This window comes from Narcine bancroftii, chromosome 10 (genome assembly GCF_036971445.1).
Source record: "Narcine bancroftii isolate sNarBan1 chromosome 10, sNarBan1.hap1, whole genome shotgun sequence".
In the NCBI taxonomy this organism is placed as follows: domain Eukaryota; kingdom Metazoa; phylum Chordata; class Chondrichthyes; order Torpediniformes; family Narcinidae; genus Narcine; species Narcine bancroftii.
In genome coordinates, this window is record NC_091478.1 from 80,352,393 (window position 1) to 80,424,481 (window position 72,089).

Consider the following 72,089-nt stretch of genomic DNA (forward strand, 5'->3'; position numbering starts at 1 on the left):
AGAAAGACACACCTGGCCCAGTTCAGCTGATACTCCACAACTGCTCAATACTCTACCTACCATGTGTCACTTTTGACATGGGTATTCCAACTGTGATGATTTAAATTTATTTTAACTACTAAACTGGTATAAACTATTTCAAAATGACACATTCAGCAAGGCACCCTTCTTTTTGGTCTGCTGTATTTTAATTGGGAATACAGAAACTTGTCCGCTGCTTCAAATAACTTGCCTGAGATTGTATGACCTTGGAAAATGTTTGTCTTTGCTTTGCAGAAACCCATACATGCTCACAACTTTACATGCCTTTTGTATTTGGACTTGTTTTTATTTTTGTACCTGATATGATTAAAAACACAATGCAATTATAATTAATATGATAGTTCATTTTCCGCTCATGAGCCCTTCTCTCTGCTGCACTCACAATAATGGAGGGCTGTGTGGCAGCCTGACTCTTTCCTGCTCCTCTCTCATCATTGCTGATTACAGAACGTGTACCATCTGTTCCCTGTTGTACGTTGTTAAGCACGGACTGCAGCCAATACAAATAGCTCTGCTTGATGTTTGTTTGCATAAATTGTTCTGAAAGCTTCATGAAGAGTTTAAGCATTTGCTAGCAAGAGGCTGGTGCAATGATTAAATCTATAAAGTTGGCAGCTGCATTGAACATAACAATTTACAATGCATTTGCAAGCACAACTATGAAAGGTGAAGCAGAGACGAAAATGTAATGTAAATGACAAAACCAAATAAAATAAAATAATAAATATAAAACTGTAATATAAACAGCCAATTGTACCTCATCATTTTTTCACAGTAATAATTCTTGTTTGAAATGCCTCTTTTCATCTTCAGGTAAATCAGCTCCAGTTGTGACTGTACCCAAGAGCTTGTGTAGATTTACTAAGAGAGTTAAAGCTCTATATTACGCTGGCAGTTGCAGCATTTATACTGATGACAGTTAAATTGTTGAGCCCTCTGTAACTTATTTAGAGCACAGACACTATGGGTTCTCTGACGACCTACTGCAAATGCAACCCATATGTGCCTAAATATATCCTTTGTACATGTTCCTTCATTTAAAACACTTCTGTTAACTCTCAACTCAAACCTTCTGTTGTCATGTCATACTACACTAATTATTTTTTATAGCTTTGTTTTAATTAAATGTTAGAATTTTTCTGCCATTATATAGTTAAAGGAATGTGCTTGCATCTATCTTCTCAGGTCTGATTTTTTTTGTTGTTCATTGAGAAGATGCTGCGTATAATGCAATGCTTCGTGTGAGTCACTAATTTTATCTCTCTTCCCTATGAGCAAAGTAATTGTACAGCACTTGTTCTAATTGTCTTCATCTTTCAGTTTGTCATGTAATAGGAAATTGCAACTGTGATTCAGTCAGACTTTCCATTTTTCTGAGTTGTCGCTCCAATGGTAATGTAAAATATCTTTTTCAGTGACCGTTGATAATATTACAATGCACTGGCAGAGAGAACTGCCATGTAGGCAAGGCCCAATAATGATTCATCATTCTCCTGAAGCCTCCATTAATAGTGAAGCATTTCATACCCCACCCCACACTACACAAAAGGAAACACATTGCCTCCACATGTAATATGTCTTTTGGAAGTGTGGCTTCAATTTCCACAATGAAGGCTGACTGTATAACTCATAAGCATTGATACCATGAGTGAGAGATAATCTACATAGATTGAAATGAAAACCATATTAAATGAGTTATTCTAATTCAACATAAATGTAGGGTTGCGAGGAGCTTGGTAATGAAGAGATATGTGAGATTCAAAAGCAGGCTTGAAACCTTGGATGGTTTCAGGAATAATATTTCACTTCAAAATAATTTATACATGATTTTGACCTCTGACATGGGGACATAATTCACTGCACCACTTGGAATTGCACCCAGAAGGATCAACAGCTGGAGAAAGAAACCCCGTGCATCATTGCTGGGAGATGAATGGAGTCATCCTGAAAGAGGGAAGTGGACTTGTGATTGCTACAAATAGTCCTACTCCCTTCAGAATGCACCCCTCCATTACCCTTGCATTACCCCCATTACCTAGGCCACTTGTGATTTCCACGATGATTTCACAAACCCAGGCAAGAGACAAAGAGATGATTACAATGCCTGCAGTGGTACTGCTATCTCTTGACCAAGAAAGACAGTTGAAGTGGACCTTTACTTTGAAGCCACTGCTTCTGTGTTCCTTCCCTGACAAGGGAGAACACAACAGGACCTTTCTCACTGAATCACTCCATCTCTGACTTCAGATGATCTGGTTCATAATATTAAAGACACTTCATCTTTATCACATGACATGCTGGTTCTGTTTGAAATTTCTTCAGAAAGATGAGTCAACAGGCAAATGGCTTCCGTTTAACCAAATGGCTTTAGGAGTAAACATTATTGTTCCAGGTTTCTGATGGATAATAATAATCGAACTACTTAATGCTCTGAAGATGCAGTCAAGCTGTCTCTTTGAGCAAACAGGCTTCCCAATAGAACAATGATACAAGCTTGTTTACAACTGGACATAGGAGACACATCAACTCTCAAAATCATTTTCTCTGTGTGTGCAAGTGTCCTTGTGTTTATTTCTCTGTTTCCAACCCACCCAATAACTTTACAAAGAAAATATAACTTAAAAATTAATAATTACATAATTCTGTCACAAGTCCGACAGACAAAAAAAGTGTTAATTGGATATGGTAGGAAGTCAGGAGAGAGGAGTGAGAATTGATTGGGGGGGGGGGGTTGTTTCTGGCTCCGTGAAAAGAAACAAAGAGAAAAGGAGTGAGAGAGAGCACTAGAAGAAAGGAGACAGAGGAAAAGAGGTGGGGGCAGGGAGCTAACAGAAAGTGAAGATGTTCATGCTAATGCCATCTGGTTGGAGGATGCCCAGATGGAACATGAAATGCTGTTCCTTCAATTTGCAGATAGTCTCAATCTGGCAGAAAATTAGATCATGGATCGACATGTTGGCAAGGGAATGGGGCAGGGAATTGAAATGGGCGGCCACTGAGAAATCCACGCCATTGCAGCGGACAGAGTTGAGGTGCTTAATGAACCTATCTCCCAGGCTGCATCCACTCTCTGATATAGAGTAGACCACAACTGGAGCCCCAGATGCAGCAGATGACCCCTACAGATTCACAATTGAAGTATTGCTTCACATGGAAGTACTGTTTTGAGCCCGATGGTTATAAGGGTTTCTGGCTCTGTGTTGGAGCTCAGGGTCAAAGAGTTGTGCCATCAATCTGTCTCCTGTCCCAAAGCAGTGTGGATTGTGGAGGGTCACATAACCTCTCCAGCTAGCCTGAGATCGAACCTCACTTGCCAATCAAGGATTAAATCTGCCCACCTGTGAGGCTGATGTATAATTGGTTCTGGCAACTGGTGTGTGATTGGTCCTCTGGGTGTCAATCAATTGTTAGATCTGCCCACAGGTGAGGTTGATGTGTGATTAGTCCAAGCAGGTCATGTAATTTGGTCCTACATTTGAAAAAACCATCTGTGTAGCCTGTTTAGCCTTGAGACCAGCACTGAAGCCCAGGCTGCCAGCCATGGGAGGGCAGACTGCAATGGGCTCATCCTAGATCCCATGCCATGGTTGGTGCTGGAAACCAGGTTCATTTGACATACTTGTTAGTTCATTGGTGTGATGTGCCTGAGGATGTTGTATGTTTCACTCTTGCATTCCCATTTGGGAGATCATAATGTTTAGCAGTCTTTTGCTTGCACTTAGAGGTTGTTGAATATGTCTTTTGAACAGCTGGCAAGTAAATATGACTTACTAAATACTCATTTTTTTAGATATTTACAGATTAGAAATTTATTAAATACCATATTATCGGATTTTCCATTTGTAGAGCCACCAGATTTACTTGATAATATTTTTCAATTGAATCCTCCTCAGAAAGGATTAATTGGAATTAGATGTGATAGATTATTGAAATTATGTCCAGTACCTCAACATGATTAAAAAGGCTTGGGAATTGGAACTTGCAAGACCCTTATCAGAGGATCTATGGGACAAAATTCTTAAACTGGTGAATATATCTTCAATATGTGCCAGACTTATATTAATCCAATTTAAAGTGCTACATCGTGTTTACCTGTCCAAAGATAAGATGACTTGTAACTCTTCTAATATTAACCCTACTTGTGACAGATGCAAATCTGATTTTGCTACATTGACACATATGTTTTGGTCTTGTCCATCTTTAGAAATCTATTGGAAAGATTTTTGGGTGTTTCAAGTGGAACCCAATCCAATAAGTGCTCTTTTTGGGGTAATTCTATCAGACACAGAGGGTTTTTCTGTACCTGTGCAATGGGTTGTGGCCTTCTCTACATTGTTGGCGAGAAGAGCCATCTTATTCCAATGGAAGGACTCTAGACCTCCAACAGTGTTTCAATGGTTCTCTCATATTATGTCCTGTTTAAGTTTGGAAATCGGTATCATGTATTTGATTCATTGGTAAGATTTGAAGATCCATGGTGACCTTTTATGTCTTATTTTCATTTGATGTAAATGTTTTTAATGTTCTCACTCTTCCAGAGGAGATATAGACTTTGTTTTTTGATTCACAAGCTATAAAATATATGTAACCCTCAGGATAAGCTGCTCAGATGTGTGTGTGTTTAAAAAAAATAAAAAAAAATAGAGTTGGTTAGGTGGGGTGTAGAAGTATGTATATACACACACAAAATATTTTTGGTCTTTTCTGCCTTCATCCAGTGCTGTGGAGGGGGACTAATTTTATTTTGGTCCTTTTCTTCATTGTACTGTATTTATTATATAAAAAAAGAATAAAGAAGATTGAAAAAGAAAGATGTGTAGTTATTTGTGTATTATTCTGGCTATGTGTGTAGTCTTTACTGAATTCCCCAGTGCATAAATAAAGCCCAATGTTTTTTGATATTCTCTTTGAACCCATTGAACTCACCTTTTGGAGCTGCAATGCATCCATAGCATCTACTTGATGTTGGGATGCTGAGGATTCCACTGGGATACAGCAAAATTCCTAATGTCTTGCCAGCTCCCTTCACTGGGGTTGAAATCCTCCTTAATGTATGGAACCAGCGGCATGGGAGTCATGACAATCCATTATTCCATGTTCAACCTAGTGCAAGTGACACTATTTCAGCCAATTGCAAGGATTCTGCTCCAATTCTGCAACTCGTCAGGGTTCTGCTATGATGAAAAGACATTGGCCAATCAAAATCTGAAGATGTGGAATCTTATCCAATTAGAGTTGGCGTCACTGACAAGTTGGGGAACTGAGGGGCAATATTGTTTTGACAGTAGTCAATAGGAGGCTCTATAATTTCCAATGTGATAATAGGTTCCAGGTTATCATGTCGGAGAGCTATTACATTCTGAAATAATGCTGGGTTTGGTTTTAATTAACGCACACTGTAAAAATGTTTCCTCTCTCTCTAACCAAATAACTCATCCTCTGCATTTCACTGGATGGAAGACATTTGAACTTCCTAGTTAACTCTGGGACATGGAGGACATGATTGAACTGACTAAATGAGATCAGTAGTTACCCAGTGAGGATGCTTTGTAGTATTGCCTAGTGCAGTGTACAATATCGGTGGCGCTTTGCTGTGTATGGGAGATGAGGATGTGGTCATAGACCACGGCAGAACGTACAAACCTCTCCCAGCACTGGTCTCTTGTCTTTAAGGTGAGCTTACTGGTGTCTTCCATTATGGACTCTTTCTATCATCACTTATCAGTGTAGATTTAGATTTCAGATTTATTGTCAGAGTGCATGGACAACATCACATATAACCCCGAGATTGTATTTCCTGTGGACGAGGCAGAATTACCACTTATTGGTCGTGTAAAATAACTTTTAGGCACTGTGCATTATGTAAACAAAGAAATGTAAACAAAATGTGCAATATAGAGAGGAAAAAACTAAGAGTCCTTAAATGAGTCCCTGATTGAGTTTGTTGTTGAGGAGTCTAATGGTGGAGGGGTAGCAGCTGTTCTTGAGCCTGGTGGTGCGAGTCTTGTGGCACCAATACCTCATAAACCCTGCAATATACCCTCCTTGCTGTGTATAAAATAAATTTGGCTCCCTCTCTACTTTGTCCATCAGTGCTTAAGAATTGCACAGGGTGAAAAAATTATTGGGCAATCCAAATAAAGTTTGTCGCCTCCCTCTTTGATGTAGGAGACAAGTCATCTTGGGTAAAGTTAGAATTGGATAAGGTTGGTGAGAAGATGGCAGAAAATGTTATGTATAAATAGAATTCTAAATTGCTATCTGGTTCTAAGGAAGCTTCCTTGCTGAAACCTATCATGACAATTTGGAATAAACTCAATGGTCAAATTGGTGTTAGGGGAGTGTTAGCTTGTGAATCAAAAAAAAAAGTCTATATCTCCTCTGGAAGAGTGAGAACATTAAAAACATTTACATCAAATGAAAATAAGACATAAAAGGTCACCATGGATCTTCAAATCTTACCAATGAATCAAATACATGATACCGATTTCCAAACTTAAACAGGACATAATATGAGAGAACCATTGAAACACTGTTGGAGGTCTAGAGTCCTTCCATTGGAATAAGATGGCTCTTCTCGCCAACAATGTAGAGAAGGCCACCACATTATCCAATTGATAATAAAATTCTAGAAACTTGGTCTCAGAGTAGAATCAAATATATCGAAGATTGTTTTGAGCAGGGACCATTTATGACATTTGAACAAAACAGGAATAAATTTGGAGTTTTAAATAGATCCTTTTTCTGCTATCTTCAGCTAAGATCTTACTTAGGGGATAAATTGGGTCCAGCACTAACCTTACCACGATGTTCTGAAATAGAGACTCTGGTTCAAAAGGGGTTCACAAAGAAATTTATCTCAAAAAAAGTATTTCTTACTTCAGGCAGAAGCCCTAAACAAAAGCTAGATAAGTCGAGAGAAAGATGTTAATCAGATTTGGGTATAGAAATTGATTCTTTTGCTGGTCTGACCTGTGCCAGGAAAGCATGAAGAATACAATTAATGTAAGGTATAGGCTGGTACAATATAATTTTGTATCAGCTGTACCTTATTCTGGAAAAATTAAATAAATTGAAATCTGAATTATCCAATATGGTCAAGATATATTTGCAATCAACCTGGTCATGCCCTAGGGTGAGATCCTTCTGGGAAGATTTGGGGAATCTCCTGGAACAAATTACTGGAATTTGATACCCTCAGGTGCCAGAATTGTTTTTATTGGGGAAATTAGCAGATACAATACCTAAAAGACCTTAAATAGATTTAAAATATTAATGTAATTTGTTAAACTTGCTTTACCAGTGGCCAGAAAATGCACAACCATTACTTGGTCTGACCCTCTGTAAGTCAGAAATGCATAGTTGTGTTCCCCTGGAGAAGATTACTTAAAACCTCAGAAATTGTTACAACATATTTTTAAGATATGGAACCCATATTTAAGATACATGGGGGTTAACTTTTGATGATTCCCCCCTCCGGTCTCCAATACCACTATCTTCAGTATCCGCAGCGATGTCTATATCAAGACATTTATCCCTTAAGGGAGGAAGTGAGCTCTGGATGAATCATATAATGTTTCATCTGTATGTAATTAATGTTTTTGAAAAACAGATGATTTTGTCACATTGGATGGGAGAATTGCCCCTTTTTCTTTTTTTTCCTTTTCCTTTGGGGAGGGGGATTTTATTTTGAAGGATCTGCACGGTGTGTACTTTTGTATTTATAGACCATAGTGCAGAATTTGATAATTGTGATAATGTGTTGAATCTTCCTCCTTTGTATCTCAACATGTAGTTCAGTTTTGGTATTTTATTGTATATATCTCTAATATTTCTTTGATTTTGTTTGTTTTGTAACTTTATGTTAATTAAAAATTAAATTAAAAAGAATTATACCTGTCTGCCATTGCTCACTATATTTGCTTGGGGGCTTTTTCCACCTCATGGCCGCATCTGACATGGAACACTGCTGTCATGAGCTGCATAAGAAGGGCACAGATTCACAGAAAGGGGAGACTGTAGAATAGAAGTTGCCTTTCCCGATGGATTGGAAAGCCTGTGGGCAAAGTAAAGCAGGTCTTCATCGGTTATTTTGTTTGTGTCCTCAATAGGGCATTGAAAGTTTGGTTATTGGTGGAGGGGTTTGTGTTGGACAGTTGATTTGATAGAAATTTTTCCAGGGAGTGGGCTTTTGATTGTGATGAGTCTGTTTGAAAGGTTTGTAAAAAGGTTTGTAGCATTATTATCCAGAGATAATAGTGACAGTCAGATCAAGGATGGGCAAATAGGCAGGTTAGCAGAAGGCTGGTGTGGTGATATAACCACCGGAATGTCTGACTGCCTGCACCTGTCTGCATTGATACTTGCCTACTGCAGGGGGAAACCCACTGTACCTACAGGGAGGTAACTTAGGAGGCTGGCTCCACCTACACACTGCCAATCACTGGCCTCATCTAAAGGCTCATGCCACCCCTTGTGTGCGCAATAGAGCACATGGATCCAGAAGGGATTCTGAATCTTGTGTGGAAGTTTTAAGCTAATTAAAGCCTGTCATACAGTCTTCATAGTTTGAGCTTGTTTGTTTGCATTGCAGTGCATCACAGCAGGTTATTGGTAAATAGTAATGAAGCATTTTGTCCAGAGGATGAGGACAAATTAATGGTGGCCATTTTAGAAATATTGTAGTCTTCTTGGGGAAGATGTTTAGACAAGGACAGGTCATTTTATCCATTTGTGGAGGTGGGGTGAGGGTGGCTGGAGAGGTTATTGGCAGTTAGATACCTTTTTGGGAATGTCTGTTGGTCTTGTGTCAAGGAATACAAAGTTCCCCTCTTGGTAGCTGACTGTTCCATTATTGCTGGTTGGTTGTTGAGGTGGTGGAAACAATTACCTGTTTTTTTTTCTTGTGGGCATTATTTTGCTCTGCAGCTCACAGGTACTCCATTCAATACACTGAATAAATGAGCAAAGCAATGGTATATATAATGACCAATTATTGGAAATGGGGCTCAGTGTAGTTCTTTTGCATATCAAAACGGAAACATTTTCCTTTGAATTTCCATGTGTTGTGCAAGCTCAGTTGTAATCACAAATGTGTAAGTGGTTCTCCCAGGACTCTCATCTGTTTCAAACAGTCGGGAGAAAATGAAAGAGTTTAGGATTGGCTTATCAGCTTAACTCTTAGCCTACCAGCTATAGATATAATCAAGCACAAGGAACTGGTTAAATAGCAATTGATGATCCTTTTAACTGGAAAAAGATTCTCTTCAGTCATTGGATTTCAGCAAACCTTTGAAGGTTTGTGAAAACATTTTCAAAATGTTGTACCTTGTAGTCTAATCGCAAGAATACGGGGCATCTTGGAGAACAAAGAGCTGCCAACTTTTGATGCAAATTAAGAGTTTACTTCATCCTGGGGACGAAAGAACAATTTAATAGCATTTCTTTGGATTAAAAAATTGCAAAAGCTGTCAATCATGATCTATTATAATCATGTTAAAAACCCATACAAATATTAAGGTGCAGGAAGATTGTGCGTCCACAAAAGAAAAGATTTTCCCCACAGGTTAAGTATTTTGTATTTTCTATTTATTATTGACCACATAATAAATGAAAGCTGCTTGTTGTGGAACTGTACATGAAAAGATCAAATTTCAGGAACTTGGTATTGTGTTGGCCAGAGAGCTGTGAATGTTCAACTATAAATCTTACATTTCTACTGTACCTTTTATGCTCATTTCATGACAAGACACTTGATGCCAAAGAGGTAATGTAGCAAACACAGAAACAAATTTGCACACAGCCATCTCCCACAAACAGCAACAAACAAAGGGGTAATCTGTTACTCTAATGCCATTAATGCTTCACTTTAGCCAATACAGGAGGAACAACTTATTCAGACAGAGCAATGTGATTTTTGGGGGCCTGACGTGATCTCACCTCGTCAGAGAAACAGCATGCCCTGTAGTGCAATAATTCCTCTGCACCATTCATGGAGTCCAGATTGCTTCTATTTCTGGAGTCGGACTTGACCTTCTGTCTCAGGGGCAATCATGTAACTGAGCCAATTCTTGCATTGCCTTTTACCTCTTGAGAGATCCATGAGCTCAAGAAATGGGATGTCTTTGGAAGATAACTTCAGAGATTTGCTTGATTGTAAGCCAACATTTTCAATTAATTCAAAAGTATTAAGATACCATTCTGTGTAATAACCCTCATTTTAAACATGCAATAGAGAACAGCACTGGAACAGGCCCTTCAGCCCATGTTTCTGTGGCAACATGCTATCCAAATCAAACTAAAACTCTGCTGCTTGAACCTGATAGATATTCCTCCATCCTGTTCATCTTCATGTGTCTATTTAAAGGTCACTTAAACATTTCCTTTGCCAAATGGTTTAATTCATGCTGAAGATCCAGATTGATTTGAAAACCCAAGTAGAAAATGTTGTAATTGTGCCACAGACTGTTATAGGTTGAAAAATGAATTATTTTCAGTGCAAATTGATTTTTGAGAGAATCAGCATGGCTTGCGTATTCCTAACTCTCCCGTGAGAAGGTTTAGATTTGGTTTTAGTAATATAATTAGCCACACAATTTTTAGTCTCTAAAATTTTGAAAGATTTGCATTTCTGCAGTGCATTCCTTGCCCCAGATAACTCCAACTCCCTCAACATTTCTGTTCAAGGTGTGTTTATTTTAAATAAATGTAATAACATGGTCAGATTTTATTGAAAGATTTTATTACCTTCAACCACTGAATTCTCAAGACTCTTACACATGTCTCCATGAAGCAATGATGAGAAATAGCTGTATTAATATTGCACATTACAAACAATTAGATTTTATTTTGAATGACATTGATGACCAGACAATCTTGGACCAAACTCATATTGGGTGACTACCGAACACCCAGTACTCTGTCATTCTAAGTTTCTTGTTGCTAGCCATTTTAAATCCCCCAACCATTCCTACACAGATATATCTGTCCTTGGGTCAAAGGTCTGACATAAACTTAAGGACCAGAACATCATATTTCTCCTGGACACCCTTAAACCTAATAGAATGAACATCAATTCTTAAAAGAAAATCAATTTTACTTAAACTGCACCATATTTATATACTCCTGTACAATTTCCCCTCTCTCTAACTTTTATACCCCTCTCCAATCCCTTCCTTGTGATCACTCGTCTAATCCGATCAAATCAACTTTATTGTCATCTTGGAGTACAAGTACAACCTGATGAAATAGCTTCCTTCAGTCCTCGGTGCAAAACATGTAGGCATGCAACCAGACTTAACACACATAAAGACAAACATTACATTTTCAGGACAAGTATTTCATCTATACAAATAAATAAATATTGTTTCATGAATATGAGAGTCTTGGATGGTTACTGTGAGCAGTTCTTTTGAGTTGTTCAGCATTCTCACTGCCCGTGGGAAAAAGCTGTTCCTCAGCTTGGTGCTGGCTTTGATAATCTTGTATCCCTTCCCCCATGGGAGCAGCTGAGAGATGCTCTGTGCAGGGTGGAAGGGGTCCTCAATTATTTTGTGCACCCTCTTCTGGTAACAATCCTAGTAGATCACGTTGATGGGGTGGAGAGTGACTCCAGTGATCCTCTCTGCCATATTTATGGTCCTGTAGATTGACCTTTGATCCATTTCTTTGCAGCAACCATACCACACTGTGATGCAACCAACCAGGATGTTCTCAATAAATCTCCTATAGAAGGTTGACATTATGGTCAACTTGGACAGTTGCCTTGCCCGCTTCAGTCTTTTCAGGAAGTACTATCACTGTTGTGCCTTCCTGACAATATGTTGACTGTCCATGATAGGTTACTAGTTAAGTGATCTCCAAGGAACTTGGTGCTCTCCCTCTTTCTATTTCAGAGCTGTTGATGTGGAGTGGGGGGTGGTCATTCCTGGTCCTCCTGAAGTCCATGATCATCTCCTTCATCTTTTCCACATTCAGACACAGGTTGTAACTCTTGCACAGATTCATGAGATTTTCTACCTCTTCTCTGTATTGCGACTCATTGTTGCTGATGAGGCCGACTACTATTGTGTTATCTACCTGTCTCTCCATCTCTTATACCTATATCCTATCAAGTAGGAGCTCCCTCCACAGCTTCTTTCCCCCTCTATATATGTAAGTTCACCTTTTTAAACTTAGACTTGCTAACATATCCTTATCTGAAACATTGATCCCCTCTTCTTGGATGCTGTCTGACCTGCTGAGTGCAACCACCAATTCTCAGTTTGGACATAAGAGATGCCTTCACAGCTCTTCTTGCATGAATGTCATTGATTTGAATCCTCTTTACTCATCTGACCAAATACATGAGTGCTGCATGAAACATCACAGCTATTTGTTAAGCAAAATGAGCAACAGATTGTAACAGCACACTTCCTATCAATTAGACTGGGGAATCATCGAAAATGTTGATGTACAGTTCAGCTAATCCTCCAAAGAATGCCAATTGAGCAACTGTAGCATCTTTGTGGGGCAGAAATGTAAATTAATATCTGCATTTAAATTAATTCACAATTGTACACTTGACAAGAAAGGATTGGTCCCTATTCCATGCATTTCCTGCTGGTAAACTTGTGCAAATAATACCAATTTCTGAGTGCAGTCGGTAACATCAGAAGGACCTTGGATTCCATGTTGCATCAGGTAATCATTCAGGTGCAATATAACTTGGAAATCTTTGGTTGTCTCTTGAGATACTGCAGACACAAACAACTAAGTGTGCATTATTATTCAAGTTTTCCAGGAAGGAGGAATCTTCCTCTTGGTTCCACAGCAAAGAAAAGTTTCTGTGGTCACAAAGTGTTGTCCATATTTCCTTTCTACGAAGAAGAATATTGGCTATCTGTGCATTCCCATCAGACCATTCAACCAGACTCCACCACCTATTCTCTTGTATATGTTCATCAATCTCCCTCGATTCTTCTCTCAACCCCCCACCTTACTCTTGGAACGATTTGCAGCAGGCATTTAATCTACCATCATGTCTTTGCATATGAAGGAATGAGAGCACCTGGGAGAAACCAATGCAAAAATAGTCATAAAGCATGAAAGGAGCCTTTGGCCCATCATGTCTTATGCTGACCACCTTACACCATTTCCATTTATTTTGTGTTCCCTCCTCTCCCCCCCTCCATTTCTAATGCACAATTAAATGCCAGAGACAAGTTTTACAATAGCCAATTAACTGATCAGGAAACCTGAGAGGGAGCCTGAGCCCGAGGAGGAAAAGCATGCGGTCAGAAGGAGAACATGCAAACTCCATACAGGTAGCACTAGAGACCAGGATCAAATTCAGATAATTGGTAGGCTCACTGAGCTATCCTCTCCACTCCCCTCCCCACCACCCGAGTTCTTATCTGAGACGACTGGTGAAGATCAGAAAATGCCAGTGTTCAATGTCATTTAGGACTGGGCCCTGAAAGACATATTTTCAAGCAGTTGCTAACATAACCTCCAATCAATATTTTAGTGTTACATCTGCAACAGAAATTTTAATTTTCTTTGTTCTGATTTTGTCCTTTGCTTTCCATGCACAATATTTTGATGCTGGGTTTGGGAACTTTGCACCAATGTTTGATATGAAAATCAATGGGAAGTCTTACAGAATTATTATTAGATATTTTAAAGTGTTCTACTTTTAATAGGAATGCATATCATGTACAATTGGCCTATTTTATTATTGTGTTTTGCACAAGATTGACAGTTTTAATGGAAAATGGTTTGTAATTACATTTTCCAGTCTGGTCTGAATTTATTTATTAATTGAGCTACGTGGATCAAAATTGATATTCCAGTTGGGGGAAATGACTGAGTGGTGAATTATTGGGAAATCTTAAGCCAATCTATTACAAGCCATCGGGCCACAAGCCTTTGGGATCCTTATTAGCCAAAATCTTTATCTTTTTTTCCACTATGTTACGCCAGTAATTGCACTTTAAAAGTGTTTCATTGATTTTAAACCATGTGATGTCCTGAGCTAATGAGCAATGCCATATAAAATAAATAGTTCACAATAAAGACAGAACATGCAAGAAACAGCTGGCCAAACCGTATCCAAAGAAAGAGAAGCGGTTATTGCTCCAGGTCTGAGACTTCTCTTCAGTGTTCGGCGGCGGCACGGTTGGCATAGTGGTTAGCAAGATGCCTTTACAGGGCCAGCGTTTGGGACCGGGGTTTGAATCCCATGCTGTCTGTAAGGAGTTTGTATGTTCTCCCAGTGTCTGCATGGGTTTTCCCCAGGGGCTCGGGTTTCCTCTCACTGTTAGAAATGTACCGGGGTGCGAGGGGGGGGGGGGGTGTAGGTTAATTGGACGTAAATTGGGCAGCACGGACTTGTGGGCTGAAATGGCCCATTACTGTGCTACATGTCTAAATTTAAAGTAAATTTAAATTTAAAGTGCCCCTGGCCTGAAACATTAACAGTTTCTCTATCCTGATCTGTTGCCCAACCTGCATTTTCTGTTTTCTTTTTTATTTCAAATATCCAGCATCTGCAGATTTTTCTTAATTTTCGTAGTCAATCTTACTTTTGATTTTATTTTCATTCATTTACAACATTACTCTCTGACTCCAGAACGACTTCCTGAATCTGCAAAAGTGTTGTATTTTACCAGCCACTGAAACATGTTCAGTGAGTATCCAAGTGACATCTGTAACACTACATTACTTGTTAGACTTGTAATAGCTGAATATCTCAATAGTACATTACGCGATCACCACCTGTAAATAGAGAGCACTTGAGCCTTGCCACAAGTCCCAGTGAACTCGATAACCAAGGAGCAGTCTTTTGGAGAATCTGTGAGCCTGGCACTTCCCAACAGGTTAATCTCACACATTGGGAGAAGCAGGTTCAATATCACTTCCCCCCTTTAATCTGGAACGATGATACAAAAGAGCCAATGTTAAAAGACTGCCGACTAAATCTAGGGTCGCCACTTTTGACTTCAAGTTCTGGATTTCTGGATGTTTGTAACTGCTTTTTGTAAATGTAGTAATATAATGACAACTCAGTCTATTACACCGAGCAACAAGAGAATTGAGGATGTTAAGTAGTTGCCTCCTTGCAAAGACTACTTCGTCCGTTTTTAAAAAAATTTACCAAATTAATTTAATATCATCTGAAACGCCCAGCTGCGTGGTGGCAAGAAAATTAATAATGAAGCATTTGGAAGAGGCTTATCCTTTATCATCTTTCATTAACTCAGAATTGCTCTTGAGTAAACAAGATTTTCATAAGTGCATCACAAGGAGGTGTCTTAGCCGTCTGTGTGTGCTTTGCTGTGTGACTGAGAAAAATCATCTCCAGCTTCAGCATCTAGCTGGCCAATAAAACCACTGTTTTTAAATATTTAAAATAAAACTGTTCCTAGAAGGGTGTGTTTGAGTACAGGTTGTCAGAACATACCATGCTGTTTAAATTTTGCACCCCCCCCCCCCTATCCTACCATCCCAGGGTTGAGCGTAGCGGTTAGCCCAACGCCTTTATAGCACCAGCAATCGGGAGTAGGGTTCGAACCCCACGCTGTCTGTAAGGAGTTTGTACGTTCTCCCTGTGTCTGCTGGGGTTGTCCCCAGGGGCTCCGTTTTCCTCCCACTGTTCAAAACGTACTGGGAAAGTAGGTTAATTGGGGGTAAATTGGGCAGCAAGGGCTTATGGGCCGAAATGGCCTGTATGTCTAAATTTAAAATAAAAATGTAACATCATCCAGCCTGCACCTCTGAAGCTTTTAGAGAATTGTATTTAAAAGAGCTGCAGTTATTTTACTCAGAGAGCATGACTAATTGCATTACCTGTATCACTCACTGTTTTTGCACTATCACTGATGGGAATTAATTTTTTTACTAGATTATATGAAAATTACAAGAGCTTTAATCTTTGTTATTTAGTACTTTGAGTTGGATTATGAACATTACAGTATCAGAATGTTCAATGAATTTTAGTAATGCCTGGTTACAAAATTCCACAGCTAAATGGAGTGCTGCTGTCCTACTCAACCAGAGGGGATAAAACACCAGACTGTTCACACCTGCATTCATTTATTTATCCTATTTTTCTGGTAACTTTGATCAAATGTATTTGACGCTGAACTGAGTAGGGCAAGTTTTCTTCATAATTAGGATGTGATTATTCATTGGTGAAATTGACAATTATAACAACCAAAAAGTGCTTATAAAAGTGAACACAATAAATTTTCTCATTGCAATTTTCAGCAAAAAAACCTAACTAGGTCTACATTTGGCGTGAGGTAAGTGGTGACCAGTTAACCATTAAAAAGGCATTTTCCTAATGCAATTTTTTTTACACATGATTGTTAAAAAAAATGGGAAACTGCATTCCCATCAAAGATTAATGTTTCCAGATTTGGCATCTGCCTATGAATTTAGAATCAGAATAATTGCTAATCACAGAGAGTACGATTTTGGCATGGATTAAACCGAAAAGCGAGCAGTTTTGAATAATGCTGAATATTCTAACGTTGTTCTTCATTGTGTTTTCTTGGAGACAGCTGGCATTATAGAAAAGACAAGTAATGTATGAAAATAATTAAGCAAATTAAGTACAATGTATGACACAGCATATGCCAACTTGCCTATTAAAATTTGTTTTAATTAATATGCATCTAATTAAACTTGATCTCGTGGTCAGGTTTTATTGGATAAGTATGTAAGTAGGTGATGTGCTACCAGCCACTCCAGTGCCACTTCTCTCTTTCTTTATCATGCCCCCCCCCCCACCAATCAATTCCAACCCCTCCCCCCATCTTACAACTAATCTACAAACTCAATTCCAGTGAAACAGGACCCATTTGTGGTGTGGGAAATTTTAATGATCTTGGAAGAGCGAGGGGCCGTCTATTGTGTCTGTGTTCATTTTTCATAAGACCCAGAGTTCTGGACATTCGAGATAGTGCATGTCTGCTTTCTGTCATGGCATCTTTTCCACTGTGATCCCTTCAGTTGGTGTTGTGGGAAGCATGTGATAAAAAGTGGAACTGATTGGTTATGCAGGGAAAGAAAACAAAAACTGGAAGGAATGTTTCCTGCTTGTTTTCAGACATTTGATAATCTTCATTGGCTTAGTCTGTCAACTTTACATTGAGATTGTCGTCACTAACGATCGTCATTGATTGTCATTTTATTTAAAAGTGGTCCACATGGACTGCACTTCAAACTAATGTCATTAGCACATCAACATTTCCTATTTCAGTGCAATCACAATATTATAAATAACTGGCAAATATTCTTCCTTTTATCTTCTTTAATATAGCTACCTTTGAACGTGGATTTTTTTTGTGTTGATTGTTTAAATTGTAAAATCTAAGTTATTATTTGGATGAAGAGTTCATGCAAGGCTTTTGTCACAAAATAACATCTCTGCAATCTCTGAGAGCCTACTTGTACAATGTTGTGTAAAAAAAGTTGTTGGTTTGCAATTGAAAATGGAGCCAGACATTCAGTAGTAAATTACTGCATACACCGTATATTTCGGCATGTAAGTTGAGTCATAAAACCCTCAAAAATCACTCAAAAATGGGGGTTGACTTGAATGCTAGTTATTCTTTTGAGACCTTAAATTCAGGTCAAAAACTGTTTGATTCTGAATCGGCGTATAAGTCGACCCTGGATTCGCCAATTCATTGTATTAGTAGACCCTAGAAGCACCTCTCCACCATAACCCACCCAGACCTTCTACAATTATAGAGCCCGAATTCCCTGCTGCTGCCCAGTAAGCCAAAGTTCCCACTCCTGCCAGGAGAACGAGATCGCCGTTTCATCTGGGAGAGCGAGGTTGCTGCTTCTGGTTGGGAAAATGAGATTGCTGCTTCTGCCAAGTGGCAGGAGCAGTGACCTCGTTCTCTGGAGCAGGAGTGGTGACCTTGTTCTCCCGGCAGGAGGTTCTCAATTTTGCAACAGGTTCCCGCTCCTGCCGGGAGAATGAGGTCACTGTTCCTGCTCCAGAGAACGAAGTCTCCACTCCTGCCATATAGGCTGAGGCTCCCACTCCTGCCTCGTAGGCCGAGGTTTTGATTTTAAACTGTTTCTTTTTACTTGCTTACAGTAATGTATAGCTTTGTTACTTGGTGATTGGGTGTTTTAGAAAATGTTTTGTTGCTGGGATGCCCAGATAGCCAGATATACCATAAAACCATTAAAATGAGGCTAAAAAAGGGGATCGACTTATCTGACAGTCGCCTTGTATGTCAAAATATACAGTACCTTAAATACTTCATCAATTTAATCTAGCTCCTGGGAATAAAATAATTTGTTGTTTTGGGCTAAGCCCTTCATCAAAATGTTGGTTATGTATCTTTATCAAAGTTCACTGTGTGACCTGGTGAATTTCTCCAGCATTGTGTTTTTACTTCAATCACAGTGTCTGCAGACTTTCCTGTTTTACTCCTTATATTTCAGTGGCAGCTTCGTGCAACATGATGATTCCCAGTCAGGATCTTCCATCAACAATGAGCTTGACAATGATGGCAAATTGTTTCCAAATATTCAAGAAAAATGTACTGCATGCATCTATTGCAAAGTACCTGTAGTTCAAATATTTTGAGATTCTGCATCTCAACTGGTTGAATCCTACCCAAATAGCTTTTTATAAAAATCATTCTTGGGATGCAGATGCCACTGGTTTTTATCATCCATCTTTAAGCAGAGGAAATAGATAAAAGACCACCACATTAGTTGTCTGGAGTCACGTAGAGGCCAGACAAGATACAGGCAACAGACTTCTTTCCTTGAAGAAGTGTGTTTTTATAGCTGTCCAGTAGCTTTGTCGTTTCCCTCACTGATACCAGATTTATTTAATTCAATTTAAATTTCTAGCTGCAAGAGAGAATTTGAACTCCTGTCTTTGGATCACTGGTCCAAGCCTCTGTATCCTAATCTAGTAATTTAACCATATCTTCGAAAGCTGTGGTGCCCACTCTTTTGATGTGATCCAAATCCATCAAACCTCTTTGCCAAGTTCTGCAGCATCTTTTGCATCTTCAGACCATCTCAACCATTTCTCAGCCGATCACGTAGTTTTTGAAGATCTTAAACAAAAAAGAGTAAACGTTAAAAATGCACATCTGATGACCTGCTGAGAATCTCTGGCATTTTCTATTGATAATTTAGATTTCTGGTATCTGTAGTTTTTTTTTTCTATTTTCACCTTTGGATGAGGTGCCTTTTTTTATCAGTAAGTTCAGAGGCCATTTTACACAAAGCAAGGTCTGGGGATGACAGTGAAATGAACGGCTGATTAATGTTCTGGTAAAGAACAAAGTATGGGGCCAATCAGCAGGGAAGCTTTTAGTTTGGAATAATCTTGCATGGTATTTTGCAACTTCTTGAAAAGGTTTCACTTTAACCCACTATGTGAAAGTTGACAGCTTAAATAATGCTCATTTTTGCAGTACCATACTGAAATTTCAGCCTGGATTACACACTTCAGTACTCGACAGGAGCTTGACCCGCAACCTTCTAACTTGAGTGTGAGAATGTAGTTGGGCCAAGCTGACATGATACAGTCATTTATTATTACATTATTATGTACTGGAAAGGTAAGCAGCTGGTTTTAACTAACTACACATAATTTATGCAAATCCTACAGTGACATATCTATTCCACTTTGTGTGCCTAAATATCATTAAAGTTAAATTTTTTTGATTAACCAAGTATCATTTCCTTTTGGGGCAAATCAAATACACTTTTGAAGGGACTTTGCTCCCTCTGCTCAATCAGTGAAGCTGGTCAATGTTTTTCACATGCCGCTCAAATTTGTTTTTCCAAGTCTTCATTTGGTATCAGTTTTTCTTTGTTACATCCTGGCTTATGAGATTTTTCACTCTCCCATTCAAATTTATTGCATTCAGCTTTCCTGTTCTGTCAGCTGCCGACTTGATGAAATGGCCATGGAAAATATTTAGCGCCTTTTGTGGTTGAAGATTATTTTCGTGACAAAACATAGTCTTCAATTCCCACAAGATGTGTTGATAAATGTGCTGACATTAGAGATTGCATTTAAAGCGATATAATTACTGCATTGTTGCTGAGAATTATGCAGAAACATTAGTTATTTTATTCTGTTGCAGAATTTGAAGCTGCTCATTTCACAGAGCTGTCAGCATGGATTTGGTGTTGGCTCTGAACCAACAGCTCCGATGAGGATTGTCAGTTCTCAGCTAGGCTACTGAATGGTTTGGCTTGGGCAAGCAGACCACTCAACAGTGTAAATCTTTGCTGTTTACATGGCTGATACTCTCTGAGTGAGGAGTAGTCTTGCTGTGGGAGTTATGGCCTCTTTATTTGATTTGTTTACTTTTCGCAGTCCTCAAAATGAGAGGCAATAGCAGAAGAAGGAATGTAGTTCAAAATTCTGTTGCCCTCTGTTGGCATAAAGCACTTCAAGGCTAGTGATAAAACAGCCGATTGGAGAAGAAAACCAAATTTATTCTGCTCTTTACATGAAAGAATTTTTTTTAATATATAGTGCTAGTGACATCACTTTTCATTGAGTTTCACTAAGAGGTGTGGACAATGTGCATTTTCAATCCATTGGAACAATAAATTCCACAGGATCCTCATTTGGATGGATTATCATAGTGAGGCACTTGCTGCACAGTGCCATTTCAAAATCACCAATGTGACGGTTTGCTCCAAAATTGTAGCATCCACAGCACTAAGTACTAAGTTCTGCACATTTGGTTTCTTCACTCTGCCTGTCCTGGTTAAAAATGGACTAATCAGGGATTATTCATATGAAATGCTTTTTTGAAAGGGAATAGCTTCAAGTAGAAATATTATTTTCTCGGAATGCAAAATTAGACTTTGAAAGCAAAATTAAGTGTAAAAATATTGTTCTGAGCCCACACACGTTGACAAATATATACTTATTCTGTTTCTTAAGGGGTAATCTATTTATACACCTCAAAAATGTATATTCAAAAGAATTGAACACTCCTGAGAGTAACAGGTAGAAAAAAAACAAAAAAGAGAAATGTAATACACTGATATAATCGGATAGCTTGAGAAAAAAAACCTATTTGTCGGCTCAGAGCATGATCAAGAAATGTTTGATTTGAAACGAGTTTTATTTCTAATTAGGGAAGGGTGTAAAATATAAATTGTTTTGTAAATGTAGTGATGGCAGCCGAAAGCCTAATACAGCATCAAGATGTTCCAATGGACTTCATTTGTTCAAAAGATAATAAATTATTTCCCAAAAAACAATTTTCTATTCTTTTAATCCCTTTTTTCTTCCATTCTCTAAAGGAAAGGTTATCTATTGTGAAAGGGATTAGTTGATTTTGCATCAATAATAATTTTGGTAGTTGGTAAAATTGTTTTTTTTAAAATGAAGTACAAATATGGAATAACTCACGGTACAATGTTTGCATACCACCAACTGAAAACCTACTTGTAGGACAAATTGGGAAGCAGGCTGAGGTTTCCAGAAGGAAGCAGCTTTGAATATGTGATTACAGACACAATGATAATTAAAAGATTTATAACAAACATGTACATCAAGCTGCAAGAGAAAGAGAACGATGAAATAAGCTGTAAACCCAAACAGAAGTGGGAACAAGATCTAAACATAAAGATAAAAAATTAAATATGGGAAAAGCTATGAGCAATACAATAAACACGAGGTTACGCATGATACAATATAATTGGTTATATAGGCTATATATCACGCCCCAAAAGTTAAATAAATGGGATCCAACAGTATCAGACAGATGTTTTCGCTGAAAGAAGGAAACGGGAACAACAGTACATGCAATTTGGGCATGTCAGAAAGTGGAAGAATTTTGGGAAGATCTAAATCAGGTATTAAATAAAATCACAAAAAACCACATACCAAAAAATCCAGAGATCTTTCTTCTAAGTAATATAAGATGTAAAGTATTAGGCCTGAAACTGGTTGAAGCACAAAAAAAGATTTATTATGATAGCCTTAGCTGTTGCAAAAAAATGTATAATGTCAACCTAGAAATCAGAAGAGAACCTGAGAGTACAGCAATGGTGCATAGAAATGAATAAATGTATTCCATTGGAAAAATTAACAAATAATTTAAAAAATAAAGTCACATTATTCGAACAAATTTGGGAACCATACATGGAACACAACAGAGAGGACCTCCACCCCCTAAAATGATAGAAAGATAAGAAGACGAAATGAACTGACCCAGTATGTAAAAGTAGACGACACAATTTTCTTATTTATTTTCATTGTGTGATGACATTGTTTAATGGGTTTATTGTATTGTGTATGTTAAACGATAAGTGGGTTGGGAGGGGCGTGGGAAGGAGGGGGGAAAAAGGGGAGAAAATGACATTGTGTCAAGAGGGAAATGTTTGTGTGTATTTTGGTTAATATGGTTCATAGTGTGAAAAATAAAAAATTATCTAAAAAAAATGTTCCAATGGACTTTACGCCCTACGATTGTTTTGAAACAAAATTATAGTTACTGCTTGTATCATGGAGAAACTTAAGGTTATTTTTTGCATATCAAAACCCATCCAAAAAATGGGAGGTAAATGACCTGATGATCTGTTATCATGAATTTCTGCAGAAATAAATAGAAGACTGGCATTAAGTGAATTGTTGTGCCTTTCTATGGCTAATATTGTGGGAAATTTTGTGTACACTTCACAGGAAAAACTAAGGGTAGGCTAGTTTAGAAAAGTCAGTGGCTTAGCTATCTGTCTTCAGTCTTATGAGCTAAATTCGTGATGTAACAACATTCTGCCTTTGGCATTTTTTTCATTGAACTTTAATAAGTTTTGAACAATCTCAAGCCAGCTTAAAATTGAAATATTTGTACAACCAGAGAATTCCTCCTTCCTTTGCACTTAAGTCACTTAAAGAGACCCCACAAAGTTGTCAACACTCTTTCACACTTTGTCAAACGTCATGTCAGTATTATGTGCAGACAATGCTGGAGAGTCATTTGATGGGTTTCGAATCTGGCACTGTCTGTAAAAAGTTTGTACCTTCTCCCTTGTCTATGTGGGCTTCCTCTGGGTGTTCTCGTTTCCTCCCACCCTTTGAAATGTATGGGGTTTTAGGTTTATTGGTGTATTTTGGGGGCACAGGCTTGTGGGCTGGAAGGGCCTGTTACTGTGCTGTGTGTCTAAATTAAATTAAAATTCCTTTTTGTTTTCAAGCTGGATCTTGATTGGCACTAAACTTTCAATAGCAACACATGACTCTGTATCAGAATTTATTATTATGAACAAATCGCGAAATTTGGTGTTTTGCAGCAGAATCGCTGAGCAAACATTCATATAATGAACTATCATACAACAATAATATATTTAAAAAAATTAAAATAGTAGGTGCACCAAAGGTAAGGACGTGTCTTTGGTTCATTGATCATTTCAGGAATCTGATAGCAGTTGGGGAATAGCTGTCTTTGTGCCACTAAGTTCTCATCTTTAGGCTCCTTTACCTCCTTCCTGATGGTAGCAGAGGGAAGAGGGCATGGCCTGGGTGGTGGGGGTCTTTGAGGATAGAGGCTGCTTTTTTAAGAAACCACCTCATGTAGATGTCCTCGATGGAGTGAAGTCTGGTGCCTGTGATGTCACAGGCCGAGTTAACAATCCTCTGGAGTTTTTTTTTTGTCCTGAGATTTGGTGCTACCGTACCAGCCAGTGATGCAACCAGCCAGAATGATCTCCATGGTACGCCTGTAGAAGTTTTCGAGTTCTTTGTTGACGTACTGAATCTTCTCAAACACCTCACAAAATATAGCCGCTGATAAGCCTTCTTCATGATTGCATCAACATGGAGGCTCCAGGATAGATCTTTGGAGATGATGACACCCAGGAATTTAAAGTTTTTGTACCTGTCCACTACTGAGCTCTTGATGAGGACTGCATCGCATTCTCCTGACTCCCTCCTGAAGTCCACAATCAACTCCTTGGTCTTGCTAACATTGAGTGCAAGGTTGTGGATTTGACACCACTCAAAGAGCTGACCTACTTCCCTCCTGTATGCTTCCTCATTGCCGTTTGTGATTCTACCAACAACTGTGGTGTCATCAGCAAACATGTAGATAACATTGGAATTGTGTTTGGCCACACAGTCATGGGTGTATAACGAGTGGAGCAGTAGGCTAGGCCCACATCCTTGGGGTGCACCTGTGTTGATAATCAGTGAGGAGGAGACGTTTCTGACTGTGGTCTTCCAATAACTGACTGGTTATTGGATCCAGTTGAAGAGTGGGGTACAGAGGCCTAGAGTTTGTAGCTTCTTGACCAGCACTGAGGGAATAATGATATTAAAGGCTGAGCTATAGTCACTGAAGAGCAGAAATATGTATGAATTGCAGTTTTCGAGGTGATCCAGAGCTGACTGGAGAGCCAGCAATATTGCATCTATTGTGGAGCGATTGTGATGATTGGCTAATTGCAGATCTTAGGTACGTGTTAATTCTGATGAGCCTTTCAATGCACTTCATCACAGTAGGTTAGTGCTTCTGGGTGAATGTCATTGAGACAGCTCACACAGCTCTTCTAGGGCACTAGAATGATTGATACCCTTTTGAAGCAGGTGGGAACCTCTGACTGTAGCAAGGAGATGTTGAAAATGTCCTAAACTAATCAATGCAGCCCCACTCCTTCCAGACTTCAGAGAATCCTTCAGTCCTACTTTGGAAGGTTGACCTTGAAGACAGTATTGAATGGCAGGATTCTTAGCAATGTAGAAGAACAGAGGGATCTTGGGATCCAAGTCCATAGATCCATCATGTTTGCTGATGAAGTTGATGAGATGGTAAGATGTCTGGTGTGCTGGTCTTCATTAGTCAAAGGATTAAGTTTAAGAGCTGCAAGGTAATGACAGCACTATAAAACTCTGGTTAGACCACACTTCAGAGTATTGTGTTCAATTATAGGAAGGATTTGGAGGTTTTAGAAAGGCTGCAGAAGAAATTCATCAGGGTGCTGCCTGGATTGGAGATTGATTGACCGAGATAGGACTTTTCTCTTTGGAGTAATGATGGACGAGAGATGTCTTAATAGTGTATAAGATTCTGAGAGGCATAGGGTGGATTGCCATTTCCCTTTTCCCAAGGTGGCAGGGGCTAATATCTGAAGACATCTGTTTAAGGTAAGTGAAGGAAAGTTTAGGGAACACATCAGAGGCAAGTTTATTTTCACAGAGAGTGGAGGATGACCTGAATGCATTGCTGGGGGTGGCCGTGGATGGTGTTATAATAAGGACATTTAAAAGATTTTTACCAGGATGCAATAACAATAGAAGGTGCTGGGCTGTAAGTTTGGGAAGGGTTAGATTGATGGTGGAGTATATTTAGATAGGCTGGCACACCATTGTGAGCTGTACTGTTCTATGTTCTGTGTTCTTACAATGAGATTGGGGCTCACCTGATGATCTTGACCCACTTTTTCACTGGTCCACCAGAGGTGCCAGTCATTCAGATGTTCTGGTCCTATGTTGTGGCATTCCCAAGCCTGTCCATCCCTCTAACTCCATCCATTTTTCAAATGCTCTTTAAAAGCTGTGTCTTTGGCAAAGCTTTTAGTCACTTTGTTTGTATGTGGCTTTGTTTCAAAGTTTCCGAGTAGTATTCCTTTGAAGAGTCTTGCCACATGTTTCTGGCATCAAAGAAGGTTATTGGAATAAATAATGCTGCTAAAATGTTAAATAAAACCTTAAATTAAATAATAATAATAATAAGAAACATTGACCAGCCATGGCAGTTTAGAATTATTGAATATAAAGTAGGTAAAAGTTTAAAATAAAACCAGAACATGCTCAAAAATGTTGACAAAATGCAGTTACCAGTCAAATGCCTTTTGTAGATTATAATATGGACAGACTAATCCAGCAGAATCCAACGTCCTCTTTAACACAGGTCACTCAATTGCAAAGTTCATGTAAGCTGCAGATAGCATGCAGTAATTTATGGTATTTGTAATTTACTTTGCTCATTCCTTTTAAAGGTTCATGTGAGTTGAGTGACCCTGGATATGCTTGTGGTTCAATAACACATGGAGGTAATGGGAAATTTTTTTGGATTAGTTAAAAATCTACAGGCCAGAAGATCATTGGTAACAAAGCATGGTGATGCATACTCGGGATAACAAGACAAAACAATTCACATATGTTTGCAAGTGCTGGTTCACAGGTAACCCCAATATAAAGCATGGCTGTAACAACAGCATAAGATAACATAACATATAATGCATGGGTTCATGAACACATATAAACATTAAGGTCCTTTCAGATTAAATGCACAAATATCCATAACCTGGCCCATTCTAAAACAGATGTGTTAGAAATATAAAGAAAAATAAATTAATTGGTTTTGCATTGCCTCAACAATGAGGCAAATCAAGTTCTAACCTATTCAGTGATAAAGCTGATGTAATGGGTGCAAGCTATTTTCACATAGCATAACAATGTTTTTCCTCAAAGCAAATAACATTGACCAAAGAACCTCCCAGCTGTCAAGAACCTGCAATTCAAATCCATTATTGTACATGGTCTAATGCTGCTCCTTTATATATTAACTGACATTGGTCACTCATTCTATGTTGTCCAGGAGTGAGTATGAAAATGAATGCCAGCAGATTCTAATCTTGCCTCTCAACTCAACTGATGTGCACAAGAATGCAGCTGGTTATGTTGAAGAAAACAGGAAGTGGATCTCAGAAAATTGGTCTTTGCTTAATCCTATTTGGTCATCCAAGTCAATGTGTTTGGCCATGCAGAGCAGGCAACTTACATCCACTCACAAAGCGGCTCTTACATTTTTTGGAATTCACACTACATTATCAGATCTTTTGCCTTCATAATAGGATCAGGAATTGCCTCCAAGCACCTTCAAGGGCTTCTGCCTCACCTTCTGTATTAAGAATTACATTTGCCTTGATCAAGCTTTTGATTGGCATTACCTTTTAAAAAAAAATGAAGTGCTTTGGAATATTTTTCTCGCTACATGCAGTTGTGTGGTAAAAGGTTAAATTCTGTCATGTACACTCCAAGGCAATTGTTTAAGGTGCTCATTTTGAAAGTGCTTCTTAACTACTGCCTCACAAATAAAGGGTTACGCAAACAAGCAAAATGTCATGGAGAACATTGTCAAATGTCAGAATATTCAAAATTATGTATTGAAAATGCCAGTTTTTTTCTGTTCGCAATTTTAATAAAATAATGCTCTTAACAAGACTGAATTCTGTGTTTTGGTACAAATGCTGAATACTCCAGAAATATTACAAATTAAATTTGGGCTTCGTAGCTAGAACAGACCATAAGATTCATAATGTGAATTATATGAAACAAAGTTCTAAAATATTTTTGCAAAATTTTATGTACAAATGAAACTGAGAATTTAGAACATCTACTTTTACTGTTATATTCACTTCAACCATATCAACACGGCTAATAACTGTGAATAATTTAGCTTTTGCTGTTGTTAACTCTGTCATTGTTGACAAGTTATTTTTGGATAAGAGTTGACAACTTTGCTTCACAGCAAGTAAAATAGATAGCAACATGAAATGGAATTGACAAAATAGTGGTATGGTGTGAGAAAATAATTTCTTTCCATTTCATTTTTTGAATTTTTAATACATTGCTGTAAGCAACCATGCTTGTGACAAATATGCTTTTACATTTTCCAAAGGAATTCAATTGCTCTTTATTAGTTATGATATTCACCTGAAAGACTAAAACAAGAAAATATATAATGGTTGCTCTCTGTGGTGCTTTTGTGATCCCACCATAAACTCACTGCGAGAGACAGTGCCACAATATTTAAATACATTATGCTTGATTTGTATTGTTAGGAGATGAGTTGACTTCATCTTCATAGAAGAACCTCACTCAGGATCACTCAATATTTTGGAAGAATCATTTGTATAACTTGTTTATGTTGATCGATAGATTTCATTAAAGTTGATCAATAGATGCATTTGCTTAAAGATAAAGCTATGTATAAATTTTCAATAATTGCTTTACAAATCAGACCTTGTCATGTTCTCTTCCATGGCAGCTGCACCATTTTGCAATGTCACATATACTGTATCATCATAAATCATTAGCTCATACTCGCATTGCCTTTCATTGATCTCTTATCAGTATTTACAGCCTGAAGGGTTGACTTTTATAGAGCTTGTGGGGGAAAAAATATGTTACATTTGGTTGTTAATATTTTCATTCTGGAAAAATGTGATGTTTATTAACACAAAACTTTTCTTGTATACTATTGGGAAATCATGCTTGAATTGTAATGCAACTGGGGTTCAGTGGTAAATTAGGGATGCATACCATCAGACTATTCCTGTCAACCTTTGGGTCCAGATAATGAAAAACAGTTCTGTCTGTTTAAATGGAGTGAAAAGTGTCATATATTTTTGGGTAATTTATTATCCTTGATGTAATGCTTTAAATATTAAATAAAACAAATGTTCATGTTTATGAGGTTTTTCAGAGCCAAATTAAATAGAAAAATTAAGAAACAAGGAGCACATGAATTTAATCTTGAAAAAAACTCACATGAAATGGCTGAGTTGAAATGAAAATAATTAAACCCACACAATTTGAAGGGTGAATGTAGAATGACTATATTACACTAAGAAAGGCAATTGCCATAAAATGAAGCCTGAAGGTGTTCCATGGTGGGAAAGTTGTGATGTGATTATATTGATCTTGTCAAACACAGCCATGATCATAAATGTCTAAGGATTTTCTCCCTGTGTCTGCATAGGGTTCCTTCCACCGTTGGAAACATACTGGGGTTTTAGGTCAATTGGGTGTAATTGGGCAGCAAACACTCATGGCCAAAATGGCCTGTTACCATGCTGTACGTCTAAATTTTTTTTAAAAACTACTGCCATTCCAGAATGTGCTCAAAAACGTGCATCTCCTGCTGTTCTGTAATTCCTCAAGTTGTGTGGAAATGTATGAATGATTCTGAGTTCAAAAACCACAAAAAACAATTCCCTAGCATCTGTTTAATCTATTTCTTTCTTTTTCAATATTTTTATTAACATTGAAATTTCACATTGAAAAATAGAGTACATAAGGATATATTTTAAAAGTTAAAAAGATACATTACACTTAAATCATACCATTTCATGCAAGGTACCCAACATTTTCAATCAAACAAATTACAGTCTATTAATATTTTATTATAATGAAAAAGATCTAAACCCACTGCCAAGAAAGAAGCTGTTTGGCCAAAAAGAAAGGAAGACTGAATTCTTACCCGAATAATAAATTGCCTTATTAGTCAACACTTCTACCTTCATAACAAATCAAAGATTTTGAAAATAATTCAAAAAAAGGGTTTCCATAGTGTTTGAAAATTTGAATTCAAATCAGAAATTGAGCATCTAAAGTTCTCTAAGTTTAAACTGATGTGATGTGATGTCATGTAGCCATTGAGCTTGATTAGGCGGGGTAACATCCCTCCATCTGAGCAACACCGTCCGCCTAGCCATAAGAGAAATAAAAGCTAATATATGGAGCTCAGATGCCAAAAATACCAAATAAGGCAGTTAAGGAATTAGGTTTAAAATTAAAATTAACTTCAAAAAGTGCAGAGAAAATTTGAAATACTTCATTTTAGTATTTTTGAAGACTCTGACATGTCCAAAACATATTAATTAATGAAGCATCTCCATCGTTGCATTTATCATTATGAGGAGATACATCCACATAAAAACAAGATAGTTTGATTTTGGGCATGTGAGCTCCATGGGCTACTATAAATTGTAGGAGAGAGTGGCGGGCACATGAAGATGAGGTATTAACTAATTTGAAAATTATATTCCAAGTTTCTTCAGAAATTAAAAGCTGTAGGTCATGTTCCCAGGCTTTTTAAAATTATAGCTGAGGGAGGCTCTCTTATTCTTAATCTATTTATACCAGCTACATATGTTAGTCAAATACCCATTTACATCAGTGGAAGAACTTTTTGCCCTCATATCTTTACTCTTTGGTACACTCAACAATTCATTTCTCCATTACAATATAAAGTGTGAAGCAAAAGCTCTTGTGTTCTGAGAAATGTCCTCCCTCAAATCTCTCAAGTTTCCTGAACCACTGAGATGTAATTGGACCTCAGATGATATACTAAAGCATAATTATTGCTTGACACCTTTTCTTGACCCAAATTTATATTTTCTATTGTTATTCTATTTCCTAATCATTTCAAAAATCTTTGCTTATGACTTTTCTTCCTTCCTAATGCAAACTCACCACCTTTAGTTTGGATTCTAAGATGTTTAATTCTGTTTTGGAGTTAGTGAGCAACTTTCAATGTTAGCTGCTCTCTTCTTCAAAGCAATCAGTTGGAGGAACTCAGCAGATTGAGTAGCCATCAATGGGAAAAAAAGGAATGGTCAAAATTTCAGGGTGTCTTTGACTCATTGAAGCTAAACAGAACCTGCTGATGGAACTCAGATTGCAGTATCTGCAGTCTCCTATGTATCTCCTGTTCAACCCGCTTGATAACTTCAATAAAACTGGACTACAAAGATCCCTTGGAACTGAAGCCTGACAAGAACAACATTGGGCGAAATGAAATCCATACTACTGAGATTTTTCAAGATCTACTCTGCTGCCACCCACAAAGTTCAGTCTAAATACAAAGTTTACTTAAAAGCTCTTTTTCTTCAGGTTGCAAACAAGAGAAAACATTTATGCAGTTCAGAATTAATATTGTGATTTATTGCATAGCTTTGTGTGAACCTATGCCCAGGGGTTTCTGAGCAGTGTACATTCAAACTATTAAACTATTTGGAGAAGTCCACTCAGACACCAGACAAGGCAAATAGTCTACAGAAAGTGAATGAACGCATTGCAAATCCTGTTGGGATTGAGAGCCTGACACTTACTGAATTAGAGGAAAGGATGTATTGGAATGCTTCAAATATGCAAATTAATTTCAAATCTGTATTCAATTGTTGGGAAAAGTGTAATAGAATCTTTTTTTATTGCTGTAGATTTAATTCAAGTAATTTTTCAGTTTAGCACACATAAAAATCTTTAAAGGCAGTGCATGGAATCACAGAAAACAGTATCACCAGCTAAAAAGAAATGGCTACAATAGTGTTTACCACAGAAAAACATTGGAGTTTTTATCATTATTGCAACTCCAACAGTGAATTGCTATCTTGCGGAGGTACCTGATGAAGTCTTGTTATTGCTTACATGATAGGTGTTTCAGTTTAGTTGTTGTTAAGTTAATTCTTCTGCCACAATTATGTTTTATTTGTTGGATATGGATCTTGGGCAGCTGCAGTACTTAATGTTATACAAGTAAGCACATCCTCCTTAGGGAGAGATGGTGAAACAAATACATCTCTTTCAACATGGTGCTGTGAGATTTAATGTTTTGCACACTAACCATATCACCTTGATATACTGTGAAAGAAAACCGATAGTTTGTCTTAACCATAGATTGATTAAACTTCCAGGGAAGAAAATAATTTTATTAGTGGATGTTGTTATTCCTCCTCTTGAATTCAATTCTTCGGAAATTGACAGTATTAGGTGATGAATAATGCATTAAGAATATGAATAACAGTCCTTTCTACCATTGGAATATATGCTTGCAGAATTCAAAGCCCATTGATTGGTTGAGGGCAACAATGATAATTGTATTTTCTTCCAATGGTTGCTCATTACTGACCAATGGTCCAATCAATGAAAAGCGACACTGAGCCACTGACCCTGAAATGAACTCCTGAATAATCACTCAGTAATGGCAGTAACAAAATATCTTGCACAAAGCGACTATCCGTCAGCTTCACTGTTGGAATTTTGTCCGGGCTTAGTAAGGTAAAGAGCAAATGTTTTGCAGCTATAATTGGGACTGTGGACTGCTTTATAAATAGTACCACGTTCTCATGACAACATGGTATTGGCTGGTACAGATCAATGATTCCACAAAAAGTTTCATAATAAATCAACATATAGTTAATATTATTAAATCCAAGCAATGAAATATGATATTTAACTCTCAATATATTATGTTGATTTAGTTTATTTTACAGACCACCAAAATTTGTCTGAAACTTTCACAACCGATGAACTCCAACTCTTTAAAAAAAAAATGGAATTACTTCAATTTTATTTTTCCACAGCAATATTCATATTTCTTATGGTGGGATAATCATCGTGCTCTGAGTTGTATATGATTGTTGTCATAACAGTTTCACAGATCCTTGAATCCAACATTGCTTAAGCAATTCAAAACTCTGGCAGCCTGTTCACCAGGGTCATATTTCAGCCGTGGATGGCACTTAAAAGGGCCATAATCTTTCACTGAATGACTTTTGTGATGCACAAGCTGAGTCAAATTATTCAGCTCAAGGTTCAGACTTGCACTGGGACTCCCGGGCTGTGAAGTGCATTGGAATGGAGTAAACGCCTTTCATGCACTGAAGCAGAATGGTCAGATTAATCCATAATGAAATGGGTAACTTTAGGCCTGCATAAATTTTCCAGCAGTCTTAGTATCCCAGGAATCTCTCAGTGAGATTAATGGCCACCAGCCTTCCACATAATGAAGTAGTTTGCCTTGGCAATGTGCTCATGAATTTATTATGGTGTCCACCAGTGTGCTATATGGCCCAGACATCTTTATAAATCCTGGATTTAGAGCTGCAGCGATGAGCCATTTCAGTCCTAATGGGAAGCTTGATTTATCACTATGCTCCCTCATTCAGCCCCTCCCAGATGGTTATAAAAGGAAAATTCAGGTCATATTGATGGAGATGAAATGTGATGGTAATTAGATAATGCAAAGTGGAAATTGGAAAGGAGCATTATTGAAATTTTAAATATGTTGGTTATTTTGATTTTCAGCTATTATACCAAGCTGATTTATTTCTACAGTTTATAATCACTTAACAACCTCTGGCTGAACTTTAACTGTTGCTGGAGTTGATGCCTTTCACTTGAGAACTCGAGGCTTGTCCTGATTATTTGCAGTTTTAAAAATAAATAATTTATCTATTTATCTATTTATTTGTTTATTTATTTATTTTTCAAACTTTATTTAAAAGATAATGAAAAAAAAATAACATACAGTATAGAAATAATCAAGAAAAGATTTTACAATAATACCCCTCCCACCCTCCCACTCCTACAGCCAACTCCCTTAAGAGGAGCAAAGAAAACTAGATTACATTATATAAAAAGAAAACAAAGAATATTAATAACATTTCAAAGTATATCTAAATGCATGTATTTCAAATACAGAGACCACTTACTAACAAAAGAAGAATCATTATCCTATAAATTATAAGTATTTTTTTCCATGACAATACATACTTTCAATTCATTGTGCCAACGTGATATATTAATCTCAGTATTTCCAAGTACTAGCAACACATTTACGCGCTACTGATAACACCAAACGTACAAAAGCAATTTGAATTTTGTCCAATCCCATTCCCCTTAACGAATACAAATTTCCAAACAAAAAAAATCATTGGATCTAACAGTAATATAAAATTATATAATTTTAACAAAACTACTTTGATTCCTTGCCAAAATGATTGAACTTTATCTCAAGTCCAAACAGCATGTAGAAAAGTTCCAATGCATGAACCATATCTAAAACAAGAATCCGAATTACTAAACCTATAATTTTTTAGCTTTTCCGGGGTCAAATATAATTGATGTAAAAAAATTATAATTAACCATTCCATATCTTACATTAGTCAATTTAATTACATTGTCCTGATACATATTCACCCAATCATCTTCGGGATAAATAAATACTAAATCACTCTTCCATTTAAGTTTAGATTTCTCCCAATCTGACTTATCCATACTATCTTGTAACAAATTACACATAATTGAAACATAACCCTTTTTCGGTATAGAGGAAATCAAAGATTCAAATCTCGACAAAGTAGGTAAAATCATCTCTCTACCATAATTATCTTTCATCAAAGCTCTAAGTTGATAATACGCAAACAGAGAATTTACAGGTATATTAATTATTTCTCTCAATTGATTAAAAGAAAGAAATTGCCCCTCTACAAAACAATCTTGTATTGTCTTTATACCTTTAGAATCCCAAATCTTTAAATGATTATTAAACATTGAAAAAGGAAGAAGCTGATTATTATACAATGGAGTTAAAATTGATAATTTATCTTTTGACCCTAACACCCTATTTTTTTATCCAAATATTTAACAAATGTTTCAATATTGGCATATCATATTGCTGTAACAAAATCAAATTCCAATGAAATATAAATTCATGTATTTCAACCCTAGAAATAGATGCCATCTCTCCACTTTAACCCAGCTAGGAGGCTGATTTAAATCCATCAATCTACTAACAAACTTCAACTGGGCCACTTCATAATAGTTTTGAAAATGTGGTAATTGTAATCCACCCAGTGTACTTCCATGTAAGTCTATGCAATGCCACTCGAGCTGATTTACCCCTCCATAAAAACTCTCGCACTGCTTTATTCAAATATTGAAAAAACGCCCTTAGAAAGTAAACAAGATATAGACTGAAATAAATATTGAATTCGAGGAAAAATATTCATTTTAATTTTAATACAATTAACCCAACCAATCAAAGTTAATGGAAGATCTTTCCACTTAATCAAATCTGCTTTAATCTGTCTTAATAAAGGTACATAATTTAATTGATATAATGATTGATAATTAGTATCCATAAACACACCTAAATATTTAATTTTACTTGTCCACCTTAATTTTGTAATAGTTTTAAATTCAGAATAGTTTCCCACTCCAACTGGTAAAATTTCACTTTTATCCCAATTAACTTTATATTCCGATAATTCTCCAAATTTCAACAAACACTCTTGCAATTGTTTCAACAACTGTTCCAGTTCCGTCAAATATACCAACACATCGTCTGCAAATAAATTAATTTTATATTCTTCCATTCTTAATCATTATCCCTCTAATTTCTTCATTTTGTCTAATAGCCTGAGCTAATGGTTCAATAACCAATGCAAATAAGGCTGGTGACAATGGGCAGCCCTGTCGAGTTGAACGAGTCAATTTAAATGGTGAAGAAATCTGTCCATTTGTCACCACCCTAGCAATTGGGTTCGTATATAAAGCCTTAACACAACCAATAAAAAAAGGGCTAAATTTAAATTTCTCTAACACTTTAAATTAAAAATCCCACTCAACCCTGTCAAAAGCTTTTTCTGCATCTAATGAAAACACCATAGGATCGTTAGGTTGCTTTTGATATATGTTGACCAAGGTAATTAATCAAAATATATTGTCTGATGCATTTCTATTCTTAATAAAACTTGTTTGATCAATATGTAGCAATTTGGGTAAATATTTAGCAAGTCTATTAGCTAATACTTTTGCTATAATTTTATAATCTACATTTAATTAAAAAAAAGGTCTATATGAAGACACTTTTAATGGATCTCTATCTTTTTTTGGAATGACAATTATTAAAGCACTTGAACATGATTCTGGTAGCTTCTGATCTTCAATAACTTGATTCAACACTTCTCCAAATTAATTAGAAAAATCATCATAAAAGAGTTTATAAAATTCCACAGTGAATCCATCATCCCCTGGAGACTTTCCATTAGGCATCTCCTGAATAGCTTCCTTAATTTCAAATTCGGTAAATGGAGATTCCAATTCATGAACATCATTTCCATCTAATACTGGTAACTTTAATTTAGATAAGTAAGAATCAATAGAACCATTATCCTGTTTCCCCTCAGAAGTATATAATTTCAAATAAAATTAATAAAACTGGTCATTAATTTCCTGAGGTTTGTAAGTAACTTTTGAATTCTTCTTAACAGCATTAATCGTCTGAGATGTCTGTTCAGCTTTCAATTGCCAAGCAAATATCTTTTGAGCTCTTTCCTCCAACTCATAATAATGTTATTTAGATTGATTAATTAAGTGCTCAAACTGATAAGTTTGTAAAGTATTATATCGTAATTTCAACCTTGCTAATGCAACATTTTTATCTTCTGTTACACCTTTCTGAATATCTTTCTCTAACTCAGCAATCTTATTTTCTAACTCTAAACTTTCTGCCATATATTGTTTCTTAACTTTTGTAGAATAACTAATAATCTGTGCCCTCAAATAAGCTTTTAAAGCATCCCATATTACAAAATGACTATCCACTGAATTAATATTTCAGTCAAAAATAAAGAAATATGCTCTTTAACAAAAGTAACAAACTCTGGTTTTTTCAATAACATTGCATTCAACCTCCATCTGATTGACGGATGTACTACCTCTGAACTTTCACAAGAAAAAAGTAATAATGAATGATCTGATATAACTCTACTTTTATATTCAGCTCGTAATACTCTACCTTGTAAATGTGCTGATACCAAAAAGAAATCAATTCTAGAAAATGAATCATGTCTTGAAGAATAAAAAGAGAAATCTTTCTCTGTAGGATTAACTTTTCTCCAAATGTTCTCCAAATTTAAATCTTTCATTAACACATTAATTTCTGTTGTCATCTTTGATTTCCTTATACTTTTTGTATTTCTGTCCAATAAAGGGTCAAGAACACAATTAAAATCACCACCAATTAAAATATTTTCATTAGTTTGAGTTAACAATAAAAAAGCTTCTGAAATAAACCGCTCATCATCTATATTAGGGGCATAAAGATTCAGCAAAGTCCAAGATTCAGCAACAATTTTACAGTTCACTCTTAATACTCTGCCAGCGTACTCCTCTGAAGATTCCAATTCAAATGGTAAATTTTTATGAATCAAAATTGCTACTTCTCTTGCCTTAGAATTAAAAGAAGAAAAAACATATATAAATCAATATTTTCTTTCTCTTAATTGGATTATTTAATCCCTGAACATTAAAAGTTGCAAAATTCAATTTAGACATCCTTTTTAACTACTAATATATTTACACAGTATAAAATAATGCTCCCCTCTATAATTCTTCAGAAAAAAACCCTCAAACACAAAAAAATACACAAAAAAACCACCCAAAGGTAGTAATTCCCTAAAAATCTGGGTGTGGTAAACCCACTAGCGACAGATGACCGTCAAAGCTTTCAGTGTCACCCACCCTCCCAGCCAGATACATATTTATCATTTAATTAATAACAATAAAATATAGTCCATATATTCAGTCCAATAATTCCATGCCCAATGATTGCTCTGGATCTTCATCATCAAGAGGACTTTGTGTCAACTCTTCTTTCTTTCCATACTTTCCATTCTTTCCATACCCATGTTCATTTCCATTTCCATTTACCCTCCTCTTAGGAGACAACGGAGGAGAACGCCCATTTCTTCACAGTTCCGGCAAAGAATTAGCAAAAACCAAAGCATCATGATCACTCTCAAAGAATTGAGATTGAAAGTTTACATAAAAAAAAAACCTTCTAATTTGCAGGATCATGAAAAGCAAACTTATAGCCTTTTCGCCACAAAAGATCTTTGGCCATATTAAATTCTCGTCGTCTTCTAATAACCTCTTTGCTCTAATCGGCATAAAAAACACTGTAATTTTGAACCATTAATGGAGACTGATTCTGCCGTGCTTTCTGTACCGCCATGCATAGAATCATTTCTCTAGCTTGGTATTTTAAACAACGAACCAAGAGTGCTCTCGGTGTTGTCCTAGAAGTGGTTTTCTTCTCAGGACTCTATGAGCCCTATCCAATACCAAACCTTCAGGAAAAAACTCTTTACCCAGCACCTCTTGGATCTAATGCTTTCAAAATTTTATAGGATCAGAACCTTCAATGTCCTCTGGAAGACCAACTATTTTCACATTATTCCTTCGGCTTTGATTTTCCAACAAATCAATCTTCTTCCATAAATCTCTTTTTTGAATCCCCCAATCTACAAAAGAACCTTCCACTTTTTCATTTTTTATCTATTACGTTCCACCTGGTTTTGACACTCAGAAAAGGCCATTTCAATTTTCTTAAAATTATCTTGCACAGTATCAACTGATTTTATACATCTATTAATGTCACTCTTAACTATAGTCATTTCCTGTTTCACAGTTGACATTTCATCACACAGGGTATTCATTTTTATTTTCATCTCCATAAATCCTTGATTCACCTGGGTTGATATTTGTTTTGACATATTGTGCATTTGACAAGCAATTCCTTCCAAAATAGTAAACACTGAATCCATTCCAGATTCCACCTCCACTTTTTGAGGTCTACCTCCTTTAACTACAGGCTCCACCTCCTGGACAAATTTCAATAAGGTAAGTTCCTCTTCTTCCTCAGTCATCGTAGATCCTTTAACCGAACAGCTGCAGGTCTGGACACCCGATGCCGGCACCCTGACCGGGACATCGACGTTCGGGCTCCCCCACAGCCCATACTTTGTCGAGCAATTCTCAGACCCAGGATGCCCCGCACAAGCCAGGCAAAGCTGCTGGACATACAGGAGCATCCTCTGACGCTACACTGCTCACTCCCAGGCCGCCCAGCGAGGTTGTGGGTTCGCGGGTCCCCTTGTTGCATGGCCTCACGTGAATGCGGTCGGCAATGGCCGAGCTCTCCAAAGTGCCGGCGCCATCTTGCGGATGCAGGATCGGCGCCGAGGTCAAATTCGAACAGGCTGGAGTCCTCTTAGGCTTGGAGACTCCCAACGACAATTCCGTGGATTCAGCTATACAGGTAGGCCTCAATTCTTCCGCACTTTTGTATGGTAATTTTTTCTGAAGTTGAGGTTTAAATTTTTTTACATTTGATGCCATCATAAATCATTGTTATTTAAACAGCTATAAATAGTATTTTTAACCAGTTTTATGCTTTTTTAAAACCAGGTATATAGTAATCCAGCTGAGGAAAGGTGGAGTACACTTTTTTCTTCTATGCCTTCTTGCCACGCCCCCGTAAAAATAATTTATCTGTGGAGGTAGCTACTTGAAACTTAAACAGTTAAAGTACAAAAAAAATTTTAAGTTTTCACTCAGAGATTCTGCGTTAAAGCTTCACCAGTTGATCAAGTGCAGATTTTGAAACAAAAATAATTCAAAGTTTAAGATGCAAGATTTTAGCAATCATATTGCGTATTGTTCCAAAGCTCGGGATTATTCACTTGCATATGGATTTGCATTATACACTGCAGTCTTCAGGAACATTGATAAAACCGAGTCAAGACAGTGACTGAGTATTTCCTCAGGCTTTATTTTGTTCAAATGGGATTTATATGGCATTTATAAGAATATTGAGCCAGACATTGACCACAATCTTTCCCCTCTTCCAACAGTTGTGGGCCTAGCATAGGCCCTTGCAACACTCTGCTCATCACTGGTTAACAACCAAAGAAGCACCCATTTATTAAAGCACTCGGCTTTCTATTGGTTAACCAATCCTTTATCCATCCTAGTAATGACTCCCTACTCCATGCATTCTTATCGAATGTACTCTTGAAATTCAAGTATGCAATTTCATCCAAATGCTTATTATATCTGCAAAGAACTCCTGTAAGTTTGTCAAACAGATCCTGCTATTGCTGAATCAATGCTTCATCTGCCTGATGGAGCAATTTCTTTCTGGATGTCTTGCTATTTCTTCCTAATGATAGCTTCAAGCATTTTCTTGATACAGGCATTAAGCCTACAACCTTTTTTGAATAGTGGTGTCAAATTTGCTGTCTTTGAATCCACCCGGCTCCCACCCAGAGTCCAGAGAGTTTGGTAAATTATCACAAACACTTCTCAGAATAAGAATTAGAATTTATTGTCATGAACAAATTATGAAATTCAGTGTTTTGCAGCAGAATTATAGTCCAAACATTCCTATTATACCCATCTTACAACATTACTATAAAAAATAATAGTGTATGAAAAATAAGGCAGTGTCTTTGGTTTATTCAAGAATCTGATGGCAGTGAGGAAGAAGCTGTCCTTGTGCCATTGAGCGCTTGTCTTTAGATTCCTGTGCCTTTTTCCCAATGGTAGCAGAGTGAAGAGGGCTTGGCCTGGGTGGTGGGGGTCTTTGAGGATAGAGGCTGCTTTTTAAAGATACTGCCTCAAGTAGATATCCTCAATGGAGTGAAGTTTGGTGCCTGTGATGTAGCAGGCTGAGTTAACAACCTCTGGAGTTTATTCTTGTCCTGAGATTTGGCGCCTCCATACCAGGTAGTGTTGCAACCAGCCAGAATGCTCTCTTTGGTACTTGAAGAGTAGAGAAAATGTAAGATAATACTCAAGAAAGAAACGAGGAAGGAAAAAAAGAAGACATGAGGTTGCTTGGGCAGATAATGTGAGGGTAAACCTGAAGGGGTTCTATGTATATTAAGAGTAAAAGGATAGTAAAGGACAAAAGTGGTCCCCTAGAAGATCAGAGGGGTAATCTATGTGTGGAGCCTCATGTAATGAGGGAGATATTAAATAGTTTTTTTGCATCAGTATTTACTCAGGAAACTGGCAATAAAGAAGGAAGGGAAACAAACTTATGTGTCATGGAACATATAGAGATTAAAGAGGAGGAGGTGCTTGCTGCCTTACAGTGAATAAAGGTAGATAAATCTCCAGGCCAGATATGATATTCCTTTGGACCTTGAGGGAGACTAATGTAGAAACTGCAGAGGTCCTGGCAGATATATTCAAAATGTCCTAAATCATGGATGAGGAGACAGAAGATTGGAGGGTAGCAGATTTTGACCCATTCTTTAAAAATGGCTCCAAAAATAAACCAGGTTATTATGGGCTGGTGGGCCTGAAGTTAGTAGTAAGCAAATTATTGGAAGGAGTTCTGAGAGATTGGATATAAATGTATTTGGACACCAATGGCTGATTAAGGACAGTCAGCATGGCTTTGTGCATGGTAGGTCATGTTTAACAAATTCTGTAGAGTTTTTCAAGGAGATTACCAAGAAGGTAGATGAAGGAAAGGCTATTGGATGTTGTCTACATGGACCTTAGTAAAACCTTTGACAAGATCTCACATGGGAGGTTAATTCAGAAGGCTAAGATACTAGGTATCCATGGAGAGGTTGTAAACTGGATTCTAAATTAGCTGTGTGGAAGAAAGCAGAAAATGGTAGTGGATGGTTGCTTCTCAGACTGGAGGTCTGTGACTAGTGGTGTGGCTCAGGGATCTGTATTGGGACCATTGTTGTTTGTTGTCTATATCAATGATCTGGATGATAATGTGGTAATTTGGATCAGCAAGTTTGCCGATGACACAAAGATAGAAGACGTTGTGGACAGCGAGGAAGATTTACAAAGCTTGCAGAGGGATCTGGACCAATTGGGAGAATGGGCCAAAAAAAATGGCAGATGGAGTTTAATGCAGACAAGTGTGAGGCATTGGATTTTGGAAGGGCAGACCAAGGTAGGACATGCACAGTAAATGGTAGGGCACTGAGGAGTGCGGAGCAGCAAAGATATCTGGGAATGCAGCTACCTAGTTCCCTGAAGGTGGCATCACAGGACAACAGGGTTGTTAAGAAAGCTTTTGGTATCTTAGCCTTTATAAATCAAAGTATTGAGTGTAGCAGTTGGGATGTTATGTTGAAGTTGTTTATGACATTGATGAGGCAAGATTCGGAATATTGTGTGCAGTTCTGGTCACCTAATTACAGGAAGGATATCAATAAGATTGAAACAATGCAGAGAAGATTTACTAGGATGTTGCCGGGTCTTCAGGAGTTGAGTTACAGGGAAAAATTAAACAGGATAGGACTTTATTCCTTGGAGCGAAGAAGAATGAAAGTAAATTTGATAGAGGTTTACAAAATTATGAGAGGTATAGACATATTGGGTGTGAGTAGGCTTTTTCCACTCAGATTGGGAGAGATAAATACAAGAGGTCATAGTTTTAAGCTGAAAGGGGAAAGGTTTCGGGGGAAAAGTTAGGTGAAAATTCTTCACAGAGAGTGGTGAGAGTGTGGAATGAGCTGCCATCTGATGTAGTGAATGTGGGCTCGATCTCACGTTTTAAGAATAAATTGGATAGATATATGGGTGGGACAGGTCTGGAGGGTTATGGAATGGGAGCAGGTCAATGGGACTAGCAGGGCTGAATGGCCTGTTTTCTGAGCTGTAGCATTCTATGATTCTATGATGAATGTTAGTATGTAGTGTGGTACAGAGAGAAGATGTATTAGGTGAAATCGGCAAAATATTTGTCTATTAAGCTTTAAGTGCCCCCAAGGTCCTTGATCGGATGGCAAAAGTCCTTTTATGTTCTGAAATGCTGAGAAGCTTTTTTCAGGGAGCAAGGAAGTGCCAGGAAGGCACCTGTTCAGAGTTTTACTGCACTTCATCATCTATTTATTATTCAAATTGATATTATGATATTTCAATCAATGAGATTGCTTTGTTTGCAGATCTCTATTTTTCTCCAAAAATGCAATCACTTTCGATGTCAGGAATGTGAATAATATGCAAAATGAAGTGGCTGAAGTCAGGTTTGTATACATAAACTTCAACAAAATCCATTGCAATGGGTATACATTGATAGACATGAGGAACTCACACCATGTCTATCTAATTTATTCAAAGGTTCTACTCAGAGTAACCATGGATAAAATAAGGCACACTCCATGTATACTAGAGTGTTATGTATTGTCTCCAGCAAGTTATGCAATAAGATGGCTGTTTTAATATCTATGCTCCTCATGTAGATAATGTAGGGCAGTGATTCCCAACCTTTTTCTTTCCACTCACATACCACTTTAAGAATTCCTTATGCCATAGGTGCTCTGTGATTAGTAAGGGATTGTTTAAGGTGGTATGTGGGTGGAAAGAAAAAGGTTGAAAACCACTGTTTTAATTGTACCTCATTGACTTGTTATGTACACAGTTTCATAACTCCAAAGGAAATGGGTCAATGACAATTTGTCTTGAGCAAAATATTTCAGTAACCATTGGGTCTAGAGCAGTGATTCTCAACCTTCCCTTCCCACTCACATACCACCTTAAGAAATCCCTTACTAATCACAGAGCATCAATAGCATTGGGATTACATAAAGTGGTGTGCGAGTGGAAAGAGAAAGGTTGGGAACCACTGATGTAAGGTTTTTTTTGAATGTTTTTTTTTCTTCCCTACCAGACCTGACCTTATATTCTCTGGTACTAGTGTGGATTTTAATTGCTGATCCTGTTCTGGAATGTTCCTCTCTTAACCTTGATATAATGAATAAGCCCACCTTAGCAATTCATTTTTTTTAAATCAAACTATGATATTACTGATTTCTGGTGCTTCTTTCATCCTAATAGGAGAGACTATTTTTTTTCAACTGTTCACCATACCTTTTCAAATATTGAATATTTTCTTATTGATAACCAAATTTCACAGGCCTGTTTTTAACATAGTTTGATAAAAAAGAATGAATTGCTAAGGTGTACTTACTCATTGTATCAAAGTATTGTACTATCGGACCACACCCCTGTTGTATTATCTTTGTTTTTTTTGACTTCCCTCGTTAGTAGGCATTGGGGTTTTAACTCAGCATGGCTCTCATAATGATTTTTTGAAATTTATGGAGGAACAGATAACTTTATTTAAACTAAATACAGCAAAAACGTCTAGTCTGATTGTATGGGACACACTGAATATTTATGTTAGGGGGAAAATGATTTCCTATACTGCAAATTAAAAAAGGAAGGCTAATAAAGAAAAATTATAATTAATTACTCAAATAAAGCAATTAGATCAACAATATTCTCAGGTTAAATACCCTGAATTATATAAAAAACCAAATTGAGCAACTTTTATATTCATGGAGAGAAATCAGGTAAACTTTTAGCTAATCAGATGAAGGGATTTGAAGCTAAGTGTCAAATTGCAAAGATTCAAATGGAAAATGGTAGTATAACTACCATTCTGAGATAAATTATACAAAATTTTGCAGTATCATTCAATGATTCGTACCAAAGAAAGGTAAGGATCCAGTGGAGTGCACCTCCTACAGGCCAATTTCTTTATGAAACGTGGATGTTAAAATTCTAGCCCATAGATTGGAGAACATTTTGCATTCAATTGTTTTGGAAGATGTGATTGGTTTTATAAAAAAACAACTACTCTTATTTTTAATATTCATTACTGAATGGTTATTTTATATTTACCTTCTAGTGCAGTTCCTGATTGTGTTCTTTTTTAGATGCTGAGAAAGCATTCAATCAGGTGCAGGGGGTGCATCTATTTACTATTTTAAAATCTTTAATTTTGAACCATGTTTTATTATGTGGATTAAGTTATTGTATTTGTACCCTACCTCTTCAATTCTTACTAACTCTCAATTGTCTCAGCCTTTCAATTTGCAAAGGGGTACCTGGCAAGGGCTCCCCCCAAGTCAGTATTTTCTGAGCCAGATTCTGTTTCTGGAGAGTCAAGATATTTCTGGTATTTGGGAGGAATGGGATTGAACAGAAAGTCTCTCTCTATGCAGATGATCTTTTACTTTACAAATGATACCTCTTTTCTCCGTATGTTGTCACTACTCTCTCAGTTTAGTCAGTTCTCAGGATATAACTTAAACTTAGATAAGAGTAAACTTTTTCCTTTAAATGCATCAGGTTCAATGTACACTCATTCTCCTTTTAAGACTGTAAGAAATCAATTAATTTATCTTGGTATCATAGTTTCCTAAAATTCATGAACATCTTTTCGAAGCAATTTCAAAGAAATTTTTCTTATTAAAGCATGTGAAACAATCTTTCATTCATTTATCTCCCCTATATACAACATTAATTCTATTACATTTTTATACCTTTTCAATCTATACCTATTTTTATTCCAATATCATTTTTTGGCTTACTTGATTTGGCTGAAAGGGTAAATGCCCCCGTTGAAATAAAACTCATTTACAAATATTGAAAAGGAATGGAAGCATGGCACTACCTAACTTTAGGTTTTATTATTGGGCGGTAAATATATGTAACGTCATGTTTTTGTTTTATTTTCATAGCTAAGTTGACTGCCCAACATGGGTTACAATGGAACTGAACTTTGCTAAAATATTTTCCATTCCAGCACTTCTTGGATCCTCACTTCCTTTTCTTTAGTTAAGTCCATTGACAGTCCAGTTGTTAGATAGTCTGGCTTCAGTTCAGGAACCATTTTGGATTTCATGATTTTTTTTCAAGTCTGATTTTATTCAATCACCTTTTCCAACCAGCTTTGCAAGATACCGCTTTTCAAATTTGGCACAGAAAGGGTATTGAGCATTTCAGAGATTTGTTTTTGATAATAGTTTTGCATCATTTCAGCAACTCTCTGAGAAATGCAATTTACCGAATACTCAATTTTTTTTAGATATTTGCAAATCAGGCACTTTCTTCGATCTCAAATGCCTGGTTTTCTTATGGCACTAGATGTGAATGCTATGGGTAAGTTTTTTTTAGTTTACAACCTTTGCATAAAGGTCTAAATCCTTACTTTATAATGAAATGGCGGACCTGGGCTTGTTCCGATACTTAAAATTAAAAATGCTTGGGAAAAGGATTTAAATTAGTCCATATTGGAAGAGATCTGTGATTCAGATTTTAGGTTAGTCAATTCTACATCTTTATGTGCCTGCCATTGTTTATTACAATTTAAGATTGTACACAGGGCCCAAATTTCCAAAGCCAAATTATCTCATATTTATCCAGAGGTAAACTCGTGTTGTGATAAATGCAAGAGAGATGAGGCCTCCTTAATTCACATGGTTTGGTCCTGTCCTAGCCTTTAAAAGTACTGGAAGGAGGTTTTCCAAATTTTATCTTTAATCTTGGATATAAAGTTAGAACTAAATCCTTTCGTAGCCCTTTTTGGTACAATGGGAGAAAGATGATGTTTTGTTGACCCCAAATAAATGTCATATTTTGTCTTCTACTTCTCTTTTGGCCAGACATGTAGTCCTATTCAGGTGGAAGGACGCTGCCCCTCCTACTCATGCTCATTGACTGAAAGATCTCATGTTTTGTTTAAGTCTAGAAAAGATTCAATATTCCAGCAACAATTCTAGCATAAAATTCAAAACATTGTGAGGACCATTTTTGAATTATTATCGCAATCTTTAGATAAATTTTATAATGTGAGTTTTGTTGTCTTTTTCCATTCACTTTTAGGGGTGAAGTTTATTGTTGTTTCTTTCTGCCATGCAACATTGTTAGGAGGATGGGGTTTTGAAAAACTTTTTAAAATTTTTTGGTTGTCCTTTTGAATTTTTTTTGTCTTTGTATATTATATCCTTTTTTATTATTCTTAATTATGTATATTTTTTTTAAATTAAAAAAATACGAGTGTGAATGCATGACACCATTACCACAAGTTTTGTAGTCAAGTATCCCACACTTAGGGACATTGCAGGCATCAGCACACCTGCAGTGCAAGGGAAAAGCCTCATCCTGGGAGATTGACCATCATGGTCACCAATTCTCCACTGCCAGGTAAGTATTGAATATTATAGTTACTTTTGCTATGTTATTATGGATGCGATGAAATATGTTGATTTGTGTAATTTCTTACTTACATTTTGCATTCCATTTAAACTATGTTCTGGCTTGAGTTATTTTTAAAATTAAAAAAAATAATTTAAAGAGGAAAAGGAAGGTACGACCATGTGGACTTAGAGTTAAACTAAAACGCCAGGCCCAGAGGCCTCTGCGCTCTACCAACTTCCTGGCCAACAATCTTTAGAAAATAAACTGGGTGAACTCAGAGCCAGATTAAAGCAACAGAGGGACACTGGGAATTGCTGCATGATGTGCTTGACTAAGAGATGGCTGAATGAAAGCATTCCAGACGAAGCGGCACAGGCCGAGGGCTTCACCCTCCAGCACACGGCCTGGACACTGGTGTCTGTTAAAGACAGAGGTGGCAGTGTACACTTCATCATTAATTCATTGTGGTGCACAAATGTGACAGTTATGTCCAAGTCCTGTGTTCCCAACCTGGAACATCTGCTGATCATTCTATCTGCCAACCATCCTCCTGGTCGCTGTGTACATTCTACCCCAGCCTAACATCAGGCTAACACTGGGAGGTCTGAGCATTGTGATCAGCAGCCATAAGACAGCACATCCTGATCATTGTAAGAACTTTAACCAAGCCAACCTGAAGAAGTCTCTGTCAAACTCTAACCAGCATGTTACCTGTGTATCCAGAGGAGCCAACATACTTGACTACTGTTACCCCACCATCAAGAATGTCTATTGATTAATCCCACACCTGCACTTTGGCACATCTGTTCACCTGGCTGTTTTTTTACTCCTTGTATACAAGAGAAAAGAGATTGGAAAGAGATTGGAAGTGTTCTGACCATCGGTTGAGGATGGAGATCTTGTCGCAGAGGAGGAATTTGCCGTCTGAGCTGCGCAGCGGACTTTGGACTTGGGGTGAGGATCTCCATCCTCAACCGATGGTCAGAACACTTCCAATCTCTTTTCAGTACCAACCGCTCAGTCCAAGATTCCGCCCTGCTCCAGCTCCCTCAACAGCCCCTAAGGCCAGAGCTGGATGAGGTTCCCACCCTGGATGAGACATATAAGGCAATCGAACAACTGAAAAGTGGCAAAGCAGCAGGTATGGATGGAATCCCCCCAGAAGTCTAGAAGGCTGGCGGCAAAACTCTGCATGCCAAACTGCATGAGTTTTTCAAGCTTTGTTGGGACCAAGGTAAACTGCCTCAGGATCTTCGTGATGCCACCATCATCACCCTGTACAAAAACAAAGGCAAGAAATCAGACTGCTCAAACTACAGGGGAATCACGTTGCTCTCCATTGCAGGCAAAATCTTCGCTAGGATTCTACTAAATAGAATAATACCTAGTGTCGCTGAGAATATTCTCCCAGAATCACAGTGCGGCTTTCGCGCAAACAGAGGAACCACTGACATGGTCTTTGCCCTCAGACAGCTCCAAGAAAAGTGCAGAGAACAAAACAAAGGACTCTACATCACCTTTGTTGACCTCACCAAAGCCTTCGACACCGTGAGCAGGAAAGGGCTTTGGCAAATACTAGAGCGCATCGGATGTCCCCCAAAGTTCCTCAACATGATTATCCAACTGCACGAAAACCAACAAGGTCGGGTCAGATACAGCAATGAGCTCTCTGAACCCTTCTCCATTAACAATGGCGTGAAGCAAGGCTGTGTTCTCGCACCAACCCTCTTTTCAATCTTCTTCAGCATGATGCTGAACCAAGCCATGAAAGACCCCAACAATGAAGACGCTGTTTACATCCGGTACCGCACGGATGGCAGTCTCTTCAATCTGAGGCGCCTGCAAGCTCACACCAAGACACAAGAGAAACTTGTCTGTGAACTACTCTTTGCAGATGATGCCGCTTTAGTTGCCCATTCAGAGCCAGCTCTTCAGCGCTTGACGTCCTGCTTTGCGGAAACTGCCAAAATGTTTGGCCTGGAAGTCAGCCTGAAGAAAACTGAGGTCCTCCATCAGCCAGCTCCCCACCATGACTACCAGCCCCCCCACATCTCCATCGGGCACACAAAACTCAAAACGGTCAACCAGTTTACCTATCTCGGCTGCACCATTTCATCAGATGCAAGGATCGACAATGAGATAGACAACAGACTCGCCAAGGCAAATAGCGCCTTTGGAAGACTACACAAAAGAGTCTGGAAAAACAACCAACTGAAAAACCTCACAAAGATAAGCGTATACAGAGCCGTTGTCATACCCACACTCCTGTTCGGCTCCGAATCATGGGTCCTCTACCGGCACCACCTACGGCTCCTAGAACGCTTCCACCAGCGTTGTCTCCGCTCTATCCTCAACATCCATTGGAGCGCTCACACCCCTAACGTCGAGGTACTCGAGATGGCAGAGGTCGACAGCATCGAGTCCACGCTGCTGAAGATCCAGCTGCGCTGGATGGGTCACGTCTCCAGAATGGAGGACCATCGCCTTCCCAAGATCGTATTATATGGCGAGCTCTCCACTGGCCACCGTGACAGAGGTGCACCAAAGAAAAGGTACAAGGACTGCCTAAAGAAATCTCTTGGTGCCTGCCACATTGACCACCGCCAGTGGGCTGATAACGCCTCAAACCGTGCATCTTGGCGCCTCACAGTTTGGCGGGCAGCAGCCTCCTTTGAAGAAGACCGCAGAGCCCACCTCACTGACAAAAGGCAAAGGAGGAAAAACCCAACACCCAACCCCAACCAACCAATTTTCCCTTGCAACCGCTGCAATCGTGTCTGCCTGTCCCGCATCGGACTGGTCAGCCACAAACGAGCCTGCAGCTGACGTGGACTTTTTACCCCCTCCATAAATCTTCGTCCGCGAAGCCAAGCCAAAGAAAAAAAAGATACAAGAGAGACTGAAAACTACAGCAGCATGGACAAGAGAGGTGGATGAACATCTGTGGGACAGCTTTGAATCAGTGGACTAAACCACATTGAAGGACTCGTCTTCAAACAAGAATGAACATGCCACAGCAGTTAGCCATTTCGTTGGGACCTGCGTGGATGAGTGCATGCCCATGCACACATACCATGAGTACCCCACCCAAAAGGCATGGAGGATTCAAAGCATTTGTAAATTCCTGAGTGCTCAGTTCAATGACGTTTAAGTGCAGTGATCCAGATTTCTACAGGAAGTCCAGGTATAACCTATGGAAGACTATCTCAGCAGCATAGAGACAATTCCATGGAAAGCTGGAAACAGAGTTAGATACACGCTGGGCTTTCAGGCCATTACATCCTACAAGGCAAAGCCCAACATCATAAATGGCTATGATGCTTCAAACCCCAATGAGCTGAACAGCTTTATGGCTAATGTCAGAACATCTTTCGAAAGGTGAACCCTTGGAAGACCCTCGCAGGGTCCTAAAAATCTGTGCCAACCAACTAGCTGGAGTACTCATGGACATTTTTAATCTCAATGCCTCAGTGACTATTGTCAGTAGCACTCAGATGTACTGTAATGAAATGCTTGAGCGTTTGGTCATGGCCAGAGTCAGCGCACTCTGCTCTTAGTCATTGGGAGGATGATGCACCTTTGAAGCAGGTGGAGACCTCCCACTGCAGCAATAAGAGATTGAAAATGTCCATTAACACGCTGGCTAGTTGGTTGCCACAAATTTTCAGTACCCTGACGGTTATGCTATCAGGCCCTGACACCTTGTGAGGGTTCACCCTCCTGAAAGATATTCTGTCATTGGTCTCAGAGACTGACATCACAGGGTCAGTGTCCTCTGCAGGGATTCTCGTAGGTATCACTGAGTTCTCCTTCTCAAAGTGAGCATTAATGGCTCATCGGGTAGTGAAGCATCACAGCCATTAATGATTGCTTTGTAGGATGTAATGGCATGCAATCCCTGCCATACCTGTTTCTGTCTCTCGGAATTGCCTCTTTTCTGCTGCAGGTCGTACCTGGACTTCCTGTAGAGGTACTCCTTTCCTATTAAATGAGATGAGACCAATATATGTTATTCCCCTTTTAGGCGATTTACTTTTATGAACTTAAAAATATATATTTCAAAAGGAATTTGAAGGCAAAGAGTTACAGCATCTCTGAGAACAGCACTATAACATTCAGTGGTGTGGAATGATTTTCAGCATCATTTACAATCGTAAAGAACCTCCTCTTTCAAGCCTGCAATTGATTATTGCTGAATGTCTCTTAAATGATGCAAGCTACATAACATTTAGAAGCATGTGCCAGTGCTAATTCTAGGGTCAATCAGTGCCATCTGCGCAGTTCAAATCTTAATAATAAGGAGGGAGCATAGATTTCCTATTCTAGTCCCAGTAACTCAAATGAGTGCAAATTAATCTCTCATTCTGAGTCTCGTTCCTGTTTTCCAGTGTATTTCAATTTCTCCTCTGATCTTTTCCCACAGAAAAGAAAACTGGAAAATTCATAAATGTCCACAATTTAAAGCCCCAATCCTTTCCTTGATAATTTTAGGAACTTCTCTTTTGTCACCCTACGTCATACTGAGCTGTTTTCTCATTATACTATTCTTAATCTGGAAACCGATCTCAGATATTGAATAATTTCTGAGGAATGTTCTCAGCTTCTCTGCAGTTTGACATTAGTAATTTTTTTTAAAAAAAAAGGATAGGTAGAAAACTATGGGCAGCATACCCCGAGTCATTGAATTGTGCTGACCTTGTCTCGGAAATAGTTCTACATGAACTTTGCCTTCTATCTCAGAAGAGCAGCAGTCAGACAAAATGGGCTAGAAAGAAAAGAAAGACTAAAATGTGGGATGAAAAGCATAAGGAAAAATTATCATTATAGCAAGATATTTTATTTACCATTGCCACAGATAGAGGAAATGCGAGGGAAATTGTCTTGAGATAATGAACTACTAGTCAGTGGTGGCTCTAGAGTTAAGTATTTTGCACTTGAACACACTTTTGAAGTCAGTGACATAATATATTTTGTGATCATTGCCTATATGCAGGTGAAACCGCATCAATAAAACTAAATATGAAAGTGGTTTTAGCTGAGATTGAGATACCCAAATTTGATAGAGCTTCAATTTGGAGGGCCCATTTAGCCTAGAAAGTTAAGAGAATTAAAGAGAACTCTGGGGAACAATTGTCAATAGATTATTAAGTTTGGGGATGATTCCTGTAGATTTGAATTACATGATCCTGTAAGTTTAACTTCACTGGTTGGGAAGCAGTTGGAAAGTATTAAATGAGATTTGATAGATGATCGCTCAGACTGTTTGACAGTCATTAGGGATGCCCAGCATGGGTTTAGGAAATGTAAACCCTGCCTCATTAATGTGGCTGAGTTCTGTTGGAAAGTGACTTGAGTTGTTTTAGTTTAACACCCAAAATGACTGATAATGTGGGGTATTTCTGATAATTAGCAAAAATCCAGGTCAGGATGGATTATAAAGCGCATACATGATAATTTAGTCACATAAATCCACTACCTTGAATATAAATAAAGTTCAAAGGGATATGATTGAGATTTAAAGTGATAAAGGTGAAGGATCAATCCAGATGAAAGAACTGTTTGAAATATATCAGAAAGACAGAAATTGATCTCTATAAAATTCATGGAAAGGCAGTTGGATTTAATGGCAGGAAGCATTATGTCTACAGAGTGATCTTCCACTGGGTCATATTGGTCATGTATGTGATGAGTGAGAACTTGTCCTGTTCAAGACAACTTGACAAGCTGTTGAGCAAGAACATTTCTGAAGAGGGATTTCTGAACTCCTGGTCTTCGTCAAGAGTGTATTAGAGAGGTTTGTTCCATAGTTTCATTTCATTTTGTTATCTTGACCAGTTACCCTTTTGATTAGGAGGTGAGGCATGATAAGCTAATCCAACGGAAGTTGTCAGAACTTCTGGAGAAAAGATAAAATGTTCACAAAAATTTCCTGTGAATGCTGACATTAGAGATGTCTAAGCACATTTGAGTCTTAACCTTTTTTTAAAAATCTCTTTCTGGGTGTTTGTGTCAGAAAACAAAGTCTTCTGTTAGATGAGTACACGAGTTTAATATAATTCAGCTGTCTTTGTTTACCTATTTTCTTTCAACATTACTCTATACAATAAATACACTCTTATCCACCTATTACCTCCAGCCTTTGGAATTGTGCTCCTCCCTCCCCCCCACCATTTTGTTTGGATGCCCGCCAGCATTCTTCTCTACTTTGATGAAAGACCCAAGCCTGAAATATTGGTTATATATCTTTATCTTTGCTACATAAAGTACACTGTTTGACCTGCTGAGTTTCCCCTGTATTGTGTTTTTACAAGAAATACACTGCACTGTCTAGCCAAGAAGTTAATCATAACTTAAATTTGACCCTGGTGCTTTAACTCAGGTGCCTGAGAGTCTTCATTAACAGATTATTATTTTGAGGTATCCTCAGGTAAACAAAGCATTCACCATTTTCATACATTTTTCACGTTTCATCTAATTTGAAAAATTAGATATCAAACCATTGGGAAAAATAACACAGAGCCATCCACTTGCAAGTGAAAGCCACACTTTTATTCTTCTCCTTGTATAATTGCATTTTCAACATGAGCTGTACTTCACAAGTTTGTTATACAGATTATTAGTACATTGCATGGCAAAATTTTTACATTAATGTAAAAGGTTACAATTTTTAAATTAAGAAAATAGGAAAGGTCTATATTTAACAAATGAATACATGCATGACATCACATACAACTATGAGGTTACCTTTTATTTTGGCATACAAGTCCACCAGAATATTAGTCGACCCTCTTTATCATCCTCATTTTAAGGTTTTAGTGCTTATCTGGTGTATAAGTTGTCCCCCATTTTCTGGCTGCCTAAGGTGCTCCATTGACCGGCATGTAAGTCAACCCCCAAAGTTCGCTATGCCAGAGATGAGCCTTTGACTGGCGTATGCGTCAACCTCCATAGATTGCGCAGATTGATCTGCTGGGTGTTGGCTGGAGGTGATTGTTATCATGGAGGGTTCATCGACAAAAATATGAAATGAGCTTTAAGTTGAAAGTGATAGAAATGGCTAAGAAAGCCAACCACTGTGTTGATCCAAGATAATTTGATGTGCATGAGAGGTTAGAAAGATTTTGGAGGAAGAAAGAAAAGACTTTAAGAAAAATACCAAAAAAAAATGTTTGTTGAGGAAAGGAATCACCCGTTGGTCAAATTTTGAAAATCACATTGAAGAATGGGTACGTGAACAGAGGCAAGATTACTACATGGTCACCTGAAATAAAATAAGAACATTTACACTGCAGTGGGCCAAGTCACACTCAGACCTCAGTGATGATGTTGAGGCTACAGTGGGGTGGTGCAATCATTTCATAAACAGGAAAAATCTAGTATTAAGCCAAAAAACAAAAATTGCACAGGAACTACTAAAAATCTTGGTCACAAGGTTGTAAGTTTTCACCAGCTTATTACACGGAACCGGCAGAAACACCAGCTTGCATTGGCAAATATCGGAGACATGGACAAAATTCCCATGAATTTCAAAATGATAGAACAGTGGAATGGAAAGGAGTTAAATCTGTGCAAACCAGAAATACAGGCCAGGAAAGGACCAGCTTTTCTGTGATGTTATCGAGCATGGCCAAAGGGACAAAGATAAGACCCATGGTAATCTTCAAATGCAAAATTAAACTGAACATGAAATTTCATGCAGGTATTTTTCTACTTTTTCATGAAAAAGGAAGGATGGATGAAAATGGTGTAAAACTATGAATAGACCATGTGTGGAACAAGCAGCCAGGTGGTTTACACAAAGAATGGAGTTTGCTGGTCTGGGATATGTTTTCTAACCATTTAACTGAGAAGACTAAAAGTAAGTTAGCATTACATAATACTTACGTGGCGGTTATCCTGGTGGTTTGACGTCTACATTGCAACCTCTCAATGTCTGCTTGAACAAGCCATTCAAAGACAATGTGCGTGAAGAATGGAATACATGGATGTCGAGTGCAGAGAAGTCATTTACAAAAGGCAGGGCCATGCTTACTGCATCACTCGATCTGCTGTGTAACTTCATGCTCAAGGCATGGGACAAAGTTAAAGTAGAGACTGATACAATCATTTAAAAAGTGTGATGTCTCTTGTTCAATTGATGGCACAGAGGATGATTTATTGTGGGACACTGACCATGAAGCTGAAACTGCCTCATCAGAGACAGACTGGGACCCATATGATGATTGCTTAAACGGTGAGAGTAGGGATGTGCTTGCCACCATCTTTGCTTCAGACGATGATAGCGAGAGGGATTCTGAAGGGTTCTAAGTGTTGTGTTCAGATAATGAGAGTGATTTTGAAGGGTGCTAACTGTGATGCAGTTTTCAATAAAAATCTCAATGAAAATCTGTCGCAGTCAGGGTTTTATTTTTGTTTCTCAAGGGTTGATTTATATGCCGGATCAGCACAGATTGGATTTTGAGCTGAATTTAAGGTCTCAAAAGTATATCTGGCATGTAAATCAACCCTCATTTTTTGAGGGTTTTTTGGGTTTCATGGCTCGACTTATATGCCGAAATAAATGGTATTTTTCCTGCAGGCCAGGCAGAATTTCTACTTATTGGTAATGCATAAAACAATACTCTAGAAAGGATTTGTGCACAAAAGAGGAAAATATAAACAAGAATAGTGTGCAAATAACCTGTGTAATACTGAAAATAAATATTCAATAATTTAAAAAAAAAGTGGAAAATAAGAGTCCTTAAATGGGTCCCTGATTGAGTTTGTTGCTGATAGTGGAGGGGTGGCAACTGTTCCTGATCCTGGTGGTAGGAGTCTGTGACACCTACACCTCTTTCCTGATGGCAGCAGCGAGAAGAGAGCATGTCCTGGATGGAGTGGATCCTTGATGATTGCTGCTGCTCTTACATGATTTGTAATTTTACACCAGCCATGGGTTATTTTTTTTTGCTCAAACTTAATTCCATCTCTTTTTCCATAGATGCTGCATGACTGATGAGAGTCTCCTGCATTTTCTAGCTTTATTTCAGAATTTCAGCATCTGCAGTTTATTGTTTCAAAGCAAACGTTCAAACTCGTTTTGACTTGCAATACTGGCTGCTCAACCCATTAAATACTTATTATGAAATTTTCATTAACTTCAATCCCAAATCAAAATCTGAAGAGATGTATGTTTGAACTTAAAATTATTTTTCAGTCCTTCACTTGTAAAATACTTTGAAACATCAAAGTTTTTTTTAAAAACTTTTTCCACCTATCCTGTGATCTTGATCATTTTTATTCCCCTTTAACAAATACAACTTTCTTTAAAGGCAGTCAAATCAATATGGTTTAATAAATCAGGATACATGATAAAAGATTCATCCTTTAGTGCTATGGTAATACAAACTGGATACAATGAAGCCTATGGGACCCCACACAATCCCACAGAACTGACCTGAAGACCTGTGTACCAGAACCTCACTTGCCAAGCTGTTTCCCCATGGTTGCAACACTGACATCAATCTGCTCAGTTCAGCCCTGTACATAATCAGCAAGGATAAATCCAATCTCACTAATTACCTCTTGGTCATCAGCCCCCTCACCACCAACCAATCTGTTATGTCCGGCTCCTCCTGATGCGCCATTCCTCAATGTAGCATTCACCTATTCTGCATGTGCTTTCATTGCTCACACAAGCCTCCCTCCCCAACTCAGAGCCTGAACCACTGTCACCACTCGGTCCTGTCTTCTCGCTATTCCCCCTCCAACCACCCATCCTTCGCCTACCTAACTTTCTCTGCTCTGATTGCAATGACGGAGCCAATGGGAGAAAGATTGCCCTTATCACAATCTATGCTTTGTCCTATTTTGTTCTCAAAAGTCATCCATGTGTAGCTTTTCCTCAACATTTCTTTCCTGATGTGGAACATTTTCCAACCCAGATAATTTTCAAAATGTTTATATAGGATGTTATGATGAGAGTTTTGGAAAATTAATTGGATGAAATTGAAATAGCAGGCTTATGTTCAATAAGTTGTGCTGTGTAGTGTAGCATAAATAGGAAACATAGTTCCTGTCATATTATATTTTATAATGTGAATTTGCAGCACATTTCTGAGGACCAATTGTCAACAAACAGCACCTCATGACACATTCACTTGAGCTATAAATCGTAACAGGGATTATGTTTTGTTTGAATGGATCTGTTCTGTTTTTAGGAATCATAAAAGCAGAAATAAATTTAAATTCTGAAGCTGTGCTTGATTTATCTTTTTATGTGGAGTAACATCTGCTTATGAAACAGAACAAATCTTTATTTACATTTTAGACAGCATTGTCATATTGCAGACCATCATTAATTGAAAATTTGAAATCACAAACAAGAAATCTATTAAATTGCAAATACTTTAAAATGTAGCTAACATTTTAACAGAAATGTAGTAATATTGGCTATTAATTCACCTTTCAAAAACAAGTGCTTTAAATTATCTTTTTTTCCCCTAAGAGAAGTGTTCTTCTGAAGCACTCGTATGAGTCCTAAAATGGTTTGTGCTATTCCATTTACAGTTATGCATCTTTCTGAAACAAGTTAAAATTTCACCTTTTTTATGAACCCAATTTCCATGATTGGTTTCCATTGAACTCAACACTACATTGCACATTTAATACATGGAACTGTGAATGAATGTCTTAATATTTTAATGAATTTGTTGGAGAGTGTGAGCATATCTTTTCCAGGTTTATGATTAGTACCTTAAAAATCTCATGCCCAGTTGACAACATAAAATCTATTAATAATATATCTTCACAAATGAACTCAACCACAAACCTCTGAGGACAAAAATGATGAATGCTGCTGTTGGGAGCAGACAATAGAAAGCTTGAGTCATTGAAATTCTGAACCAATGTACTGCCTTTAAAATCCATTGAATGGCATGGGTTGATGTTCTGCAGCAGGGGTCTCCAAAGTGGTCGATATCGACCTCTAGGGAAGCAGTGGGAAAATCCAAGGGGTTGATAAATGCCTGGGGCTTGAAAGCAGGGGCGCATCTATGGAAAATAGCGCCTAAGGCAATGGTGGCCAACGTCTCGTGAGAGCTGGGCTTGGTGGCCACGATGTTGTATTTGGCTTTGTCTTCTGAATAAAGAGAAAGCGAAGGACTGATAGAGCCAAAAAGAAGGAGGTATGTGTCCAACACTGCCGCCACCCCCACCTCCGTCCAGTGCCGCCATCCCACACCACCATCCAGCACCATCATCACCCTAAGGATTCCATGCCACAGGGGTCCATGTGGGATCAACGATTCCATAAGGGGTCGATGGTCTAAAAAGTTTGGAGACCCCTATTCTGGAGGATATGACGACGATCAAGATGTAGTATCTTGTGCCAGGAATATGAGAGCAGGTCATTCAAGTGGTTTTAAGAAATAATTCAAACACTGAAGCACTCAAATGTCACATGTATGGATTGTCAAAATGCTGAGCTTTCTCACACTTGGAAGGAAGGTGGTTTTCTTTCCAGCCAAGCAAAATGAACAATGCATTATAATGAACATAGCACTCTGGTCCTCCCCATCAACTGCTGACTTCTGAAAGGAATTATAATTTACTTTGTTCCAGCAATATAATCTTCTTCAATGCTTTAAGAGAAATAACATTGATTTCATTGAACTGTGAAGACTTGTATTTATCAAAATAATTATCTGAACCTTGATTTTTTTTAGGATAAGATAAACACGCAGGATAAGAAAAAAAAGCAAATGTCAAGAAACTGTGAACACCCATGATCCACATGTGTCCATTTAATTCCCAATCCTGGGAAGGCAATTTAGTATTCCCTCAGATTTGATTAAGTATCTCAATTTGCATGATGAGCAAAGATAATAATAAAAACCGTGTGTGTTCGGTAAATGTAAAAATGAGATCCAACCCCTTGTGTTTTCCAAACATAATTTAATTTACTTTTTGTAAGGCCTGATTTATATTCTATCCTATCAGTCAGCCTTACCAGGCCATGATGTTAGACGTTATTGGCTAAAATTATGTGTGATGATAATTAATGAGTGCAATAACAAGCCATCTTTAAATAAACTCCACATTAAAGGAGCAATTTGTTTTATCTTCTATAATTAGATTATTACACATCCAAGTGTGTTGGGATTATCTTTCCAATTGTTAATTATAAGGTGAGGTGCTCTTTAGTATTTTACATGATTAAAAAGGTTAGTATCTCAGCTTCAACCTGTCTCCATTTTCTGAATTCCACTGACTGAGTTTGAGAATTATGCAGGATCCCTTAAATTTTCTGTTCTTGATCCAAGTGGGTTTGCCTGTTTTCAGCTTCATTCAGTTGTTATTTTCATGTTTAATTATAAGGCTGTGAGCCAGTGGTTTGGATGTGTTTTTACTTTTTATGGAAATGTAAATTGGAAACCTCCTGCTGCACGGAAGAGCCATTTTTCCCTTCAGGGTTATGTATGCAGCAGATGTATTGCCAATCCTCTTATTGTACAGATATTGATCCCTCCTCTCCATAATGAACTGTAACAACAACTCTATTACTTCAAGCTTCCTGATTGGCTCAGCATAATATGAAATTAGCTGGCGTGCTTCAGGCCTGTCAGTATTGATTTCACTACTGAGATTACTTGTTACAAAAGAATAGAGCTGTCTGCGCAGTAATTGAACAAGTTAACTCCTTGTCTCATAAAATGTACGCCTGTATTGATTGCTTATGTTATTATGCAGAAGTAAGAAAACTGTAACAATGTTTAATCACCATGGTGTTATGAGACCTTTACTTTGAGGCCCTTGTGACAGTCGCTGTGAAAGGGCAGACATTGCTGACAGACTGAGAAAGCAGACATCATCTTCCAGCCCTAAGCATATGAATACTTATTCCAGTCAGTTAACCCTCTTAATTACAATATTGGGGCTATTTCCTATAACATGGATGGTTTATTTATATACTTTACCAAAGTAGTTCATCAGGGGTTAAATAAGATCAAATCCCTTTTGCCACAATGTAATAAATTGTTTCATCTGTGAATTTAGCTGTTCTCCCTAATGCAAACATGGTTGTTACAGCAGTTCTCCCTTGATAGGGTTACAGGTTAATGAAATGCTCTTTTTGTTGCTTATTTTTTCTCTCCTGCGCTGTCTGATAAGTAGCTAACCAACGAAGCTTGTAATTACAATCTTACAGAAACCAGGCCGATCTGTATATAAATCTCACCATCCAATTACAAGATGTAATAATTTTGCACTCAAGCTGGTAATGAGGTCTAATACTCGTGCATGTGATAATCCCCTCTGGATGCCGACTTGATCAGATGTTGGCTTTGTAATTAGACTGGCAGAAAATCATTATTTCATGTTCAGGAAAAAATTAGGTTGGTGGGGAGTTAATTTTCTCTATGCTCTGTGAAGCGTAGACAAGAATTTAATGATTTAATCATGATTGTTAGCTCTTTTGCAATCAATTTGTAATGATTGTGTAGCAACTCTTCAAGGGAAGCTGTGACAGAGAAGTATGTGTGTGTATATATATATTATACACTCACATACATACTCACGTGTGAACAGTGAGCTAAAGGAGTGGATGTAACCCCCCTGTAGGAATCTCTTTGATGATTGCAGGCTCTCATTGTGAAGCTGCAGTTTGTATTCCACCAAGCCAGGTCAAGTCTTTGAGTCTCATAATCACACAACTCAGCACAGTCCTCTTGCCACAAAGCCTTTTTTTTCATGCCTATTTAATGCATCAGAAGTGCTTTCAAGTGCTCTTTGATAAATCATAGAAAGCGTTATTCCAACCGCTCAATAACTGTACCTGGTAGTCTTTTTTTTTTCCAGATCCCAAGGCAGCTGTTCCCTCCTGCTTTATTTTCGCCACTGATGGTAATTCATTCCACTTGAGCTTGCTGGTTCATTCCACATTTATTTGTACATCATGAGCAATGTCATTTTACTTACCCCGAAGACAGTAAATGGTTTGAAAAATGTAAGTATCACAAATACTGGGAGAGAAAAAGCACTGCTGGACCTTTATATCATAGCCAAAATAACAATGTTATGAATAAATCATGCTTCTGAATTATCTCCGTCATTTCTTGGCTGTTGGGGAAATCAAAGACCCTGCATAAACTCGTTTAACTCCTATGGGGATAAATTTCCTATACTCACCCAGCAGTTAAGTTTGCTTTTCCTATGCAAAGTTAAATAAAATATTCCTGTAAGGTCATAAAAATAATTAGTTGTGTCTCATCTCCTCTCTCCCTAGAAATCAAATTTGACCCTAATGTTTTATGCATGTTTTTGCACCAAAGACATGACTCTGCCAATGGCTGCAATTACACAATACACCTTGTGTCCACTGATGACTTCTTCATATGACAGGACAAACTAAAAATTTAGTAAGTATTTTAAGTGATATACAAAAAGTAATAATACTTTTCAATCGACTTAGAGATGATTTAATGGGGTATTCAAAAAATTCTGGAAAATTTATTCTTAAGTGAATAATGGAAGCATGTTTTGCACTTTAAGGAGCTTCATGTGTATTTAAAATTGAAATTGAAAACTTAAAGCTTAATGAAATAGTTTTCACTTCCAAGTTGGGTGACACTTCATCTGAATTCTGTTTTACTGGTTCTGAATTCTAAATAGAAATATACTGAATTTCTAGTAGCTTCACTTCTTTTACATGAAGTAAGAAGCCCCTTCGCATCAACACAAAACTACAGTCACATCAGGTGTTTTGGGAAGCCAACAGGCATTATTCCCAAGCCTGGTGTACTTCAGTTTAAGAGACGAATACTTGGGGTGGGGGTGGTGGAAGAAAAAGGCTTAAAGTTTCTGACTGAGATTGAGTGGTAGTCAGGAAGGTGGTGAGTGAAAAAAGAATGAAGCAGGAGGAAACAAGGGTGGATAGCTGATGGAGCAATCAGTCAGGAAGATTAAGTAGAAAAAGGAAAAGACAGGACATGTAAGATAAAAAAGCTGGGTCAACGGGGATAACTTCCAGACCTCAAAAGTAATCATTTGCAGAAATAGGTGAAACAAAAAAATTGAGAATACCGAAAACTCCGGTTTTGAAGGCTTTGCAAAGTGTGAACAGACACACATTTCTTTTATGTAACAAATGTACTGTTTATCTTGCTATCCATATTCTGTTTGAAGACACAGGTTCTAGTCTTCAAAGTTAAGTTGGTAGTTAAACAAAATCACATTCAAACTTTAAGAATGGGATATGAATCAACGTGATTTGAGAATGTTGGTTTATAGTATATTTAAAGAAGGGCAAGATCCATGATCCATGTACAAGGTAATTCCACAAAATGCATTTTTTGCTTGTTCTATCTATATTCTTGACCTTCTAAAGCTTGACTATTTTTATAATTTAGCAGCCATTCATGTGCTGGTATCCCCAAAATATTTGGTGCGTAGAAGTAGGATGTATTGGAGTTCCTAGTGGCCTGTATTAGTCATTTGGAGTGTTGAGTGAAGGACTGGTGGTTTGTTGAAGACTTGTTTTGGAATGTGATGATGGAAATTGGCTGACTTCCCCATTCTAATGATTCTATCAGTGAGATAACTGGGAGAAAAAAAAACACCATAATTATAGCTCCATATATTCAGAAAGTTGTTTGGCAAGTCGAGCAGCATCTGTGGAAGAAGCAACAGTTAATGCTTTGGGTTGAAAACCCTTTGCTGGAATCAGGAAAGTGAAAAACATGTTTGTCTTATGTTGGAGTGAGAATGGAGCAAAGTTGGATAGAACACAGGGAATATGTGTCATAAAGCAAGACCAGTGTTGTTATATTGATTCACTGTTGATGAACTTAAGATATCACTGCTTCAGTCTCAGCTGTTTTAACTGGCTGGGTCATTATGATGAAGTAATGCTATTTCTATTAGATGAGCTAAATCCAAATTCAGCAAGTAAGGACTTCCATCACCTTTAGGTTTGTGGTGTGGGGTTAATAGGGCATGAATTATTGGATTAGATTTTTAAAATTTATTTAATTTATACAGGTAGTCCCCAACTTGCAACCTACGCAATTTACGAACATATACGACTGAAATTTTTTTAAATTAAAAAAAAATATTGAAATATAAAAATGATGCTTTTGGGGGCCTATCTATAGTGCCTATGGCAGGTGTGGCCAACCTCTTGCGAGAGCTGGCCTTGGTGGTTGCCATGTTCTATTTGATGAATGATAAAATGGATACAGTGAATTTCCCACTTGCATCCATTTCGAGATACGAGCAGTTGGTCTGAATGGAACATGGTCATAAGTTGAAGACTACCTGTATTCTCTCCTTTTTTTTGTTACTTTATATTTATGCATGTACCAGGTGATGAAACTTATCCAATTTGTGATTGACTATAATCTTACATCAGTAAATTTAAATTATAAATTTAAAATTTTTACATTTAGACATACAGCATGGTAACAGCCCTTTCAGCCCATGAGCCTGTGCCACCCAATTAGGCCCAATTAACCTACAAACCCTGGTAAATTATGAATGGAGAAGAACGTATAAACTCCTTACAGGCAGCGTGGAATTCAAACCCAGGCCCTGATCGCATTGCGCTAGCCACTGTGCTAACAGTGCCACCCTGAGGCATAATTCTGACTAAAGGAGTCAGGCAAGTAAATTTATGTAAGTAGAAGGAAAGATTGGCCTGAGTTTGGGCATTTGCAGCATTCCCACCATTGTCAATGTTATTACTAATGGAGACAAAAGAGCCTGACACAAATGTGTGTGTTGTAACCTTAGATGAGAATACACATTCTCTAACTTCATTGCTGCATTCTGTGGTCCTGATATGGGATCCTCAACATCAATGGGGAAGGACCACAGTCTAGAGTCCTCCCATTATTGGGCACTGATGGGCTGAGAATGAGGGGCAGTCCATCAACCAACGGAGGGAGAGGAAAAATGACAAGGTACCACAATGGTTGTAATGGGATAATGAGAACAAAAGTAACAATAAAAATGTATTTTGATGAGAATGTATAGATATGACCGACCTAGAGTAAAAAAAAACTTGAACTCTTCTTGTTTGTAAAAAGAAAATTCTAGACAAGGTATGTCTAATGACAATGTGTAGTGTGACGTTCTCCCATTTTTTCAGTTCATTTTATTTGTGTGAGACTGTCCCTTTAAGAGAAGAGATTTAACAAACCTTGCAGGTTTTGGAAAGTGACTGTGAACTAGCAGCATGTTCCAAAAGTTGATACATTTGCAGAGTAAATGGAAGAAGCCCTGGAGAATCCAGGTGCAGAGACTACATGACCAGCTAATTTAAAAGACAGTGCACAGTTTGCTCAGGAGGCTATTTTAAGAAGGCAGCACAAGTGTAAAGAGCTCTTCAATCTCCTTTGTGGGAATGAGAGACCCACTTGGCCTCACTGTGTGGTAAAAGACAAACTGTCAGATTTCCTCCTGTTAGTTATTGAGGATTGACCCAAAAGAGTAAAGGTCACTTTTTGTTTGACTCTCCCATGAAAAGGGTTCTAGTTGCAAAAGAAATACAGCGCTTGGATGATGACCAAAGTAGAACCACTTGAGTTCAGATGACCCACAAAAATGGTTCTGGAAGCTTCCTCAGCTAAAGAAGAGGGAAATGTAAATTGGCACTCATTTACAAAGAACATTTTGTTGAAGCATCTCAACAAAGGTTTCATTAGTTAATCAACATTCTGTCACCCCGATCTCTTTCGCCCACTTCATGAACTGTTCATTTCATCTAAAGCCTGCGTGTGCCATCAATTTCAAGCCCACATGTCATCACTGAATTTCCGAAACAGAACTTTGAACTGCCTTCTGAGAAATGGGCATTGAGCTGTAGTGACTTGGGCTATTCCCCACACACCAATATATTCGTGCATTTTTGGGGTTTAAGTTTGATAAGTGCAGATAAATTTAGTTAAGTTTAAATAAGTGTAAATAAATTAGATGAGGTGTTGTATTATTGTTAATTAATAATTTAAATTAGTTTAAATATAACTCTGGGCTAATTCTATTGCTATGTCTGATTGATAACAGTAGAAACAATGAGAAGCCACAATTGTGAAAACAGTGAGCTGAGAGGACAATGTAAAATGTACATTGATGATAACGTTTGATACATCTGACACTATGAATGTAAAAAGGTTTGAACAGTTTTCTCTTTTGGCAAATAATTTGTTGTGAATAAAATACGTGTTTTGAAAAAAATCCTCAACATCAGTGAGACTAATTGCAGACTTGGCAACTGTTTTACAGAGCATCTACGCTCTCCCCTCAAGCTCCCAGTTATATGCTAATACAATTCCCTTTCACATTCCCACAAAAGCCTGTTTGTCCTGAGCCTTCTCCACTGCCAGAATGAGGCCCAATGTAAACTGAGAGGAACAATACCTCATATTCCACCTGGGAAGTCTCAAGCCAATGGTCTGAACAAACAACTAACCAATATCAGGTAATATGCCCCCCTCTCTTCTGAACTGCTTCCATTCTTCCCTTTTTCCTCTTCCCCTTTTTCCTCTTCCCCTTTCTTGCCTCAACCCAAATTCATGCCCCTGCCTTTTTTGTTCCTTCCTCTTCCACTCTTATTTCCCCCTTTTGGATTCTTTCATTATCCATCCACTCTCCCATCAGGCATGCCAATCATGCCAATTTTATTGTGCATAATATACAAGAACATTTAGATTCCTTTGAATGCCACTCATTTGCAATCTCTCGCCATTAAGGTAGTAGCCAGACTTTTGACTCCCCCTAACAAAGTTCATGACTCTCTTAAATTCCATTTGCCAACTCACTACCAAAGAATCTAAATATCCTAACATTTAGGATGTTTAAATTTTTACATTTAGACATACAGCATGGTAACAGCCCTTTCTGCCCATGAGCCTGTGGCACCTAATTATGCCCAATTAACCTACAACCCCTGGTAAATTATGAATGGAGAAGAACGTACAAACTCTCACCATTTTTGTGTCATTGGCAAACTTGGACATCTTGCACTCTGTCCCCCTTTTTGAATCATTAATATAAATTGTAAGTTGCACTTCTGTTCTGATTTGATCATTTGTGTCGGCGTAGATGTGTTCTTACCCAATGCATTGTTAATTTTGTATCTTTTCCAGCTGTGATGTTTGTGTAGAGGAATTTATGAGGATGTTTGCTCTGGCAACTCTCGCATAGTTCATGGATTTGTAGAAACTGTTGCAGAAATGTTGAACTGCTTGGAAACATAATGACACCATCTCCCGCACAGCAATTGGGATATTTGTACAGTTCCTGAGGTTGGCTGCAGGTCCAACTCAAGGAAATGTTATTCTCATGTCATAATGTTCTCTGCTGTCAAAAACAGCTGAGACTGATGCAATGATTTATTAAGTGAATGTATGGGAATATACCTGCTGAGGTACTGACATGCCATTGAATTTGATGCTTCCTTAGAGAATTAAATCCTTCTGAATATTCCAGTGTTAGAACGAAGTAGAAGCACTCAAGAGGTTTCCAATTCTCAGCACATTCCAAGGTGAGATTTGTGCTAATTTTAAATGGAAAAATTGTTTAGCATTGGGTGAAAATTGGCTAATTTGAATGGTTAATGCACAGAAATGAGGCTTGCATATATATCTGTACATAAATTCTTTTCACTTTGATAACATTGCTTGTAAAAGCACACTCTTTATTATTTGGATTAAACCATTTGAATTGATGTTGGTGTGTGATAGATCTGAGTAAATTCATAATGCTGGAGATTTGATATGAAATTCTCGAGACTTTCTTATTCTCAGCAAAAAAATATGGAAAGGTTTGATCAGAGTTGACATTCTGATCTTGCCTGACAATGACAGAGAACTGAATCTACCAAGATGGGGAAAAATATGATCAATGCTAATATTATTATCACAACTGATATTACAGTCATGGTTGATGCTGTCATAATGGTTGATACAAAGGGCATTCATGCAACAAGGATTTGCACCAAAGATTCTGTTCAAATTCAATCTTGAATGTAATTTACTGAAGTTGCAGTATTTAATGATGTAAAGTTTTTATGTCTAAAAAAACTATATGGGATACAAAGTCAGTCCATGAATGAAAACAACATTGACGTGATTTGGGTTGTTGGTGATCCAGTCATCTGCAATAAAAATAGAATGGTAAACTGCAGGACCACAACATAAGAAGAGAAGTTGGTGGAAATCAGGCGCGCCCTATATAATACTTTGGTTCGTCTACAACGCTGCACTATCTCCATGCCTATTTCCAAGGGAGCGATTCAGACCCTGTAAATGGTTTGCCAATATGCCACAAAGCTGATCTCTAAGATCAAAAGGTTGTGCTTTGAGGAGATATTGTTAAAGCTTGGGCTTTTCCACATTGAAAGCATGAGGGTGATGCGACATTGCAGACAGAGGAGGAGAATAAAATCAAACTAGTGATGATGAGCCATGGAACCCACATTCATGAATTCTAAGTTGAGTCGCAGAGGTATTTACCCCAAAATTATTGAAGAAGTAGTAAGGAATTATATGGTGGATCTAAACAGATCAGCTAAAATAGATCAAATTGCCATTCTTAATTGTGTCTGTCATGAATATTTCTCTTGTTCAGATCAATGTCTTAATTGAATTGAGGAAGTTTTATGAGCTTACAAGTTTCCATCATTCTATTACCTCCACAATCTTTCCATGTGTCTTGTGTTTAATCCTGATCATGAATCAGACCCACATGATCAGCCAAAGTCATAAAATCAACTTTCACGTGCCAGAATAGTTCACAGTTCCAACTCACCATTGTCCTTCTGAAGATGAGGTACAATTATGTACAGTTCTATTGGAAAATAACACCTATGGCAGGGGTGGCCAACCTCACATGAGAGCTAGCCTTTGTGGCTGTCCTGTTGCATTTGATGAATGATAAGTGGATAGAGTGAATTTCTGACTTACAACCATTTTGAGATACAACCAGTTGGTCAGAATGAACACAGTTGTAAGTTGAGGATTACCTGTACTGTACAGGTGAATTTTGGGAACACTGAAGTCATTTTTTAGAATTACAACACAGACTGAATTACCTATTTACCACTACTAACCCTATTCTATTTGAGACTGGGTGAGTTTCTGAGCCTATATTTCTGAGCCTATATTTCTGAGCCTATATTTCTGAGCCTATATTTCTGAGCCTATATTTCTGAGCCTTTCTTTCTCTATCTCAAAGGTCAAATGTTACCTGTCTCTGCCTCAGACTTGTTGCTGTAATCTTCACTTATACACTTAGATCCTGAACTAACTTCCAGTGTTCTCTTAGCAGCATCTTGTTCACCACGAACTTGAGATCATTCCAAACTCTGTGTCCTAATAAAAATGTTAAAATAATTGAAGGATAAAAGCCCTTGAGCTTTGTCATTCATTGAGATCATGGCTGATCTTAAACTTCGTTAATCTTCTGCCTCACCCCCAAATCTCTTAATTTTCTCAGTACTCAAAAATCTCATAGTCTCAGCATTGAATATATTTATCCTCGTGCTTCACCAGAGTCCTGTAAAATTACTGAAAGACTTCTTTATGTTTTTTTAAAAAATGAGGAAATGCTGGAAGCACTCAGTATGTCAGGTAATATCTATGGAAAGGGAAAGAGTTTTAGAGCCTTCATTGGTTTCTTACTGGATTTATTCATGAGTGTTAGAAATAAAGTGCCAAGTTGCCTATTAATCGGCAGCAATCACAATGGGTTGCATATTCTGGAGAAGCGGAGGACTGGAGCAGGACAGCAGAGGACCCCAAAATCCAGCAGCAAAAGGTATGGATCACAGCACAGGGTGTCTTAAAAAAAAAAGTTGTTTATAGTTATATTTGAACAGGAAAATAGAATTACATTTTAATTTATTACTTAACCTACCTAACTACTTAATCCCCCTCTAATACTTAGCCCAGGTGTGTGTGATGTATAGTTAAGATTAGAAAAGTTCTTTGGATCACAGTCCAATGTCACTGGTTGCAGGCAATTCTTATTCTGTGCACAGAAGTTAGCATTAACAAAGTTCACCAGTCTTTGGTACTTAACAAGCAAATGGTACCACTCAGGAGGGTTCTTTCTGGTTTTCAGAGAGAGATTCCTTTTCCAGGACATCCACAACCGATTCCTTCTCAATCAGTCTCACTGATGAAATTTGCCCCCTTCAGGGTTCTCCAGATGATTCCTCTTTCTTTCAGGTCACCTTTCACACCACCAATCTTCTCCTTTGAGCAGGTAGCCTTCCAAAGTTTGCCAGCTTGTCCCTCTGGAACAAATTTCTGTCTCTCTCCTCTCTGTTTCATGCCCTCCCTCTCTGGGAGCAAAACTCTTCTCTTCTACCTGCAAAGATCATATGCTCTCCCAGGCAAGCTGCTGTCGATACTTCTTTTTAAAAAAAATATATTTTTCACACTATGAACCATACTGACCAAAATACACACAAACATTTCCCTCCTGAATATACACACTGTCATTTTCTCCCCTTCTCCTCCCTCCTTCACCCCCCTCCCCACCCTCTCGACAATAAATTGAATCTTGAAGGTCTAGGTAACCCTGTAAGAGGGAATGTTTTTCTGTTTCTATAATTTTACCCTCTTTCATCAGAAACAGCCCAGAGTTCTTGCAGTCAGCTCTAAACTTAGCGAGTAAGCAATTGATGGTAGCATGCAAAGCAATTTGTATTTTGCCACAACCTGAGTTTAACTTGTCATGAAGATCCTAATTCTGGAGGTTTACCATGTACTAGCACAACCCTGTATGAAATCAATTAAGCTGTTCCCCAAGTTTAATCAATAAATGGTTAGTGGTTTCAGGACTGGTCTTTGAATGATACTACATCCCACCTTTTTTTGACCTCTATTTTTTGTTTTATAGTCAGTCTGCAACTCATTGATAATTGATTGTCCCTTGATTCCATATGCTATTTACTCATGAGCAATGGCAACCCAAAAGTCTTTCGGAAATCCAGAAATATTGTCTGCTGATCTGTTCTTAGTTCCCTTTGTTTTCCTTTAGTAAGTTTGGCTTTTGAACATTTGCGGTTTATCAAAACTTTATCAAGATGAATCTGGAGTTTCTAAAGCTTTACATTTTTGAAGTACATTTTTCATTAGTCTGATATCCGAAATCTATTTGCTCTCATTTTCAAACAGCTGAAATTAAAAACAAATTAAAAACAAAGCAATGTCAAATGTAAAGAAAAGCATATAGATACGGATGGTATCCCTATGGATTGTCATTCATACTTTGTTGGCTACAATTTGCAGGATAATACAGAGATCATAATTAATAAATCCACTGACAACCATGCAACATTGATTTAATCGCACAGAAAGAGAAAGATCATGATGACAGATCTTGAAATACTATTGAAAATCTTTGTAATCACCACATGTACTGAATAAGAATGAATAAGATTTAATCAATTGCATGCTTATTAAATATTATATTTTTGAATTTAATTATTGTCATGTGCAGTAAAATAGAGGGAAATGTTTGTTTTATGTGCTATCCAAGCAAGTCGGCCTCCACATATAGTCCAAGAATGTAAACATAGGATGCAGGGTATAGATTCATTTAAGACAAAAGTGTTGGGTGTAGTATTAAGGTGAAAGAACACAGAAAATATGCAATCCAGTGGGAAATCCATTAAAGGGTTTGAAAAAAGGACAGAAACTGTCTTTGAAACTGGAAGTGCGTGTTTTAAAACTGGTGTACCTTTTGCCTGAAGGGGAGGGGAGAGAAGGGACAGTGTCTGAGGTAAATTGTATCCTTTAAGAGAAGAGATGCATAAGGGAAAAAGCTCAATAATTGGTCAATGTTAAATTGTTAGCAGAAAAGCCAATTGATTGGGAGGTCATTCCACATGTTCTGAAAGCATGGAGTCTGCAATTTGGATTTGGCAACAATTCGTGTATTTGATAAACTATGATTATGTTCATGACCACTGATTTATAGTTTGCAGCAAAGTTGGAGAGAATTGCAAAATTTAATCCTGAAAAGAAGGGAAAAAAATCTTGCAATAAAAATGGAATTTGAGTTAATCATCTACTCAAAACTATCGATCCTAATTCTAAACAGATGGAATTGTGGAATATAATCCCAAAATATAGAGAAAAGTCCTATAGTCCAATATAACACAACAAAATTGGTCTTACAAGGCCACCATATTATCAAGCATTTTTGTTTGTGACTGAACATTTCTTTTCCTTAGACATAGAATACAGCCATTGTACTAATAATAGTTTATGAAAGAAGAATAACTGTTTATATCACACATTTATGGAGTTGGACATGACTTATGACAAAATACATAGTGTTGGAATATGCTGCTTTCTCAAATACATTGGTACAATATCCACATTGGTAGTCTAGATAAGGGAAAAGCAAACATTTCCATTGGAAGTAACTTACAATAAATACTTAATCTACACCCCTGCTCAAATATCTTTGGAATGGTGATTGTGTTTATTCCTTTTCTCTCTATGGCTTCAGCTGAATGCTTCTAGCATTTCCTGGGCAAGAAATTAAAATGTCTGCTAAAGTGTGAAATTCTTGGTAGGGGAGGTAGGTCTTAGTTTTGCAGGAGGCTTCCACCCAATGATATTCTATTTTTCAAAGCCTGGGAGGGTAAGTGGCTGATACCTGGATGGCAGCCTGAGGAGATTTTACTATTTGGACAAAATTTACTGTTTAAGAAGCATTTAGACAGACATTTGAACAGGCAAGACATTGAGAGGTACAGACCCAAATAGAACGAGTGCAAATGGACAAAATAGTTGAGTTGCTTGCAGTTTGCTTTGTGGGCCAAAGGGCCTGTGTTTGATCCATATAATTCCTTGAGGTGGCCATTGGAAAGGAGAAATTAGAAGTGGGGGGGGGGGGCGGAGGGGGTGCCAGCAACACAGAGAATTGGGGATGGGGGATGGGGATTGGGGCTGTGTAGGTGATGATAAGGACCTGTGGAGATCACAGTAAATGGAGACTGTTGGGAGGATGATGATGGGACTATCTGGGACATAATTCAAGGGTTTGGAGAGGAAATGTATAGGATCACTGGGGAGAATTGGAGGACTGATTTGTGTTTTGGACAGTAAATCAGATGTGAGTGGGGTGGGGGAGCACGATCGGTTTTGCTGAAAAGTTAAAGTTCTACCTGAAGAAAGATTAATGTCCCAGATCCTTGGGAGCTTGGAAAATTGGTGAAGGGTCTTTAACCTCTGCCAAAGCCAACCTCAAACATCTAATGACCATTGTCCTCTTGAAGGCCACCTTGCGATCTGCCTTCATCACAACTTCAGACAGTGCATCTAAATTTCAACCCCCCGCTGCATCAAACAATTTTTTTCTGCTAATTCTCTTCTTTATTTTATACTTGTGATCTTTTGACCTTATTCCCTCCATCAGAAGAAACAGCCTCTCACAATCTACTCTTTCCATAACCTTCATCATTATACTTGTCTATGAAATCTCTCCTCAGCTTTCTCTTCAAAGAAAATAGTGAACCTATCTCTAATCTGTCCTATAAGTGGTTTGTGATCTTAAGAACCCTTCTTGTAAATCTTTTCTGGACCCTCCCTAATGTTTTCAGTTTCTTCCTTTGACATACTAATCAAAACTGAATGCAATACTTCAGATGAGGCCAGACCAGTTTTTTATGAAG

The 72,089-nt window shown here is 37.7% G+C and overlaps 1 non-coding gene across 1 annotated transcript; it reads right to left on the minus strand.

Moving 5' to 3' along the window:
• Positions 1-46,270: 46,270 nt before the first annotated feature.
• LOC138745112 (U1 spliceosomal RNA) lies at positions 46,271-46,434 on the minus strand. Its single transcript, XR_011346040.1, has one exon. It is a non-coding gene; the product is annotated as a U1 spliceosomal RNA (small nuclear RNA).
• Positions 46,435-72,089: the final 25,655 nt, after the last annotated feature.